The 69940-nt window shown below is 46.5% G+C and overlaps 5 protein-coding genes and 1 pseudogene across 10 annotated transcripts; 4 read left to right on the top strand and 2 right to left on the bottom strand.

The window, feature by feature from the left end:
* Window positions 1–16051: 16051 nt before the first annotated feature.
* LOC136540036 (uncharacterized) lies at window positions 16052–18318 on the top strand. Its single transcript, XM_066532019.1, has 2 exons — window positions 16052–16696; window positions 17481–18318. The coding sequence occupies exons 1-2, from the start codon at window positions 16231–16233 to the stop codon at window positions 18035–18037; spliced, it is 1023 nt and encodes a 340-aa protein (XP_066388116.1). The 5' UTR covers window positions 16052–16230; the 3' UTR covers window positions 18038–18318.
* Window positions 18319–19032: 714 nt separating this feature from the next.
* Window positions 19033–22546, top strand: LOC136540037 (protein trichome birefringence-like 6; annotated as a pseudogene).
* A 94-nt stretch (window positions 22547–22640) lies between these two features.
* Window positions 22641–25792, top strand: LOC136532619 (protein trichome birefringence-like 6). Its single transcript, XM_066525212.1, has 5 exons — window positions 22641–24223; window positions 24308–24500; window positions 24589–24779; window positions 24963–25121; window positions 25222–25792. The coding sequence occupies exons 1-5, from the start codon at window positions 23100–23102 to the stop codon at window positions 25547–25549; spliced, it is 1995 nt and encodes a 664-aa protein (XP_066381309.1). The 5' UTR covers window positions 22641–23099; the 3' UTR covers window positions 25550–25792.
* Window positions 25793–25798: 6 nt separating this feature from the next.
* LOC136532589 (histone-lysine N-methyltransferase EZ3-like) lies at window positions 25799–35236 on the bottom strand. Of its 5 annotated transcripts, none has more exons than XM_066525188.1 (17): window positions 35066–35226; window positions 34850–34966; window positions 34402–34733; window positions 33733–33894; window positions 33199–33283; window positions 32924–33061; window positions 32757–32804; window positions 32609–32680; window positions 29078–29730; window positions 28811–28961; window positions 27470–27687; window positions 27143–27274; window positions 26859–26949; window positions 26720–26767; window positions 26504–26632; window positions 26338–26415; window positions 25800–26263 (listed from the first exon to the last, which is right to left on the bottom strand). In XM_066525188.1, exons 1-17 carry the CDS (start codon window positions 35111–35113, stop codon window positions 26075–26077), a joined length of 2691 nt encoding a protein of 896 aa, XP_066381285.1. In that variant the 5' UTR covers window positions 35114–35226; the 3' UTR covers window positions 25800–26074. The 5 variants fall into 5 exon arrangements, 4 of the variants coding, with proteins under 4 accessions (XP_066381292.1, XP_066381285.1, XP_066381279.1 ...); XM_066525182.1 differs by having other exon boundaries at window positions 29078–29739; XM_066525195.1 differs by lacking the exon at window positions 32609–32680 and having other exon boundaries at window positions 25799–26263; window positions 29078–29739; window positions 35066–35227.
* A 22978-nt stretch (window positions 35237–58214) lies between these two features.
* LOC136540038 (ubiquitin-conjugating enzyme E2 32-like) lies at window positions 58215–61207 on the top strand. Its single transcript, XM_066532020.1, has 5 exons — window positions 58215–58448; window positions 58812–58943; window positions 59028–59112; window positions 60331–60494; window positions 60572–61207. The coding sequence occupies exons 1-5, from the start codon at window positions 58335–58337 to the stop codon at window positions 61013–61015; spliced, it is 939 nt and encodes a 312-aa protein (XP_066388117.1). The 5' UTR covers window positions 58215–58334; the 3' UTR covers window positions 61016–61207.
* A 1300-nt stretch (window positions 61208–62507) lies between these two features.
* Window positions 62508–65921, bottom strand: LOC136540039 (ATP-dependent Clp protease proteolytic subunit 5, chloroplastic-like). Of its 2 annotated transcripts, none has more exons than XM_066532023.1 (9): window positions 65746–65921; window positions 65579–65671; window positions 65377–65479; window positions 65157–65249; window positions 64805–64850; window positions 64656–64728; window positions 63788–63822; window positions 63600–63688; window positions 62508–63296 (listed from the first exon to the last, which is right to left on the bottom strand). In XM_066532023.1, exons 1-9 carry the CDS (start codon window positions 65844–65846, stop codon window positions 63099–63101), a joined length of 831 nt encoding a protein of 276 aa, XP_066388120.1. In that variant the 5' UTR covers window positions 65847–65921; the 3' UTR covers window positions 62508–63098. The 2 variants fall into 2 exon arrangements, with proteins under 2 accessions (XP_066388120.1, XP_066388119.1); XM_066532022.1 differs by having other exon boundaries at window positions 62518–63296; window positions 65356–65479.
* Window positions 65922–69940: the final 4019 nt, after the last annotated feature.

Here is a 69940-nt window from a genome sequence, read left to right on the forward strand (position 1 = left end):
AAGAGAGGCTCTATCATTTGGAGCAGCGAGCTGGTATTGAGTCTTCTCCTTCGTCGCCGTTTGTGCCTCCACATGATCCTTTGGCTCTTTATGATGAGGCATGTGCGGCATATGAGGACCATGCTACTTCTCGCCCTCATGGCAAGAACAAGGCCACTATAGAGGATGAGGACTACATCGAGGAAGATGATGATGACGATGGTGGTGATGATGGTGACCATGATGATGATGAGGACTATGAGGACGAGTAGTCATTTCTTTCATGTGGCCTACCCCTTTGGCACTTGTTGACAAAGGGGGAGTGTTAGTGTCGGGTTCATAAACCTGGGGTCCTCACGGACTGGCTTCCCAACGAAGGCTCGGCCCAAACAGACAACGCATAACTCATGGGTCGGCCCAAGTATCTAAACAATAGGCCAGAAGGGCAACCCAATCACCGACCGGAAGGTCTGGCCGAGGAGGAGCGGTGCCAGTTTTTTTATTCCAGCCCACCTCTCTGACCGGAGTGCTCGCCTCGATCTCCAGCCCGTCTCCAGACAGCCTCTCCAACTGGAAGGCATGGTCAAAGCACTACTTCTGACTTCGACCCACGTCTCTGACCAGAGATGCGCAAAACCCCTCCTCACTGCTCTTCTCCCACTGGCACGATCAAAGCTGACTGGGACCAACCGACCGGGGACGCTCGCTCGGTAAAAACCAGGAAACGGATGGAGAAAGTAAGGCAGGGTGCACAAGTCAAAACCGTAATACCAGGGTCCATACCCTACGCACCTGCAGGACAGTACCCTGCGACCTCCCTAGCATGGCAGAGCCCAAGCAGTGTTGTAGGCACCGATATTTTCCCCTACAGTATTGTGGGCGCCATTAACTACCATACAGTAAGGCTCCCCCACATGCCTCTGGGCATCGACAGTGTTGTGGGCGCCGGCATTTATCGTACCAGGCGAACATGGTAAAACCCCTTGCATGCCTCCAGGTATCAACAGTGTGGTAGGCACCGACATCTGTCATACCCGAAGAAAACAACTCAACCTCCCATGTGCATCTGACATCCAACAGTGTTATGGGCGCCTACCATCATCATGTACCCATTGGCGTGGGCAACAAGGCTCAGCAGCAAACATACTCCTTCCCTCTCACTTGTAAGGCCATCCCCTTCATCTATAAAATGGGATGCACTCTCTTCCAATAGGGAGATTCATTGAGATCAACCAAGTTCACTAGTCCAAAACAACAGAACCTCCAAGTTTGAACCACGAGCACATGCTCGAACACTTAGCTCATAGCGGGGCTCCCGTCACTCTTGGCCCTTCCAACTAGAGTTCGACCGGACCTCTTGTACACCCCATCTTTCTCCTTCTTGTTTGTAACCCCACTACAAACTTCGAGCACCTAGGCTCAGGAATAAAGTCACCGACCGACTCAAACTAGACGTAGGGCATGTTGCCTGAACTAGTATAAACCCTATGTCATTGAGTGCTAGGCCACCTCCGATCACAACGTACAGCAAAACTACAAATATTTACTTGTTGGTCACTTTCTGTACCGCCAGTTGGCGCCGTCCGTGTGGAAGACGCTGTACGTTCAACACTTTTTGGTCATCAGATGGCCCACTTTTCCACCACCTTAGCCATGGCGGGCTCAGGCGATATGACTCGCTTCGGCTCACTAGAGTTTCCCATACTCCCACCTGTTGGGATGTGGGTTCCACCCGTCTTTGAGCCATCCCAGGCCTTCCTCTTTAGAAGCCTAGACTTCATCACCGACCGGCTCGGCGTACTACACCTCCGCGAGGAGGCACTCATTCCGGCGCTCGTTGAAGGGGCACCCTCCATCGGCCTCGAGACGCACGACGACTTCAACGATGAGGCATCTAGGCTTCATTCTGAGCAAACTCTCTGCTCAAACCCCGCTGTAAGTAATGTGCATACTGTTATTTACTCTCTATTTACTATCTCCCACTGATTATCTGGAGGGACCGTATTGATCGCACCACAAACACCATACGATCGGTTTCCCTATGGCCCTGCATCCCCCATGGATGCATGCGCTCGGGGGCTCCGAAGGACGCTGTCGCCATCCCCTCTCACATCCGAATTCATGGGAATGGCGAGCTATGCTCCTACCACTTTCCATGAACTCCTGGATGACGAGGGCAAGAGCGATGGCTCTAGCATCAGCGACGTGGCACCTCGTCACTGTCTATCCCGGGAGTGCGCTATGCTGGCACGCTCGGTGCAGCATGTTGTGCCCCATGCGCATAACCCGGTGAGCGGCGCCCGAGGTCGTGCTCGCCAGGTCCAACATGACATCATGAACAAGGGGAATGATCCCCCACAGTTCGCTCGGGCTAGCCAGAACATCGCTGCTATAGCAATGCTTCTGCACGGCGTTTCAGAGCCTGTTGACCCCCAGGAGCGGGCGGTCTACCAGAACCTCTGGGTTCTGGTAGAAGCCACCACCGTTCAACGGGCAGAAAGCTCTGCATCACGACTCTGACACGCACCCTCTCTCCCCACCGAGGAGTGGGGATGCGCTAGACGGATCGCTCCATCCGCTCGCCGCTATAGCCGCCAAGTGCGGCTTAAGAGGCAGCAGCTGCGCCATAGTCTGACCTGGCGCCTGCTCCACACCGACCACCGGTACACGAATGGCTCGGTCCACACCAAGACGCCCATAGCGTTGTCAGCAACCGGCATCAGGTCCGGCATGATGATGACGTCCACCGGGCGATGGTGAGAGCAAGCGACACGGATCCCGGCCAAACCATCAAGGGGAGCGGTAAAATGCGCCCTAGGCACGGTCGCCGGCCAGACGACTGGAGTCCAAGCCCTAAGGGCTCAGGACCATGGGCCTTTGATCGGTGTATCCAGAGAGCACCATTCCCATAGGACTTCCGACCGCCCACCAACATCACCAAATACATCGGGGAGACAAACCCCGGTATTTGGCTCAAAGATTTCTAGCTCGCCTATCGAGCCGGAGGGGTGGATGATGACTATTTCATCATTCAGTATCTCTCCATCTATGTGGGGGAACATGTTCAGGCATGGCTTGAATTCCTCCTGCATGACAGCATCCGTGACTGGGCGGACCTTAAGAGGGTCTTCGTAGGAAATTTCTAGGGGACGTATGTCTGCCCTAGAAACTCCTAGGACCTCAAGAGTTGCTAGTAGGAGCTCAGCGAGTCCCTATAGGATTACATCCACAGGTTCTCCCAATGATGCAACTCCCTTCCTGATATCGTCAACGTGGACATCATCAGCACATTCCTCTTCGGGACAACCTGCGAGTCCCCGATCCACAAGCTTGGGTGCCTAAAGCCCCGTACCACCCGCGACCTGCTCGACATCGCCACTAACCACGCCTCAGGCAAGGAGGTAGTTGGAGCGGTCTTCAACGGGGGCCGAGACAAAGGCAAGGCCAAGCGCACAGACCAAGATGAGGGCCCCTCCACGCAGATGGGCAAGAAGAACAAAAAGGATCGGCGTCGATCAGACAACACCATGTTGGTCACCGTGGCTGATCGCACGGGCAAGCAGCCCCAACAGGGACTGCCTGACCACTTCAACAAGCTCATGGAAACCACGCCTACCCCATTAAACACCTCTACAAGGACTGCGAGCTCCTCAAACATTTCCTATGACAAGTCAGCGGGCCGAAAGAAGGAGACAGCAAAGAGGCGGTGGCCAAGAAAGGAGGCACGGCGGGCAAGGACGGAGATGGCTTCCCTGACCCTAAGGAATGCATCATGATCTTTAGCAGATCTAATGCCATCTGGTCCAAGAGCCAGCACAAGGTGCACTATAGGGAGGCATGCACCGCCGAGACAGTCGTCCCCTCCTTCCTCAGCTGGTCGGAATCTCCGATCACCTTTAATCAGAGGGACCATCCCTCCCACATTGTGAGACCAAGACGTTACCCACTCATTGTCGACCCCATCATCTGCAAGAAGCGCCTCACCAAGGTACTGATGGACAGAGGCAATGGCCTCAACATCCTCTACATCGACACCCTTGACGCTATGCGCATCCCCCGGTCGGAACTCCACCTAGCGGGCTCTCCCTTCCATCGGGTGATCCCAGGAGCGCAGGCATACCCGCTCGGGCGGATCGACCTGTCCGTCATGTTTGGCAACCGAGCCAACTTCCACTCGGAGGTCCTTACCTTCGAAGTGGTGGACTTTCCAGGGTCCTACCACGCCATCTTGGGGCAGCCATGCTACGCCAAATTCATGGCAATCCCCAACTACACCTACCTCAAGCTGAAGATGCTGGGACCAAACGGCATCATCACTATGAGCAGCGCCTTCTCGCACGCCTTCACGTGCGACCGCGAGCATTTCGAGCTCGCCACTACGGTCGTCAACTCATCCGAGCTCCCATGGCTCGGGGAATCGTCGATCTCGGTAGTCCCAGTCTACAATAAACCAACCTCCTCGACGGCCTTCCATCCGCTTGAGGAAACCAAGGCAGTGGGAATCGACCCCACCGACCCAACCAAAACGGTGTGGATTGGGACCCAGCTCCTGGCCAAATAGGAATGTGAGCTCATCGACTTCCTGTGTGCCAATCGCGATGTCTTCGCATGGCAGCCTTCTAACATGCTGGGCACACCGCGGGAGGTCGCCGAGCATGCACTGTGCCTCATCCCGAGATCAAAGCCTGCCAAGCAATGCCTGTGCCGTTTTGATGATGAAAGGCGCAGGGCCATAGGCGAAGAGATCACCAAACTCTTGGCGGTCGGATTTATCAGAGAGGTATTCCACTCCGACTAGCTTGCCAATCCCATTCTTATTAAAAAGAAGACCGAGAAATGGAGAATGTTCGTTGATTATACTGGCCTCAACAAAGCGTGTCCAAAGGATCATTTTTTTTGCCATGCATAGACCAGATAGTTGACTCCACCTTGGGTTGCGAGATCCTCTCCTTTCTGGATGCCTACTCAGGCTATCACCAGATCATGATGAAAGAGTCTAATCAGCTCGCGACCTCATTCATCACCTCGTATGGTTCGTACTGCTACGTAACCATGCCTTTTGGCCTAAAGAATGCTGGCGCCACCTCCCAAAGGTGCATGCAGCAATGCTTCGCTGACCAAATCGACCTGCTCGATCAGCCTGATCAAGCTGAGCGACCAAGACAAATGATCGCCGTCTATGTTGATGACATAGTGGTCAAAATGACTAGAGCTTGTGACCTGATCACAAACTTGGCTGCAACATTTGCGAACCTCCGAAGGTTCAACATCAGATTGAATCCCGAGAAATGTGTTTTTGGGGTTCCAAAGGGGAAGCTGCTAGGATACATTATGTCTGAGCGTGGCATCGAGGCCAACCTCAAAAAAATCATGGCCATTTCCAACGTGGGCCCCATACGCAACGTCAAGGGCATGCAAAGGCTCATCGGTTGTCTGGCCACTCTAAGCCGGTTCATCTCTCGGCTCGGTGAACGAGGGATGCCACTCTATAAGCTCCTCAAAAAGATAGACACCTTCGTCTAGACTGAGGAAGCTCAGCAGGCTCTGGAGAGCCTCAAAGCATCCCTGACATCAACCCCAATCCTCATCACTCCTGAACGAGGAGAACCACTCCTCCTCTACGTCGTGGCCAGCAACCATGTGGTAAGCGCCGCCCTGGTTGTCGAGAGGGAGGAACTAGGACACCACCTTAAGGTCCAGTGGCCCATATACTTCATTGGGGAGGTACTCACTGACCCCAAGGTCCAGTACCCCTAGGTGCAAAAGCTCCTATACGTTGTTCTGATGGCAACCCGGAAGCTCCTGCACTTATTCACCGACCACAAAGTCGCGATCGTCACTTCATATCCACTCAGAGACATTGTCCGCAACCGCGATGCCATGGGACGGATCTCCAAGTGGGCACTCGAGCTCACGGGCCACGACATCAGGTATATCCCCCATACTGCCATTAAGTCACAAGCTCTCATGGATTTTGTTGCCGAATGGATGGAGGTCTAGCTACCGACCCCAGATGTCACCCACGAGTACTAGACAATGTACTTCGATGGGTCCTTCATGGCACCTGGATCAGGGGCTGGAGTGGTTCTAATCTCCCCAGATGGGAGTAGGCTCTGCTATGCCATCCGCCTCCAATTTTCAGCCTCAAACAACACCGTGGAGTACGAGGCCCTCATCAACGGACTACGTATCACCATCGAACTTGGTGCTACATGACTCTACGTTCATAGCGACTCGGAGCTGGTCGTCGATCAGGTCATGAAGGAGTCCTCCTACAAAAGCCCCCTCATGGTGGCGTACTACCAAGAGGTACGCAAGCTTAAGGACAAATTCTAGGCAATTGAGCTGCATCACGTCCCCCGGAAGGACAATGATGCTGTCGATTTTCTCACAAAATTGGCCGCCAGGCGGGATCCATCCCCAAGCGGGGTCTTCATCAACGATCTCCATGAGACGTCTGCCCGCGTCCTAGAAGGTCCGATCCAGACACACCCCGACACCAAGCCGGCGCCCGAGGGCTCCGACCCCGACGCCAATCTGGCGCTCGGGGGCTCTGACCCTAGTGCCTCTATGACGACGACACCCGCTGACATTGCCATATTGGCACTCAATCAAATCAACTAGCGAGCACCGCTACTCATCTACCTCCATGAGGAGGTTCTCTCGCCCAAAAGGACTAAAGCCCGATGGATCGGTCGATGCGTCAAGACCTTCATCACGCTCAGTGACAAACTCTACAGATAGAGTCCATTGGGGGTACTCATGAAGTGCATCCCCACCAACCAGGGGAAGCAGCTCCTCCTTGAGGTCCATGTCGAGATCTACGGACATCATGTGGCCCCGAGGTCGCTGGTTGGAAAAGCCTTTCGCTAAGGTTTTTACTAGCCCACCACACTACGAGATGCAGAGGAGGTCATCTGCAGGTGTGAAGGATGCCAATTCTATGCTCAGCAAACTCATTTGCTAGCACAGGAACTTCAAACCATCCCCATCACTGGCCATTCATGGTCTGGGGCCTCGATATGGTAGGACCCCTCAAAAAGGGCCCAGGCAGCTTCACTCACCTACTCGTAGTAGTTGACAAGTTCACCAAGTGGATAGAGGCCAAGCCCATCACCAACATCCGTTCAGAAGAGGCGGTCAAATTCTTCCTTGACATCATCTACCGATTCAGGGTTTCTAACTGTATCATCACTGACCACGGGACTAACTTCATTGGAAAGAAGTTCCTAGACTTTAGTGATGGATACGGCATCAGGATCGACTGGGCCTCGATCGGACATCTACGAACTAATGGTCAGGTCGAGCGTGCCAATGGCATGGTCCTCCAAGGACTTAAGTCATGCATCTTTCACTGACTCAACAAGTACATCGGGTGATAGGTTGCAGAGGTCCCAGCGATCCTCTAGAGCCTAAGAATGACCCAAACTGATCCACAGGGTTCACACCCTTCTTCCTAGCCTACGAAGCTGAGGCAGTGCTGCCCTCTGACCTCGACCACGGCGCCCCAAGAGTGAAGGCTTTCGACCATGACCGAGTCGTGGAGGCTCAGCAAGACGCAGTCGACCTGCTCGAAGAGGCCCATGAGACGACTGTCATCTGCTCCGCTCGCTACCAGCAAACCCTACATAGGTACCATGAAAGGAAGATCAGGGGGAGGATACCCAAAGTCGGCGATCTCGTACTCCGGAGGACCCAATCAATGAAGGAAAAACACAAACTCTCTCCACCATGGGAAGGGCCCTATATGGTGACTGAAGTAATTCGACCAGCACCTACCGACTGGAGGATAACAACGACAATGTTCTCACCAACACTTGGAACATTGAACAGCTACGTCATTTTTCCCCTAAATTTGGCCTTACCGCTTTTTAGTCAACACTTGCTCCTATAAAGCACCCCAGCCTGAACATTTTTAGCCCAGGTCACTCGGGGGCTCCATGAGAGTACAATACTAAATATTACCTCTCTTTTTTACTATCACATGGTAACAACTTTGTCCCCGAACGGAAGCCCATTCCATTCCATTGATTACCCTACATGACTCTGTTCTTACTCCTAACCAAACGCACCCCGCCATGACCAACGGTTACGAGCAGCCGAGCCCCGCTGGCCATGCCTAGGTTCTTAACAGCTGCAGCCTATGGAACTAACGGGTAGGTGCAAAAAAGAAAGGATAAAAACAAAAGTTATGCCAGGATAAAAAATAAGGAACGGACAGTTCGGTTCTATCACAAGAACAGTACTAATGGATTGATACAAAAACTATTCACATGGGGGCTCACCCACAACTATTACATTTTCTAACTACTTCTAATCCAAATACTACTGTGGCCCCTCGACGACATCGCCTGACACCAAAGGAAAGATCACAGCACACGCCACCAGACATAACCACCGCTACAGGGGCCCCGCCCAGTTCCGTTCCCTCGACTTCGGTGAGCACAATGGGTACCTCAAGGGACCCGCCTGGTTCTGTTCCCTCGACTTCGGCGAGCGCAACGGGTACCTCAAGGGCGTTGCACCCATAGATGCTCAGCAGAAGAGTATGGAGCTCCTGACCTTCTCATGTAGTCAAGGCAGCTCCTGGGCAAGGACACTGCTACCGAGGTATGGCTGCCATGGCTGGAAGAGATCTTATCAAACTTTATGAACTGGCCAACCTGGGCAGCTGTAGGCACAGAACCCTCCATCGGCATGACCCTGGGCAACTTCCCCTCTGACAAGGCTCGCCTAGTGAAGATCCATCAGAGAAAATCCACACACGGCTCCATCCCGAAAAAAGGCCTCGCAGATGAATCCAGCACGCCACCCCCTTCAGCAAAAGCCGCCCCTTCTCAGGCAAAGACGGCCAGCACCACCCCAGGCAGCCTCCAGCTTGACATCACGCTCTAGATTCATGAAAGGATCTATAAGTCCTCCCCCTCGCTTACCCTCTCTCTCACTTAGGAACCGCCACGGCATACAGGCACTCTCGGTGAGGAGGAAGAAGGAGGAGAGACAATAGTTGGAGAACAAGCAAAGGACTACGACAGAGAGCCCCCTTCCTCCCCCTATTTAGGGAGAAAACACGACAGCTGAAGAGGGGCAAAAGATCAGAGTGAAAAACTCTCCCTTCCCCCATTCAATGCGGATGGGAAACGATGGGACACACCCTGACCGATAGGACACACACTGACCGACAGAACGATGCCTGGTCAGACAGAACGCCACCTGGTAAGACAGGACGTGGCCTGGGTATGGCCCAGCACTACCACATGTTAGGCATGAAAACTAAAGCATCACCACATGCAGGCAGCTCTCCGCCTACCCAGGCGAGACTTGGAAAAACCCAAACGACGGGATCTCCGCCAGGAGAAACCATTGGGCTTCCTAAGTCGATCAAACAGCTCAGGAAAACACTGAGAGATAGGTAAGGAGCGAAGGGATGCCCCATATAGGCCACGCCAACTCTGTCATGAATGATGAGCATGGGTCCTGGTCGGACATTTCTGATTGGAGCTCTTCAAACCCCGTCACTCGAGTCATCAAGGTAACACTGCCGACCCTCGCTATTTCTTTATAATCATTTCATACATCCATACACGCATTCATTCCATACGCCCATGCCCCCAGATGATTCGAGCCCTAAACCACCCAGGGGCTCGAGAACTAAGCCATCGCACGTGCAGCGAAATGCATCACAACGCTCCGTGTTGCGTCATGAAGCGGCAGTTGCCTCATTCGACATGAGCAATGATCGATCGGGGTTTGAAGGCCGACCCATGAAGGGCTTGAGGCCACCCCATGTCAAACAGAGCCAGGGGAGAAAAACATAGATGAGCCCTATGCGGCCCTCTCCCCGTCTACCCTAAAGCAGACAGGGTCATCTCAACCTTCTCGTTCGATCCTAAACCTCTCGCCAAGCCCATAGAATCTACATCAAGGGGAGGCCGTCAGGCCACCCGGGTCGGTCTCTGGAATGACCTAGGCATCTGCCAGGTTACAGGTAAAGGAGTAGTGGAATGTCACAAGAGGGCTATGCCAACCCCATCACGAACGACGGACCCGGATTCCACTCGATCATACCCGTTAGCGAACTCACCGAGCGCGTCACTCGAGCCCGAGCGATCGAGGCAAGTGATAAAGCTTAGCCCCTCCAATTGTGAGAAACCGAGGATGGGGTAACGCACACAACTCAAACCGACCCCTACCAAGGCCCAACGGGGCTCGAGGGCTTAAGACACCAAAAACACCTAGGTCTACGACCCCGAACTCGCCCCATCCCTCGGCTACGCTTTGACTGCACACCAAACGCCTGGGTCTGCGACCTTGAACTCGCCCCATCCCTTGGCTATGCTTTGACTGCACTCCAAAATGCCTGGGTCTATGACCCCGAACTTACCCCATCAGGATCCGCGAGATCTGGCTCGCCCGATCCCTAAACTAACTAACTAACTACCTCGGCTGCGTGGGCTGCACTGAGGCCAGGATCTATGACTCTGACTCGCCCGATCCCACGGTGGGCACCGACTCTAGGACCCGTGAGCTCCATCTTGTCTGATCCCAAAACTAAGTATCTCACCCGATCCCATGGCGCGCACCGACGCCAGGGTCCACGAGCTCTACCTCGCCTGATCCCAAAACTAAACACCTCGGCTGCACAATGATGCCTTGGTTGATGACTCCGTCTTGACTAAAAAACACGCACACACGCCCACTAACAAACACCCCCCAGACGATTCTGCCCGAATCGCCCGGGAGCTCGGGGGCTACACCCGCGGGTACGCTCGCGCGCACCCACCGTCAAGACAAAAATCCCCTAGATGATTCTATCCGAATCGCCTAGGGGCTCAAGGGCTCCTATCGGGTTCATAAACCCGGAGTCCCTCGTGGATCGGCTTCCCAATGAAGGCTTGGCTCAAACAGACAACGCGCAACTCGTGGGCCGGCCCAAGTATCTAAACAACAGGCTAGAAGGGCGATCCAATCACCGACTGGAAGGTCTGGCCAAGGAGGAGCAGCGCCCATTTTCTGACTCTGGCCCACCTCTCCGATCGAAGCGCTTGCCTCGGTCTCCAGCCCATCTCCAGAAGGCCTCTCCGACCGAAAGGCCTGGTCAAAGCACCACTTCTGACTCTGACCCGCGTCTCCGACCGGAGATGCACAAAACCCCTGCTCACTGCTCTTCTTCGACTGGCGCGATCAGTGCCGACTAGGACCAACCGACTGGGAACGCCCGCTCGGTAAAAACCAGGAAACGGACGGAGAAAGTAAAGCAGGGCGCACAAGTCAAAATTGTAATACCAGGGTCTGTACCCTGCGCACCTGTAGGACAGTACCCTGCGACCTCCCTGGCATGGCAGAACCCAAGCAGTGTTGTAGGCGCTGACATTTTCCCCTATAGTATTGTAGGCGCCATTAACTCCCATACGGTAAGACTCCCCCCACATGCCTCTGGGCATCGACAGTGTTGTGGGTGCCGGCATTTACCGTACTAGGCGAATATTGTAAAACCCCTTGCATGCCTCTTGGTATCAACAATGTGGCAGGCGCCGACGTCTGCCATACCCGAAGAAAACAACTCAACCTCCCACGTGCATCTAATATCCAACAATGTTGTGGGCGCCTACCATCATCCTATACCCGTCGGCGTGGGCGACAAGGCTCGACAGCAAACATACTCCTTTCCTCTCACTTGTAAGGCCATCCCCTTCATCTATAAAAGGGGATGCACTCTCTTCCAATAGGGAGATTCATTGAGATCGACCAAGTTCACTAGTCCAAAACAACAGAACCTCCAAGTTCGAACCACGAGCACACGCTCAAACACTTAGCTCATAGCGGGGTTCCCGTCACTCTTGGCCCTTCCGATCGGAGTCCGACCGGACCTCTTATACACCCCATCTTTCTCCTTCTCGTTTGTAACCCCAACTGCAAACTTTGAGCACCTGGGCTCAGGAATAAAGTCACTGACCGACTCAAACTGGATGTAGGGCACGTTGCCTAAACCAGTATAAACCCTGTGTCATTGAGTGTTAGGCCACCTCCGATCACAACATACGGCAAAACTACAAATATTTACTTGTTGGTCACTTTATGTACCGACAGTTAGGCTTTGATCTATCATGTAATAAGTTAGTTGGTCATCTAGTTTCGAGACTTTAAAACTTTGTAGCTTGTTTGGACTATGTCGTATGGTGGCAAGTATGTGATGGACAACTATATATGTGTTTGTGATGGATGATTGTAGGACAAGTTATGTTTATCTATCTATTAGCTTGTGCGTGTCTCTACTTGTGATGATGAATGTTTTATTTTAGATGGCCCTGTATTACTTCAAGTTCCTACTTTAAGATCTTGGCCATCATATTCTTTTTCACTTGTTGTGTGAATATAACTTGTCATATTGCATCTCTTTTTCACGGATATATATTTGTTCGCATATACTTGTTGCACCCCATGGATTGCAAAATTTAGGGGGAGCTTTTATTTTGATGTATGCAAATCATGTATAGATGATTCTCATTGAAATTCAATTTCATGCATACATCAAGGGGGAGCTCTTCATAAATTTTGGGGTTCAAAAACTTTAAATTCTTCTGTTCTTATAAAAGCCTAAGTTGGTTGTCATCAATTACCAAAAAGGAGGAGATTGAAAGTGCATTTGCCCCATATGTGGGTTTTGGTGTATTGATGACATCCAAATTAGAGACTAATGTGATCTTAATGAGATATGTCATAGCAATTAGTCCCATAAAAGATTTAAAGAGTTGATAAAGATGAAATAGTGTCTCTCAATTCTTGAAGTTGAAAAAGGCGTCGAACTCAAAGCGGATCTTCAAGTTTACATTTTATGCTTTTGAGTTTATGTATGCCATACTATAAAGAGGGATGCAAACTTAATTGGTCTGAGGAAGATAGAGTGCTCAAGTATAAAATTAAAATCAAAGAGAGACACTCTAGCACTTCACAAGCACGTAGAATAGTTTTTGGTGACTTTTGGTGTCGGAAGTCATGACTCAAGCCGGAAGTCCTGACTCCCAATCACTTAGCCGACGCGGTGACTATGGCCATCAGAAGTCCTGACCTAAGTCGGGAGTCCCGACACCTAGACTTAGCTGGCTGGGTGACTGCACCCGTTGGAAGTCCTAACGTACATCAGGAGTCCCGATCGTCGGAAGTCCCGACTCAGGTCAGGAGTTCCGACACCTGGCCACCTAGTTGCCCTGCAGACCGTGCGTGTTGGAAGTCCCGACGTACGCCGAGAGTCCCAACCGTCGGAAGTCCCAACATACGCCGGGAGTTCTGACGTTGACGTGTTCGTAATGACTTTGACCTTGCATGAATAGTGTTTTGTTCAGAGGTCGAAAATCCCGAGATCTACGTCAGAACTTCTGACATAGATCTGAACGGTTGGATTTTTACCTTGAGTATAACTAGCTCTCTTCTCTCTTCTAACCGTTACTCATTCATTACAACCTACTCACGGCCAAAACAGCTTCCAAGCATTCAAGACTCTCCTCTCCTCTCCCCTTTGCTCCAATCTTTGATTCCCCTAGGGGTTTGAGTGAAAGGAGAGTGGATTGAGTGGGAGCATCACTTTGGCGAGCTTGAGCACTCGATTTCTTCGTCAAGCCGGTTGGATTTGTGTCTATTACTCTTGGGGCTTTGCCCCTAGCCGGCTAGACGTCGCCCAAGAGCTTCCATCTCGTGGAAGAACCTTGGGAAGTTTGTATTACTCTCGATTTCTTAGTGGAAACCTCGAGTAACCTTTGTGGTTGCTTTGAGAGAGACAAGGAGGTGAAAGAGACTCCGACCTTTGTGGTCACCTCAACAACGAGGACGTAGGAGCTCCTTTGTGGGGTTGCCGAACCTCGGGATAAATCCTTGTGTCTCGTGTGCTTGTTGTTGTTGAGACTTGTGCTATCACTTTTATTCTTGTGTGTCTCTTCCTCCCCAAAGATTTTCTTAGAGTTTGGACTCAATCTAAGGAGTGGTGACTTTTTGGCGTCAAAGGAGCAACCCCAACGCGTTACCTTACCACTAGGAAGTGAGGTTGTAAGTTATCGAAGTCACAAAATTCATTTTAGCACTTGTAGTACATTTCCCGTAGGCGTCGGGACTTCTGATAGTTTGCGCTAGAACTTCTGACGACGTCGGGAGTTCCGACCCAAACTGTCGGGACTTCTGACAGTTGCTGACAAATGACTTTGAGTTTTGTGTAGAATTTTTTAGATACGCCTATTCACCTCCCTCTAGGCATTGTTTAGATCCTTTCACTACTTTTATGGCTAGTAACATTTTACAATTAACTCATTAGGGCATATTTACCTCCTTGTCATCTAAGCACAATGAAGACAAATGTTTTATTCATTTTGTCTTCTGCCATTTGAAATGCTCTTGAGTTATGTTGGCCATATCTGGATTTACTGCAACTTAGATCCTACATTTTGTGATAGTGGAGTATAAGTGGTGCGTATCTAGGGATTACTAGTTTGATTAGCTTAAACTGAGTTGGTTAAGTGGCTAACACTCAGTTTAGCTTATTTAACTTGAGCAGGTCCAAACAGTTACTCAAGATTACATCACTTCGTCTGAGTAATTAATAGAGCTCTCATTTTCTAAAAAAAGAAGATAATAAAGTACTCCCTTCAATCATCTAGAAAACAATACGCTTAAAACATGCTAACATTTTTTTATGTAGCAATTTTTTTGTTTGAACACCTTACTCAATTTTTTTTGACCAGAGGTATTGCCTCCATTTATGAAAAAGTACAAAGTCAAAAACTTTCTATATCATAAATTTCTAAGAATTCCTATAGTTTAGCATCATAAGTTTTGTTATGGTTTTAGAGTCACCATGAGAAATACTCTCACATATAATATATAATTCACATGTTATTAAATTATTCAAATTTATAAAAATTAATGTTCAGAATAAAGATGTCTTATAACCCTTGTGAAACGGAGGCAATAGTTGATAAAAGATGTCTTAGAAAAGAACAAAAGTATCATCTTGTCTAGGCCTTTGAGCCGGCAAAAAGTGAAAACATATACAGAGCTAAATTAGATAAGTTTTAAAATTATGAGTGCATCTTCTAGCCTCAGAAGGACGATAGTGCGGTCCGAATCTTCCAGCTCGTAGCTGGGCCCTTGGGCCAGCACTGGAACCGTAAGAACAAAGGCGGGCTTCTGCCCCGGCCCCCGGTCTCCCCCTACCCCGGTCCACTCCACCTTTTCCTTCACTTTTTGATCGACGCCGACCGTCTCTCACGGCCCCGGACCCCACCGGAGAACCAAGATACACAGTCACACAGCACGTTAGCGTTAAAGACGTGACAGTCCTATAATTGCAAATATGCTTTTCTGCCACAGTGGCCCTCCTAGCCGCCGCCGGCCGGCAGGCATCCGGTGCTGTCCTGGCAAAAGCCAACCCCGCCCACACTCTCGTGCTCCTCGGCTACCCGATCGGCCGATCCCAGCGTCACGGGAAACTGCGCCCCCTGGCAAGGCCGCGACGATTTCCCGGACCACATCGCACGACGACGCTAGATGCCATCCATCGCCCAGAAGGCCAGAGCCAAGCCCCTTTCGAATCTCACAGATCGACCAACGGTGGCCGGCCGCACTAATACTGACAAATCCTAAAGATTCCGTTCCCAAACCGCGCCAGTGCTGCTCGCCAAACAACAACCGGAACCTCACCTAAACCGCTATAGTTTTTATTCTGACAACACAACAAAGCATCATCCCCAGCTTTAGTTTCTTAGGGCAGTCACAATGCTGTATTAATAATGATTTCTATTCTTATTAAATAACTTATCACGTAGGTAAAATGTTGACATAGCAACGTAATTAATGAAGAAAGAGAGCAAAAATCCTAGAAATGGTTTTCTCATGAAGAAATTAGGTCTTCTCTTGACCCAATGCACTAAAAAACCATGAAATCATCATTGGGGAGAAACCACCAGTTTCCAGGGGCTTGTGCCACGTTCTCATTGGAGGAAGAAGATAGAGTTGGGAGAGAGAAAGAGAAAATAATTATTACACAAAAATATCTTCACTGTGAAAGATAGTTTCTATAGATGATTTCTTGTGCTATGAAAACCGTATCAGTTTCTTGTGTTGGGACTGCCTTTACCCGTAAACCAAATTCGTTTCATTAATTCATTGGTCAACAAGCCAAGGCTCGCACGTCGCACAAACCGGGAACCCGCACCACCGGCCGGGTCGTCTCCACTCTCCAGCCTCCGCCCTCGGCATCTCGCCATGTGCGGTGGGTGCTCCCGCCGCCAACGCGGCCCCGACGGGACGCCCGTCGGCGGCGGCGCCGGTGGCCGCCGCCGGGGCTGCGGGACCCTGCTCGCCGTGCTGGCCCTGGCGGTGTCCGCGGCGGTCGCTTTCCTGGAGAGCACGGCCGGCGGGGTCTCCTACGCGGGGGACGGGTGGCTGCACGAGTGCGCCAAGTGGGACGCCGAGGGCGGCCGGTTCCTGGCGTCCACATTCTTCGGCGGCGGCGTGGCAGAGGTGCGCGCCGGCGAGGCCGAGGAGCTGGTGGTCGTGGCGGACCCCGACGCGGCCGGCCGCGTCGCGCTGGGGCTCGCGATCGACGCGCCCAGGCGGCGCCTGCTCCTCGTCTACGCCGACCGCCCGCCGCGCTTCGGCTACGCCGCGCTGGGCGCCTACGACCTCGGATCGTGGCGGCGCCTCTTCCTCACACGCCTCGACGTGCCAGGTGGGTCTCTCGGCCGCACGATTGCCCTCCCTGTTTGCTGATTACTGTAGGATCGCGCGCCCTGTTTGTTTGGCTAGAGGGAGCAGCCACCACCCACTGACGGGTGGGCCTCCGTCTGCGCCGCCGCCAGAATTCGATCGGTTGGATCAAAGATTTTGTCCGGAATGTTTCATGGAAGGAATTAAATTTTGTCTAGACTTCCATGAATGTTTCACTTGTTCAATGCTGAACAGGACGTAAAAGAGAAAAACAAACAGCAACAGCAGAAATTCCTACTCCTAGTGAAGTGAAACTTACGTATCAGTGTAAATTTGGGAAGTTTTAAGAAATCATGTTAAATTTTCGCAGAATGAGCGTTATTGTTCAGGACACATTTTGTTCTTCAGTCGCTTTCAGCTAGTACTGGTATTCTAGATTTTCTTCGGTGGACATTCAGAAAGTTAGACCGCTTGAACGTCTCTCATTTCCTGTAGATAAATCGTTTCGATTCCTCTGATATTTCGATAACGGACAACCTATCCTGTCATTTTGGTACTACTAGAGTGAATTCGTAATTCCAAACGTGCAGACTAATTTGGTACTTTGTACGCATCAACTTCATCGAATTCCCTAGCATGTTCCTAGACTTCATGATGTGCATGCCTGCATGCTTTCTGTTCCCCTTTTCCTCCTGATCTTACACTCCCCTAATGAAAATTTGGTGGTTTGCTATATTCAGCCAGCAGAGACTTAAATTTTGTCCATAACTTGCATACCTTTATGACCGATCCTGTTTGATTTGCAGGTGAATCTACATTCCCCGACGATGTCGCCGCCGACGAGGACGGCAACGCCTACGTGACCGACGCCAAGGGAAGCAAGATCTGGAAGGTCAGCCCGAACGGCGTGCTGCTCGGCGTCATCAAGAACGCCACGTTCATGCAGCGACCGGGGCTGCGGCACAACTTGGTCGGCCTCAACGGCATCATATACCACCCTAACGGCTACCTTCTCGTCGTCCACACCTCCGGCGGCGACCTTTTCAAGGTCGACCCGAAGACAGAGAGCGTGCGCGTCGTCAAGGTGCAGGGGTCGCTGAGGCAAGGGGACGGACTTGAGCTGCTCTCCCTGACGAGGCTGGTTGTCGCCGGCATGCCGAATCGGCTGGTGGAGAGCTCCGACGACTGGGAGACCGCGAGCGTCACCGCGCAGTACGTGGGGCCGATCCACCGGGTCGGGTCGTCGGCCACGGTAAAGGACGGGGACGTGTACATCAACCACATTCTCGGGTTCGGGCTCGGCAAGAAGAAGACGCACGTCCTTGCGAGGGCGGTGTTCTCGCCGTTGGCCGCAGCGAGTTGACGGCCGGCGCCTCAGCGCGCGCTCCGTCGTGGGATCTAGCAGTCGCTTTTTGCTTAAGCGGCAGTTCATAGTTCCATACAGTTACAGACTATACGTACTTCAGTGTGATGATAGAGATGCTCATACTTTTGTTTTGACACGTTGCTCGAAGCTGCACGATTGTTCTGTTTGATGCATGCAAAACATGTACATGGATCCTTTCTTGGGTCAATTCTGACTTTCTGAGTTAGGCTGCCGTGATATGTAAAATCGACGTCTTGGTCGACCTTGAAGATTTTTCAGCCCGCCGGCCACACAAAAGGGTGAATTGGGATGTGTAACTTTGGTCAGTGGCAACTGGTATACATCCGCTGCAGGCATGCAGCAGTCCAAGTCAGCTCCCGAATTGCTTTATTTATGCTCATCAGTGTGCAAAATATTAGGCTACTATAGCACTTTCGTTTTTATTTGGCAATTAGTGTTCAATCATGGACTAATTAGGCTCAAAACGTTTGTCTCGTAATTTTCAACAAAACTGTGCAATTAGTTTTTTTCTCGTCTACATTTAATGCTCCATGCACGTATCGCAAGATTCGATGTGATGACTACTGTAGCACTTTTTGAGAAACTTTTTAGAAACAAGACCTAAAGCGTGTAAAAGTTCGTATTCCACGGCTGCCGTTTTATCCACTACATCAACCACGGCAAGCTTTTGCAGCTAAACAAAGCTTCAGGGCGAATGAATTAAGCTTCACGGCAACTCATGCTACAGTGTTTGGGAGGAGGCGAAGAGCTTCGCAACTGTTGTGGCTGCAGCCTTAAGTGCATCGTTAAATTGCATTCTTACTGTTGTGAATTGCGACTAGCTCCTGGGGAAAATATTGCTCAATTATTTAACGAACTCAGAATCAGCGAGTTACTTTCCGTCACATGTCCTTCCTGTCGTATGAACTGATCATGCTAACTCTCCAGCGCAGCACCACAAGTCCACAAGCTCCCGTTCATCACGTCACCGCAAGATCCACAGGCCCACGGCTCACTTCGCTCCCTCGCCAAGGCCCAAGAGTCGCCATTGCCGTGCAAGTGCAAGCAACTGCTTCCCCGTCCGGCCGTCACCCAACCCTCCCAGCCGCCCGCAGTCTCGACCAATGGAGAGGCAGAGGAGCCCCTCCACCTGCTCCAGGTCGTACCACTGCCACCTGCTGGAGCCCAAAGAGCCTCCTCCTCGTCTCCTTCGCCTCCTTGTCCCTCCTCGTCTCCTTTCTCTTGGCCTTCCGCCATGGCCGCCCGCTCCACCTCCCCTTCGCGTTCGCCACAGCCCCGGCGCCGGTTCTCGTGGGTGGCGGGGGTTACTGGGGCGACCCAGCGGCGGTGGAGGTTGAAGAGGTGGTTCTTGGGCTCGGGAGAGGGGAATCGGCCGCGGAGGGAGCCCGCCCCGCTGTTCCCGGAGACTTGTCGGTGCGGGAAGCTGTTACTCCAAGACCAAGAGGGAATGGCAGAGCACCCTCGAATGGAGAGGTTTCCAAAGGGCAAAAGATCGTGGAAGCTGGAAACCACTCTTTTGGTTTTGGAGGCTTGGATTCGGCTGTGGAGGTGAAAGAAGCTGCTCCTGAAGGTGGAGGTGGCGAGAGGTTTCCAAAAGATTCGATTTCAGAGGGACCAATCTTAGCAGAAGGCAGGAATCTTAGCAAAGAAACTCTTGGTTCGCCAACTGCATCAGCAGAGAAATTGGAGGGAACAGGGTCTGCGCGAGCTCTCAATTTCTCCATACAAGCTTCAGGTCCCGCAAAGGGGTCGAGAGACGAATTCTTGCAAGATGGACATGTTGATGATAGGCCTAATTCATCTGTACTTGGAGCTTATTCTTCTTAACAAGGGGAACGATGGGAAAGCTCAGATCATTCAACAGTGAGGTACAAAGCAGGAGCAGCTCCAGTCAATCCAAGTGCCTGTTTACTTCCCAAAAATTTGCAAAATTTTTCAAGATTCTCCGTCACATCGAATCTTTGGACGCATGCATGAAGCATTAAATATAAATAAAAAATAAAACTAATTACACAGTTTAGACGAAATTCACGAGACGAATCTTTTAAGCCTAATTAGACTATGATCGGACACTAATTGTCAAATAACAACGAAAGTGCTACAGTATCATTTCTCAAAAAATTTCGCCAACCAAACAAGGCCCAACTAAACAAGAACCTAATCTGAATCCAGAAATGGCTGCGAGCAAAATTGATTTTGCGCAAAGCAATGCTGTAAAGTGTGATGTTTCTGACGGGAGTTGGGTGTTCGACGAGAGCTATCCGCTTTATGCGAGCAACGCGTGCCCATTTATAGATGAAGGATTCAGCTGTGAAGCTAATGGGAGAATGGACCAAAGCTATATGAAGCTTAGGTGGCAGCCTAAGGGCAATCTCAATGGTGTATTGATGATGATTTCTATCCTCATTAAATGACTTGCTACGTAGGCAAAATGCTGACATGGCAACGTAATTAATGAAGAAAGAGAGCAAAAATCATAGAAATGGTTTCTTCATGAAGAAACCAGGTCTACTCTTGACCCAATGCACCAAGAAACCATGAAATCGCCATTGGGGAGAAACCACCAGTTTCTAGGAAGCTCGTGTCGCACTCCCATTGGAGGAAAAGATAGAGTTGGGAGAGAGAAAGAGAAAATAGTTATTACTCATAGAAACCATGGGTTGGAAAGCAGTACTTTTTTGGTACGATATCCTATATTATAGAAACTACTAGTTTCTTTCATTGGGACTGCCCTAAGCATTGCAGCATTCCAAGGTGTTGTTGCATTAGGGTATTTTTCTCGCTTCTTTGGTTGCTTAGGAATTTGGGTAGTACTAGAAGTTTGTCACTCACTAACTTAATGTGATAATTTTAGGTTTGATGCTAGGAAATTGCTTGAGATGCTGCGAGGAAAGCGACTAGTGTTTGTCGGAGATTCCATTAACAGGAACCAATGGGAATCCATGATGTGCTTGCTGAGTACAGAAATCTCAGATCCTGCAAGGATTCATGAAACTCGCGGCCGCAAGATTAAGAAAGAGAAAGGATATTACAACTTCGAGTTCTTGGTTCGTATGCTCTGTAGCTGATGTGGAACTAGTCTGCTCAGTGTCTAGACTAGTGCATAATAGTCATCTTGGTGTCATTGTTGCAGGACTATAATTGCAGTGTGGAGTATCATGCCACCCATTTCTTGGTGCATGAAGCCAAGGCAAGAATGGGCCAGAAGGGCACAATGACGCTACGGATCGATACCATAGATCGGAGCTCGTCAAGATGGAAAGGTGCTGATGTGCTTGTGTTCAACTCTGCTCTTTGGTGGTCACATCACAAAACAAATGATGGGTGAGGGTTGACTAATGTGAAGCAATGAACATAGTTCTTGTTCAAAATGAAATAAAGTGCATTATTCAATATTCTTGTTTCCTGTAACCTTGCAGAGAAACCCTAGCACCTGATGATTACATATCTGTTGCAGAGTGAATTTCTATCAAGAAGGAGATCATGTTCATCCATATCTTGATGCCTCCACTGCTTTCCAAAGAGCACTAACGACGTGGGCATCGTGGGTCGACCGCTACATCAATCCACAGCAAACTCGAGTGTTCTTCCGAAGCACATCCCCGTCGCATTACAGGTTTGCTCTTCTACTGTTCAACCCGACAGGAACAACTTGAGAATTGTTGCTGTCTCCTCTATGGAGCATTTGGTTGTAAGATTTACCACTGATTTCAGCGGAGGAGAGTGGAATTCAGGGGGGGCACTGCAGAGAGAGCACACTAGGCCCTAATGACAGTCGTGTATGGCCAATGCCCGAGATAAACGTGATGCTTGAACAAGTCTCAAAGCAAATGAAGAATCCTGTGACAATTCTGAACATCACTGTTCTATCCAGGCTAAGAATGGATGGTCACCCATCTGTTTATCGACGGAAGGGAGTAGATTTAACAGCATCGAGTGGCCAGGACTGCAGCCATTGGTGCCTTCCTGCAGTCCCAGACACATGGAATGAGCTGCTGTTCTACCATCTAGTGTCCTCACGAGAATAGGATGCAGTAACAAGGTGGTGACCACTGTCTTTTCCTTCTTTGGATGAGCTCTTATATGGTTTTTTTTCTCGGTAAATGTAAGTTGATTCATTGATTGTGAAAAGATAGCAATTGGTCAGATATTCAGATGTCAATTGTAACTGTAAATGTAAGTTGATTCATTGACTGTAAAAAGAGAGCAATTGGAGTTTTTAGGGATCGTTTCAAATGTGTTTTTAGGGATAATTTGTTTTACAACGAAGACACCGTGGTTAGACAATTGGACTGATAAACGAATTGAACTACAATGAGTCAGTGAGCATTTGGCCTTTGCTCATAGTTGCTCCAACAACTCCAGACCGTGGGGATCACCCCCACAGTTTGTGCCCTTATAAAAAAAACAAGAATTATTTTTTCATTTGTTATTGTATATAATTCTATTGACCAGTGATGGAAGTTATAATATGTCTATCATCATATAAACTAAATGGTCCTTGTATATTGAAATAAGATCAAAGCATGTGTCAACTGGAATTTTATCGCTCCCTTGTACATACCACAAATATATCAAGGACATGTGGGTGATCCTCAAAATTTCTGGATTTCCTTTGGAACGCAAGGAATTTCAAAAGATTCAATTTATTTTATTAGAACTTGTGAAAAGCAAACGAGACCTGGTGTTTTAATCTCTTTATTTATTTCATAATAATGCTCCTTATAGTTGACAATAGATTTATTCCGAACGTGGCTAACAAAAATGTGAGAAGCGATGCCAACTGCCTCTCTTGAATGTCCAAGAAAGGTGGGGGCAGACCGCAGACGGACAGTTACGCTTACTCCACGGCACCTGAAGCTCCCGTTCCGTTTCCGTTACACTGACCCTCCTGGCCCCTCCGGTCCTCCCTCCCTCTCCCTCTTCTTTTTCTCTCCAGCCCGGCAGCCCCTGCTTGAGGCTCCCTCTCCCTCCGGAAGCCGCACGGCTAGCCATTGCCGTACCATCCGCCCTTGTTTCCTTCCCGCAGCACGGAGCAATGGAGAGGCAGAGGAGCTCCTCCTCCTCCTCCTCGTACCGGCTCTTTAGTCCCAAGTGCCTCCTCCTCCTGTCCTTCGGCTCCTCCTCCCTCCTCTTCTCCTTCCTCTTCGCGCTCTTCGTCGTCCGCCACGGCCGCCCCCTCCACCTCCCATTCGCCATGCCCAACGACTCCACCGCGGCCCTTGCACGGTCACCGCCTCTTGGGAGCGGTGGGGGTTCCATGGTCGGCGCAGTGGCGCTCGCGCCGGAGGCCGGTTATGCGGTCCGTGGGCGCGGGAGTGGAGATTCAGTGGCGGATGGAGCCCTCCACGCGGTTGCCGGAGACCTGTCGGCTCGGGGCGTGGGCTCGGCAATGGAGGTGGAAGAAGCGGTTACCGGAGGAGGAAATGGTGGAGCACCCGCGACTGGTAAGGTTTTGGAGGTGCAAGAGATTGCAGAAGCTGGGAAGAACTCTATTGGAGCCTCGGATTTGGCTATGGATGCTAAAGAAGTGCCCGGTGTGGGAGGAGATGACGAGAAGTTGGGGAAATTTTCCGTTCGGAAGGAAAACTTGTCTGAGGACAAGGATCTTAGCAGACAACACGCTGGTTCGGAAACAAAGACGCAGTTAAATGCTGGCACTGGCAATGCGTCTGCTTCACAGGAAGTAGCTGCATCAATGGTGAAATCGGAGGGAGAGGAGTCTCTGAGAACTGTCAATTTATCCGTCGAAGCTTCAGGTGCTGCAATGGAGGTGAGAGGTGAATCTGTGCAAGACGATCTTGTGGTTGTGGGGGATAAGCACAACTCCTCAGTACAAGCAGCTTATGCTTCTCAACAAGGGGAGCAACTTGAAAGCTCAGATCATTCAGCAGGGAATAATAATTCTGGGGGAGCTCCGGTCAATCAAAATAAGCAAGATCCTAATCTGATTGAGGAAGCGAGCAAAACGGATTCTACACGAAGCAATACCATACATTGTGATGTTTATGATGGGAGTTGGGTGTTTGATGAGACCTATCCACTCTACACGAGCGATTCATGCCCATTTATAGATGAAGGATTCAGCTGTGGAGCAAATGGAAGAATGGATCAAAGATACATGAAGTGGAGGTGGCAGCCTAAGCATTGCAATATACCGAGGTATTTGTTGCACTCCTGCAATTCCTTAGCTTTTTGGTTGCTTAGGAGTTTTGCAATTTGCTAACTTCTTGAAATAAAACTTAGGTTTAATGCTAGGAAAATGCTTGAGATGCTGCGAGGAAAGCGACTAGTGTTTATTGGGGACTCCATTAACAGAAACCAGTGGGAATCCATGATGTGCTTGCTGAGAACGGCTGTCTCAGATCCTGGAAGGATTCATGAAACCCATGGCCGCAGGATTACTAAAGAGAAGGGTGATTACAACTTCAAGTTCTTGGTTAGTATTTCCTGTATCTGACTATGAGTAGTCCATTCATCAATGTCTAGGCTTGTAGATGGTAATCATCTTGGTATGGTTGTTGCAGGACTACAACTGTAGTGTGGAATATCATGTGACACATTTCTTGGTGCATGAAAGCAAGGCGAGAATTGGCCAGAAGCGCATGAAGACACTACGGATCGATACCATTCATCGGAGCTCATCAAGATGGAAAGGTGCTGATGTGGTTGTGTTCAACACTGCCCATTGGTGGTCGCATCGCAAAACACAATCTGGGTGAGTATTGACTAATGTGAATGACAATCACATCAGATGAACAGAATTTTTATTTGGAATCAACTGTCAAACAACTCCAACCATTGACACTATTTTTCTTCTTTATAAAAAAAACCTAGAGCTTATAGAATAAAATAACCAAATCATGTTATTAAAAATCTGATTATCACATATACTTTGCAGAGTGAACTATTATCAGGAGGGAGATCATGTTCATCCCCATCTCGATGCCTCTACCGCTTTCCAAAGAGCACTAACCACCTGGGCATCCTGGGTGGACAGGTACATCAATCCACAGCTAACTCAAGTGTTCTTCCGAAGCTCATCCCCGTCGCATTTCAGGTTTGGTCTTTGACTAGTCAATCTAACATGAGTGTCACAAGAGCTGCTGTTGTCTCCTCTGTGCAAGCAGGTCGATGTAACTAGTTGTTGTCAATTTCAGCGGTAGGGAGTGGAATTCAGGGGGACACTGCAGAGAGAGCATGCTGCCCCTTAATGACACCCATGCTAAGCCGGTACCTGAGAGAAACGTGATCTTGGAACAGGTCACGAAGCAAATGAAGACTCCTGTGACAATTCTGAACATCACTAATCTATCTGGGATCAGGATAGATGGTCACCCATCTGTATATGGCCGGAAGACGATAGATTTAACCGCATCGAGCGTACAGGATTGCAGCCACTGGTGCCTTCCTGGAGTCCCAGATACATGGAATGAACTGTTATTCTACCATCTACTGTCGCCACAAGAAAAAGATGTAACAAGTTAGTGGCTGAATTATTTGCCCGCTCATCTTTTTTATGGCGCAGCCTCTGTAAATGTTAATTTGATTTGAAAAGAGGGCGCAAGTGCAAAATCAGTCAATCATGCTTGTCTCTGCAACCAATAATGTGACATGCAAATAGCCTACTATCAGGTTCTAGAAACACTCCTAATGAATCATCAAATACTTTCAGGAATAAAGTGTACATTTGGCAAATAAATTTCATCTTGCCAAAAAAAAAAAAAAAAACTAGCCTATTGTTGTAGCCATCTCAGCTATTTGATACTCTAGCAATAGCCACTCCAGTTTGAAAACCTGTTATCTTTTCTCAACCTAACAAGGTTGTCACCTTCCGACCTAAGGTCCACAAATGTTTATATGCATTTATTCTCCAACTTGATGTCTGAGTTTATTTACTAATATATATAGTATGTTTATCTACTAACAAAGTCCTCGTATAATGACTAGGACTAAATCATGTATTAAATATAAAATTTACTGCATATTTGTATCATCCGGAGCGACTCTGCGCTATCGAGCAACTTTGTGTGCTCGATGGTGAGAGACCGATGCTTCGTCCTTCTTTGATCCCTCGGGTCTCCTAGCCCAAGCTGGAGCCTGGTCAGGCCCATAACGATAATCATAAAAGAGTTCCTCGCTAGCCTCAATATGCTCCTTCGCATAGATACCAACCCGATGGTCGCCAGCCACCAACATCACCTGGAAAGTAGGATGAATTTAAGATGAGCAACATAATAAAGAACTAAATGCTATTCAGTAACTGCAATTCTTACCTTTGCATAGCAGTTGGGGTTAGATGAGTGATTTGCGAACTTCAATTTGTCCCCCTTGCGATAAGCATCCAATACATACTGTATAAAAGTATTGAATTCAGCTTACTGCTTTGAATTAAACAAATATTCCAATCCAATGAAGAAAGAGAGGAGGGACAAGAAGCACCTGGTCATTTAAATCAAACAGAAATGATGAGTTTGCCCGGTCATAAATTTTGCCGCGTTTGTCTGCTTCCTTGTGAGAGATCAATTCACCAGTATATTCTCCAAGATAATCATTTTTATGTACAGGATTCTACATATTGCAAGGAAAGTAAAATGAAAATTAGCCAGAACAAGAAAGAAAGTATCACACTCAGAGGTTTTTGTTCGGTTATCTGACCTTAATGAATGCACCCCAACCTGCAACATCAGATCTTCCTAACAAAATCTGGTCCATGGTAAACAATTAATGCTGTTAGCATTAGTAGAGTGTAGTGATACAAAGGGACAAATAGCACCGCGAATATACTCAGTCTCACCCTTTGCTGTTGTTTCAAAAGGAGCTTCATATTTCCACACTGATAGCCATCACCTCTTGCAGGTGGCTCACCTAGTGAACCATCTCCACAGCTGAAGACAATAGACATCATGTTATGAGTGATAAACTATAATAGTACAAATCAGAAATATGAATATGACAATAGAACAAGAAAGGCAGTTAACAAAAATTACAGTTTCTTGAGTCTTGACACTGTTGTATGATTATTTTAACTAGTTCATGAATGCATAAAGGTCAATTGTTAATTAGACCAGTGCTGATTACCTCACCCAGCAATTCCTACAAACATCTGGATCACATTCACGATTGGCTGCAAAACAGGGGCACTGTCTGCTTCTGCATTGACTTTTTGCACAATGGCAGCCTCTAAACTTGTTTTTGCAGCTCTTCGAACACCTATATTGATTAATCATGACACATGAGTATTCAGAAATGAAATCAGTATAATTTTTTTACTCTGCATTTTCATTAGTAAAAATATACGAAATAATTGTCAGTTCATACTTAATCACTAGGAGAACGGGGGTAAAGGAACAACAGAAATCTATCTGCTCAATAAAAAAGGGAAAGTTAGCATAACTTGGGACGCACCCACAGTACTTTTCGCAGCAAGTTCCATTTTCCACACAGGGGCAATCTTTACCACACATTTGCTGGCACACACATGGGTTATATTGTGTGTACCATTGCTTCCCATCACCAATTCTTTTTCTAACAGTTGGATGCCCTGCAGACTTCCAAGTATATTTCAGCTTTCGATTGCGGCCCCTCCGACGATAGATTCTTGTTCTGGCAACAATGTCTTGCTCCTAGAAGACAAGGACAAATAATCAAATTATTACTAGCATAACAATGCCAACAAAGGTTTTTTTGAGCTGTAATAATAGTAGGCGAAAGAAATATATTGAAATACAAAAAGGACTGTACAGATGCTTATGAAAACAACAAAAGAAAAGGAAACCATATGAAACAGAGAGGAAAAATTAACAAGGGTGGCAAGCCAATCTAAGAAAAGACTCCTAGCTGGTTATATTTTTGACTTGTCAGTTTGACTGTGGAGTGGTAGTGAGGCCATATATTAGTCACTTCATTTGTTGAGCCAGGGTCTTAAAAGCTGACCTCTGGCATGGTCGTACCCATAGTCATGAGCCCAGACAACCAGGTGGTTTAATCAGGGGAAAAGAAAGTGGATAAGTAACTTCATCCAACAGCTGCTGGAGAAAACTGGATTTGGGTTCTGAGAAGAATGATCCAGCCCAAGCAGATGGTGCTGATTATTGCTTCACAAAAGCATCCGGAGATGGGGTTCAAAACAAGCACATCCACAGTTGATGAAACCAGCCAACTAAGCACGTGAGCTTATGCTGTCATGTGTTCACTAGAGAAGAGCAGCCTAAAAGGCCTTAGAACCTGCATGCATCGCTATTGCAACCTCGTTTTTTTTCTCATCTATTTATTTATTATATATAAAACAAAACTCACATTCCAACCATTCATCTAATGACCCCAGTTTGGATCTGGTAACATGGGTGGCAACAGGTCTGATCCCAAAAGGAAAGCTGTTTTACATACCCCCGTAGTAGCATATTTTACCTGTTTTCTGGCACTGTGTAAACTAGCAATTCCTTGATATTTCTCCTGTTGCCTCAACAATATTACAAATGTTATTCCCAAAAGGATAAAAAAATTTATCCTCGTAAAAAACCCTAATCTGTAACCCTCATAAAATACCGTGCAATAAATAAAAGTCATTGTATGTGATACCTTGTCCCCTACTCTGCGGCCAATCATAACAAACAATAATCACAACAGCATAGTAATAGGCTGAATTCAGACCAACGTGGGCTACCAACAGTTTACATACTTCTAACCATTCTGATCTGAGACCAATGAGGTAAAGCACACAAGCTAACAGGGCAAGAAAGTGCATACCATGTAGTCTTGTTCAGTTTCTTCAAAGTCACCTGAGATGGATTTATTCAAGAGAGGTCTCTTCGCCATCGCTGCACCATTGTTATACATGTAGTTGGCCACTTCCATGCAGGTCTTCAGACCACATAGTAAGTTTCTGGCAATGAGACAGCTGTGACCGATGCACACAAAGGTCATACAACTAGGGAATCAAATTATCAAATTAAACTAGGGAAACTAAAAAATATAATAAAATAAAATGTTTCATTACATACAACATATAATTACCTGTTCTTTCCAAATATCTCTATGCCCTTCAAGTATAGATCTCGCTCTAAGGCACTCCAACAAGAAAGAGTGTGCTCCAATAAATTCTTTGTTGAAGATACTTTATTACTCTCTCTTCCCACATTATCAGTAGTAGTAGTTGGGCTTTCTCCACATATATCTTTGCTTGAAGTCTTCTTAGTGGACTCGTCAACAATTCGTAGTTTATCACCCCCAGATTCTCTAGACTCTTGTCTTGTGTCACGAATCTCCAGAATGGAAAGTTTATTCAGTATATTGCTTGCAAAAGAAATGTCAGAAGTGAAAACCTTCTGCCTTTTGCCAGGAGAACGCTCCCTGTACCTAGGTCCATGTTTTGAAATCTCGTGTTTCCTCAAACTACTGGGAGGCAAATCAGAGGATACATTCTCTGTTTCAGACGTATCTGCTGAAGGCGGAGTAGTGCTTTCTTCAGCACTAACAGAAGAAATTATTTTTGATCCACTGGTTCCAACTAGTGTCATGGATCTAATGTTGCCTTTCTCTCGGTTTGAATCTTCTGATTCAGACATAATATTAACATCAACTTTGTGTGAGGCAGTTCCTGATTCCATAGTATATGTTGCACAGCCACCAAGACCATCATCATGCATCTCTTGAAATCCTTCTCTCCACTGGGGAAACTAAAATTTAAGTTAGCCCTGGCACACAATAAAGTAATGCCACGAATCTTTATGGAAATATACAAGCTCAATGGGATAAATGCACGGGTCGATTTAAAGCATTTCTATTCCTTAGAAAAAAAACATATAGGTGGAGCTGTGTGCCTGCCTTCTGGCTACATCAACCATGGGTTCTGGGTCCAATTGTCCTGGTAAACCATGTGCCATGAGAGTAGCATTATGCCATAATAAGTTTTAGTTATATACTCGCAATGCCACTAACGGACACCACACCCCGTTCACTCGCTCCCTAACTTGTGGCGCTCTGCTTGCCTCTGTGAAACCCTAGGCGGCCACTGCACCGGCCCGCTCACCACCACCACATCTTGGCACGTAGCGGGCATCTATGCTGCATTCAACAGCATAGCTGCTCCGTCCAATATGCCACCCACCCCTCCATTCCAATGGCCCTCGATTTCACATGTACTGTCACTCGTCATTGTCGTCATCCACTCCATAAAGTAGGATAGTAGAGCAGCGCTCATCACTTGCAGTAATGAAATACTAGATCACTAATCTCATTTCCTAATTCCAAACCCCAAATCCCCAATAAAATTGCTTCTCCCTCTCAATCCCGCTCCATCGCTTCATCTCTTGACATCTCGCTGTGATGTCCAATTATTCCAGTCCACTGGTTGGGGAAGGCGGTTGCAGCCAATCACGTGTGCAGCAGTAGGAGCAAGCTGCACAGTGCAACCATGAAAGAAGGGCCAAGGCGCAGGGGATAGTACAGGCAGGGCAGGCCTACTATGGAGGATGGAGCAGGAAAGATTTTTACGAAGGTCTACTATGGAGTCATCTGTGTATTCGGTTCGGGAAGCTCAGATAAATCAAAATGAGTTTCTCTTTTTTTCATGGCAGTCTGGTATGGTGTCTACTCCACAACAACAAAAATGGGTTTATACCTCTCTGAGTTATTCCAGTCTAGAATTTTAATATTTGTTAATGGATATGCTTCAGAGTTCTGATGGTATTATTTTCATGCTCCCGGCCTAGCACATAACATAGAGTTCATGATGTTTAATTAAGCTGACGCACGTATATTATTATTTGTTAGGGAAATCCTTCTGTTACTTTGATGTGTCTGCCTTTTCAGGGAGAAATAAGGCAGACAAGTATTTGTGCTTTGACAGAATTTGTCTTTTTAGTGCCAGCTACATGAATATCACACTGTCAGTCACTAGCACCGGAATTAGGAGGCAATCAATTGGGAAGGGAAATTCTACTCGGCTGAATCAGCATTGGAGTTAAGTTGTGAGTGACAGCAACATCATTGCTATCTAACCATGATCAACGTGTTCTCATTTATTTGGTAGTTATATCTATGCTGACACAGGTAATGATGTTTTTATTCGAATATTATTTTTCCATCTCCAATCACGGGCAGTGCTGGAGCTGACGCAGCGTTCCACGTAGGACGAGGGGTGAAGTTGAGCTGAAAAGAAATGTATGAGGTGACTGAAACACACTTTGATAATTCATGGATGATTTTTTTTTTGAACCAGGAAAACAGCAAGGGAAGCCCCCACTGTTAGTTTTTATTAAAACAAAAAAAAGCAATCACTGTACAAAACAGAAGGAAACACTCCAGCTAAGCCTGAGCGAGGCAAGAACAAGAAGAAAAATTAAGAAACACTATACATAGGAATCAACCCAGGAGAGAAAAACAGATCGCTTGTTTCCAGAAATGCAAAGTTTGAGGACTGAAATGGTCACTTTGATAATTTTGGGATGAAACTGAGCCCAAAAGAAAACTGAGGATTAACAGTCATTTTGAAAGTTTGGGAGGAGATAGTTGAGGGACTAAAATGACTATTCCACCTTTTGATTCTGTGAGAAACTTTGGGGCAGAGGAAGTTACAGAGCAAGACTTATTGATGGAAAAAAATATAGGAAGTGGTAATGAATGGCGAGGAAGATTGAAGTCTTATGGAAGATGGAGAAATCTGGGATTTACTCTACAAAATCCATGTATAGGTGGAAGACCTTCTGAGGCGGTTCTATGCAAAAGAAGGAAGAAATTGTGGAGCAATAGGATGCCCCTAAAGCTGACAGTTCTGGAACAATGAAAATGGAAAGGGGGATGCTAATTGCACCATCTGTAATTGCCCAGAAATTGTAGATCATGTTTTCCTTTTGTGTTTTTAGCTAAATTCTGTTGGGTGGTCATCAAAGACGCACTACGATAGGATAGGACACCTACAAATATGCAATATTTCCTAGATGAATGGTTAATGCTAGGGGGAAAAGATTATAACCTGAAGCTGTTCTCTTTTCGGTGGTTACTTGAGCATTGTGGACAACTCGAAAAATAAAATGATGATTGAGAAAATTTTCCAAAATCGCCAACTGAAGTGTTATTCAAAATGTCCAACTACTTGCAGAGATGGAAGATTCTACTGAGGCTGGTGGACGGAGTACTTCCTGAAGAACAAGAAGCCTCGAGATATGGAGGAGCTGCTGTAAGGGTTGTGTGAGAGGGGACAGCGCCTTTTCTTTTCCAATCTTGTCCGGTGGCCTGTGTGTCGCGTTTGCTTTTGGGAGTCTAGAATCTTTCTTAGCAGTTTGCTGCTGTTAGTGGTTTTCTCCTGCTTTCTTTGTAAGCTGGTCTCCCCAGCAAGTTGCAGACATTGTAAACACATTTGCTTTCTTATAAGCACGGTTATACTTTGTCAAAAAAAAAGGTGCCAGTGAAAAAATAGGTCGAAATCATCTAGAAGTTGTAGAAAAGAGGTATTTTAAGGATTGTGAAAGAGGCTAAAAACAACAGGTATTTAGAACTGGAGGAGCAGCCAATATGGTAGTAAATTTCATTCTTGAGGAGACATACTCGAAGGTAGCACTGATGACCACATGGCTTCTTGTTTTCATCAGGCTCAAGGCTGTAGGGTTGCTTCTCACACTGACAAACCAAATATTTTCATCTACTTAGCAGGGAAAAAATAGAAATTTCAAATGCAAATGATTTGTTTACTTACTGGGAATACCAAATTCTGTGAGCAACCATGGAGGCGGCAATCAAAAACCTGAGTGAACAAATGTCCTAGGTAAATCTCAACCTTGAAAGTTTAGTTGAACCAATCGGCAAAACACAGCCTTGAAAACAGGAAATAAAAGCAACAGAATGCCAGAAGTGGAATTATACCAAGCATCTGCGGCAGAAGAGATTATCAAAAGAATCCAGAACGGCATCCATAGTTTTGTCCAGAGAAAGTTGGCTCTCTATCTTATCAGAAGATGCAGAGTGCTTCTCATTTTTCTCAAATAGAACTTCAGATCTTTCCTGTCATTTTAAGGAAAAAGCAGAGTCGCTATCAAATTTTGGGCATCTTATAAGTTGAACAAATGTAGGGACAGTTAATATTTATGGTATACAAGTCACTTCACTAACTTAAAAATATTATTAAAAAGGTAGACAACCTCAATTTCTGATGGAGTTGCATCAATAAACTGGCAGAGGACATTAACAACCTCTCGGTTTAACCCATGCTCTTGAGTAGCTCCCCTGTAGAAGTTGCATAAAATCAGATAAACATGAATTCATATAGAAAAATAAAGGTCAATTTCTTATTCCAGTGTGCAAAATTAGCTAAATTCCATGTTAGACACCATGGGAACTGTACAGTAAAGCTTGTGTTGGAACCACTTCAGTAGACTATGCTGCATAGGGCATAACCCTATAGGGTATGTATAATGCTCAAGGCAACAAGCAGGTGGAAATTTGGCATATCAAGCAGGCTTGCAACTAACTTTGCAACCAATTTCCTCAGGCACCGCACATCTGGTTTCTTTCAGTGAATGTAGTGGCCTGGTTCTGCTACATGGATCTTACCTTAATATTACAACTTTTTTTTTTGTGTGTGGGTGGGGGTGGGGTGGGGGGCTTAGAACCTGTTTAAATTTTGAAATATTTTGTAATTTAGTTTACCATATCATTTTTAATGAGGATATTACCATATCAATTGATCTTCTCCCTCTGTGAAAAAGTGTTTCTCTTCCTCTGGTTCTGGGATTTCTTCATCACTGTCACTGCAGATCAGAGCCTCGTTTCCGACTGGATCATAGTAAATTCTTCTCCTACCAACAACTGACTGATCGTCGGCCATTCTTTGGTTTCTGCGCTGTGTTATTTAGAAGATAGTAAAATATCAAAAAGAAAAAGGATGCAATACTTATTCCAAATCGTTATATCTACAAGCTTGCATGCACATAACTACAGTCCAATCTCCTTAGAGTGACCATGAATATCACAAAATAGTGCCCTTGGTCATCCCATTTGGAAAACATATGAACACAAGAATACCAATATCTAAAGTGTCGGATGTGTGATGGTAATAAAGATATAAAATGAATATCACAGATGCTGATAGAGTTCCCACAGCTGAAGGGTATGGAAATTTGCTGTTTTTTTTTTCAAAAGTTTTATATTTTATTATCATATGACTAAAGTACTCCTACATTGGTTTGGAGCATCGTATAAGCACATGCATTATCGATTACCCAGTCCATAATCTCACTCTAAGATCAATTTGGCACATGAGGTCATGAGCTCCAAGAAAAATTGCGAAGCAGCATAATAAGACGTAATCAGAGGGGGGAGGGGTGTAGGCAACAGCACCATACTTGTCCAGGAAGATCCAAGTGGTGTACGGAGGGATCCTCTCAACCAACGGCAGCTTCACGAACCGCACGACTGTCCGCTGCGCGGCAGCGCCCGAGCTAGAGAGCACGAGCGTCCCGACCGCTAGGTTCTCCTCCTGCATGTACACCACGTCCCTCTCCGCTATCCCGTTTGCCAGATCTGACCCAGTGAGCCTGGACTGTCCCTCCGCCGCGCGCTGCGACAGCGCGTTGCCGCCATCGGTGCCCCTCGACGCCACTTCCGCCGCCGCTGCCACGTCGAACAGCGCGCAGGAGTGCCTCTGCAGCGTCTTCCTGTTCGCCTCCAATTTCTCCTGCAAAGAGAGCCAAACACCCAATCCACCGCCACATCCGATTGAGAAAACTAAACCCGATGCTCCGCCCCCGAAATTTCAGTGACATGATGATCGGGCCGTGCGCGGTCGCTCACCTTGATGTACGCGAGGCGCCCCGATTTGATTTGGCGTATCAGCTGCGTCAGGTTCCCGTGGATCGGGACAGCAGAGGCGGCAGCGGCGTCCCTGCACATCATCCCCTGATCCGACCGCTGCAGGGCACAGAAAACAGGGAGAGAATCGAAACCAATCAGATTGGGGAGATCGTGCCGGTGAACCCGGGGCGGATGAAATCGAGAGGCCGCGCGCACCTTGGATCGTTGGGAGGAGGAGTCTGAGGCCTTCGACGACGAAGCCATGGCGGGCGGTGGCGCGAGTTCTGCGACGGCTCCCTTGGCCTCCGTCTCCACTCCTTGCGAGACCCCACTGTTCTGTTCCGCTCTGTCGCGGTAGAGGTAGGGCCGACGCTGGCTCTGCGTACGTGTCGGTGACAAGTAGGGAATATCCGAAGGACGGGCCTAGCTGTCAGAAACAGAAGGTGGCCTTCGGCCGCGTGCGGCTGCTGGCTGCTGGCTGCTGGCTACCAGTTTCGGCGGCGTTCGGCGGCTCACGCGCGGCGTAGGCACGTCTGGTTGTGCTTGGTTGGCTGGGCAGCCCTTGGCCTTGTTTGGTTGCCTGTAAGAGGGCTGGGACTTGACTTGGGCTGGCCAACCGTACAGTTGGAACCTGGCCCAGGTTGAACGTCCGATTCGCTCGTTCTTTCCTGGCCAGACCAGAGCCAGCCGCGTGATTCGTTCGCATCACCTCCCGTCCTGTTCGCTACCTCCTTGCTTTCGGTTCCTCACCGCACCGCCTGTAGCGCCGCACCGCACGGCACCGCCCGCACTGCCCACAGGGGAAGAGGTCTTTTTTCGTTTGGCGATTTAATAATTAAATCCCCTCCATCCAAAATCCAAAAAGAATCATTTCTAGTTGTGTCCTAAACCAAACTATCTTAAATTGGAAGCTTATATTAAAACACTAATAAGATTAGATTTATCATGAAATATATCTACATAATCTATCTACTAGCCACGGGTGCCCGCGCTTCGCTGCGGGTGACTCTTTTTAGATATATTCTATTTAGATCTTTTTTTTTAATGCGAACAGACATGCCCCTCTGATTGTATCATTAAAGGCATTTGTATCTCTTATCAAAAAATTATTTATCATTTTTATGTACCTATGACAATTTGTAATGCATTTTGTTTTCTTAGTTTTAATGACCATATATAATTTTTATTTAGCTTAAATTTAGGAGAATTTTTTAGTTCATATTCATATTTAACAAAATATTTTTAAAACTTATTTTTCCTTGTTGTTCCTCAAATTAACGGTCATGCATGACTATGTGATAATTAGAGCCTTGCTTCAACTATATGAACAAAATTTATCAATAAGAGGACCCTAGAAGTTCTTATTTATAGTTCACTTATGATCAAGCTACAATGTTAGGATTTGCGGTATCCAACATCTCTAGATATTTAACACTACAACAAAGGCATGATGTCATGAGTATTAGATTAGGTTAATCAAGCATATCTAATTTGTTGTGTTGTTTTTTGCTTGTGGCATTTGTCCATGACCCGTAATTGTGCAATTAGCCATATTAATAATCACTAAAAAGTCGCAATTATGTTTATTCAAGGAGGCAACTGCATGCATGTCTTTTATTTGTTGTGATTGGCCACCTAATCTATTATATTTTTTGGTACCACGTGCATTGAGTATGGGACGTGAAAAGCATGTCTACAAATACCCATTTTGGTGGTAGTGTACCTAGTGGACATACATCTACTACGCCATACATACATGTACAACATGGCCCCACAATGGATAAGGCCATGCTTCCTACCTCCCAAGGGTGCCCTGATGCACTTTCCCCTTTCTTGTATCCCAGTGATCGTTTCCAAACGCAGATTTGTTCTCTACATTCTGTCTAAAAGAGATTTTACTTTTTGCTTAACAACTTTGCCCAGACTTACCCCTTTTTAGAAAAATGAATTTTATTCCGGCCGTTGGCAAAATCATGCATTTAACGAATCTACAAAGGTAGCCTCTGTCTGGCACAAGCAACTTCTCAAAAGGCTCTAAATACTCAACTCAAGTAGCAACTGAGCACTAATTAAGCCCATTAGAAAATGGCCACCCATCTTTGGGGAAGACCTTCGTTATATTGCTGCACTCCTCTAGCATACGGCATGCCCATTTCAAATCTCGGCCTGAGATTCTCCTTTTGGAGGGTGGACGAGTAGCTTGTCTCATAGGTAGCCCTGAAAATGACATATAAATAAGAAAGGGTGCCTTATTTAAAAAAAATCCTCTGACACTACCAAATAGACCATATTACTCCATTCGCTCCCACACAAAATTAAGAGCACTTTAATTAAAATGAATGAATGGCGAATGAAGTAGATCAGTCTACATTGCCATAGTTACGATCGTACTTAGCACCACGATTTAGGCCTAAGAAAATTTTTAAAACGATTTGTCTCGGATTTTGATTTAAAACGTACTCGATATGATGAGTGAATCCTATGTGATTTAGTTTCGTGGACTCAAATCAACGGCCGAGTCAAATTACTCAGTGCGTAGAAATATCTAGGAATATCGAACGACGATTCTAGCGGCCGGTTGGTTCTGTTAGATTAAGTATGAAAAGCAACTTTTATAAATAAAATAAAATCCATAATTAAATAAAACGATATATATATGTGTTACGACAAACGTACTCCTACGGTGGCGCTAGTACAGTTGTAGTACGTCCATATCTGTCTGCAAGGCTGTACGAGTTGACCGTCCGCGTGCTCGCTCTTTCTTTTCTCCGCTCGTATGTCTACTGATTATTACTGCCGTACTAGACGTTTGTTTCCTCGTGACCTCGTGCGCGTGGGCCTGTCGGCCTGGCTGCGCTGGCTGCTTGCTCGCTGTGCCACGCGCGTTTGTTTCCTTGCCTTGCCTCTACGGCTTCGGTCTTGTCTCGCGCTGCCCTGTCCTTTTTGTACGAGTGCCTTAATGAGTGTTGGCCGCAGCTGCTGCTTTTAGCGCTCTGCTCTGTTCCCCTCTGCTCCTCGTGTTCGCAAAAGCCAGCGCCTCTCTGCTCCTTTGCTTCCATCTCATGTGCCTGCTCGGCTTTCCCTCCGCGCTCTGCTGCTTGCGCGCCTCGCCGATGCAGTCCCTTCCCCGCGAGCGCGCCCCTTCTCCTCGGCCGCGCAGGAGCCGCCGTGCTCGCCCTGGTCCGTCTTGGTCCGGGTGCGCGCCGAGCCGCGGTGGATTCGATAGTCGTCGCGCCCATTTTTCCCCCAATTCTGCTGCTCCTCGGCCGCGCAGAAGCCGCAGCACGGCTCCTGTTTTTCCGCCGCCGCCGTGCCGAGCAACCCGCAGTGACCGAAGCACCTGCCCGACCGTGCCTTCCTCTTCACTGGTGCACCGCCGCCGGTTCTCCCTGCGCGCGAGTCCCCGTGGCCCGCGTTGGGCCCCTGCCACAGCTCCGACTCGCCTCTTTCCCCCCATCTCTGCTTACTTCTTCGTCGGGACGCCGTTGCCGCGCATCCCGAGCCGCCGCAAGTCGCGTGTTGCCGCTGCTCAGCCGCGCGCGTCCGGGCCCGCGTTGCCGCGCGGCACCCCACCATTTCTCGCTATGGCCACGCGCGTCGCCGCGTCCGTGCCATGGCACTCGATCGGACGTGAACCGTCTGCTGCCTGCTGCACCGCCGTTCGCCGGTGTCGGTCCTCCCTGCGCTAGCGCGAGCGCGCCCACGACCCGGTCTCGCGCTAGACCGCCCCACCTTCGACTCGCGCGTGCCGTTGGTCGAGCTTCGCAGTCGCAGCGCCTCGCCCCGCCCGCGCCGAGCGCGCTGCTCCTCCCAGGCCTTCGTCGTCGTCGTCGTGCCGCACCACCGTGCGGCCAGCCTCGCTGACGAGCCACCCCTTTCTGCGCTTGGAGCGCCTTCCCCGCGCCGTTCCACCGCCGCCGTGTCTTCCCGGGCGGAAGTGGTTGCCGGCCGGAGCTCCCCTGCCGGTGCTCTGCTTTGGTGAATGAAGAAGAGGAGGTCGAAGGGTATGAATCCAAACCGAAAGTTTATACAAGGTTCTTTGTGTGAAATACGCGACTCGAATGAATAGTACCTACTGGACTGCGCTTTAGTTTCGAGTAAGAACGAGGGCCATTTCGCAAATGTGCGGAGCACCTGCCACGCTGGGCCGGCCTGAGGCCACCTTTGCTGGGCTGCGGCCTTGCTCCGCGCGCCTAGGCCGTTCGCCCGCGTCGGGCCGCCGCTGCCCCGCTAGGCTAGCCGATTACCACTCCCGCTGGCCGCCTGCGCCGATTGGGCCCATGTCCGCTGGGCCGCTTCTGGTTGCAGGCCGCGCACACGGCTTGCTGGGCCGTCCGTGTTCGCGCGCCTAGGACGGCCTGCTCGGTCCTTGACTGGGCCGCTCGCGCCCGTCCCTGTGTTGGGCCGTGTCCCCGCGCCTGGGCCGTGCCCCGCCTAGGCCTGCGTGCTCTCGGCTGCTGGACTGATAGGGCGTGGCCGCCGGCTCTCTATTTTCTAAATGTTTTGCTAATATATGTTTCTAGCTAACTTGTAAAAGCGAGATAAAATTGTGTTAGTGTCCAAAAATAGTGAAACCAGTTTTGTTAGTCTCCTAAAATTATGCTCTATCTATTAGTATATTTTGTTCACAAAGTTTGGCAATATTTTTGGGAGCTATATAATTATTTTAAAATGCTTAATATTGTTAAAAGATGAACTTGTAGGAATTTTCGGGATAAATCGGTAATAGTGTTGACTCTAAAAATTTGATAGTAAACCACTAATATTATTATCTACTCACTATAATTTTTGTAGCTCAATAATAATTAGTTTGCTAGGTAGATAATGATGCCATATTCCGAATAAAGATCAAATGGAAAGAATGGAATAGAGAAACACCGTTGGTTTATATAACTACACTAATTGTTGGGAAATAACGCCTTATCCGACAACGTGTATATGTAGCCTAAGTATGGTCGTCGTTAGAACTAGCCCGTTAGCTTAAGAGGCGTACGTCGTATATTACGAGTCACGATTGCAGTTGATTAATTACATCTTTGCATTGCATCGCATGCATATCATATAGGTACGATGATGGATCAATGGATCGATCGAAGGATGATTGGGAATCCGAAAATGGTGTAATGGTATTCTCTTCAGGAGATGATGCTATGGGTTTTCTACTCAGTTGATGGTGGATGATCTGAAGATGCAGACACTAACTTTTGATATATCTTACCCAGGCAAGCCCCGGTGTATAACCCCTACTTTTCTGCAGTTTAAATTATATATTTGTGCATTAAGTTTTCAGGAGTTGAATGAAACCCACCTGCATATATATATCTTTATCCTATGAGTCTTACTAGTATGACAGGATCATATAGAATGCTATGCTACAGGACTTTGGTAGAAGTCGAGTGATTGTCTATCACTCGCGAGAGATAGGAAATATATTATTATTGGATTACTATCACTTGGAAAATATGAAAATGGTGGAAAGAAAAATGGTGATCGGGCAAGGATATGGTTTGGGTATTGGTGAGTGTAAGGAGTTGTGTCACCGTGGACACGGGGCATAGCTTGGTTACACTGTTTTTCCCTGTCTGGTCGGTTAAGGACCGATCATTGCATATGACTCTAGGCAGGTCACAGACTTATTATCCCGAGCACATACTTGTGTATGGGTGCTTGGAAGACTTGTTGCTCTCTTGTCACGGATTCGGCTCTTTCTGGACCGACTGTCAGGGTTTGTTTTAGTGGAGGAGGTCCTTGCGCCGCACTGAGTCAGGGACTCAGGGACGGGGGCTTGGAGTCCTAGTTTGGACGGGGACCTGGACATTCGAGACAGGAGAGTGATGGGTTGGTCCTGCTTGTGCCTGGGGTACAAGCGGGGCGTGTGTTTTTGGGGTACCCAGCTGGGGGCATTGATTCGCGAATCGTCGGGCGATCCGGTACGTCTTGTCTGTGGTTTAGCATCGTAGTAAGAACTAAAAGATGAAAGATGAAAGATGGGCAAAGGAAATCTGATTGCTTACCACCTACTTGAAAGTAGCACAGGTGCTTACATAGAATGGTTAGTTAATGAACCAATGCGGCTATTAATAAAAATCGAATATAAGGACGCACGCTTAGTAATGCTTCCTGCAAATGCAACCCACAAGCCAAATAGCCTTGCATATCCTTGGAGCCTTTTCTTTTCTCCTGTCGGGTAAGTCTTGCTGAGTACAATTGAGTACTCAGGGTTTTATCTCCCCTGTTGCAGGTGACAGGTGGATGCTAAAGCTGACTCTTGTGTGTGGATTTCTCCTGGTGGGGTCAGCGGGGATTTCTTTACGCTGTGATCGTAGTCTTTATTTATAACTCTCACTAAATGTTTTTATAAATGAAAATTGATAAGCTGTTGTCACAGTTGTTATATATCAATACCTTATCATGTCATTAATAGATGTTTATTTCCGTTGTAACTCTGTTCACATGTTTCTATTCCGCTATTCAATTAAATTATTTATAACTCTGATAATATGATTTCATTCCGCTGTTATATTAATAGATATTATACTCTGATGTTGTATTAAAAGTGATGTAAGAAATGGTTACGAATGATGTAAGCTTTATTCTCTCATTTGTGATCCTGATGGCAAAAATGTGGATTTTCGAGTTCTCCCCTGGGGTATGCCCGATGGAATCGAGTAATTTAGTGTTCTCTCTCGAGTGCTTAGTGTCTAATGGAAGACAAGCACTCCTATGAGGCATTAAATTTGGCGGTTCTGCCACAGGTGGTATCAGAGAGCAAATGAGGAAATAAGGCTTCGAAAACCTTTTCTAAACTAAAATTTGACAACAAATTCCTTTCAAAAAGTTAGGACGTTTGTATGTGAAGTTATACAAGTAGCCCTATTACTATGGTTATGTATCCAGGATAGATGACACTTTGCTGACTTAGATTGGATTAATCAAGTTTTCTACAGGTACACTGACTCGAGCATTGTTTGATAGTATCGACTAGTTACAGGGAGAGAACGATGTGCCATAAATCTGAGAACGGTTGCCCTATATGTCGGCAACAGTGGAAGGACGTATAGGCCGTGCATTCATGCATATCCTAATTATGCATTATAGTGCCGTATTGCTGGTAGATACGCCATCCATAGGTGTCACGCGTGTCGTATTGTGCACGAATGACTCGTTCCTATTCCCGAAGTAGGTTTGCACTATGTCTTCATGTTTCACGTTCGCCGATGGTTCACGCTTATCGTGACCCACGTCTCCTCATACCTCTTTTCTGTGCTCTTGTCGGACCCTTGCCCTGTAGTCATACTAGTCAGTAAAGGCATCGCACGTCGCTCGCCTCGAACGCGTGGAATTTGGTCGATTCGTCGTAGTGATCCCGCTCAGGAACCCTGTTGAACCGCGCCAGGACCACTAAGCGCTCCGCCTTTATAAGCAGAGCTTGACTTAGTCATTGGCACCACCACTCGACGCACTTTAGCTCACTTAGCTTTTCCTTTAAGCTAGCTTTTTGCTTAGCCTTCCTTGCAACCACCGCCCGAGATGGCAGGAGCCTGGGTTAGTACCTACTGCCTGAACGTGAAGGGTTTTCCCAAAATCCTGCATGCCACCTTGCAAAAGCTTGGAGTCAAGGATCATCCCGAGTATGAGGGCAGTGAGTATGAGGAGCATGGCACCGAGCGGTGTGAGGTTACCGTCTACATCGGAAAGAGTGAAGAGTTCCCTAACCTCACCGAAGCCTGGAGTGTGAACGCAACTGGGTTTCGCTTCATCGACACCTACCAGATTGTGGCCCGCAAAGCCTTGCGATACCTCTGCCAGATCTATGAGGAGCCCATTGCTCATACTCCCATGCGGTTCTTTCCTCCTTTGGACAAGAATCGGCGGCATGGAGGGCCCGCATGGAGGCTTTGCAAGGACGGGATGTGCAAGAGGACAGTCCCACCGTGGTGCACTTGACCACGTACCTGCTCACTCTGGATGAGCAGTACGACCGTCAAGCCTTGGAACTGGGGGGCGTGCCTTCGGCGCACCGAGGAAGCCGAGATCTTCAACCGGACACTTCAGGTGCAGCTCGCCGAAGCGCATGCCAGCGCTACAGCTGCAGAGAGTCGGGAGGCTACCATGGAGGAAGCTCTAAAGGAGGCCGAAGATCGGCATGTTCATCAGCTCCGGGTGGCCTATCTTGTCACCAGAGCCAAACAGAGGGCACTGGCTATTGATAGGCAGGATGCCCCGATCTTGGAGGGGATCCCTATCCACCCGCCCAAAAGAAGAAGAACCGGTGTTGCAGCACCACCAGCACCTCCACCCTCGGAAGTGTCAAAAGAAGAACCCTTGGTCCCTCTCACTCAGTCGTTACCACGAGAAGACGTAGATTAGTTGCCTTAGGATGCTGTACCCGTAGTAGTAGGGTTCTGCGTGGTTGTTCTCTAGTATTGTACTCTTGTCGTTGTTGTTGTCTGTAGTTGTTGAGGTCGTTCAGCCGTAGGGAATGCTGTATCACGAATGGGAGCCTGAATGCCTGTATGATGTACCCGTATAAGACCATTGGAACATGCATTTTATTTAGTTCGTTGTGTTTATTGCGTTCATCTACCTTAAGCTCGTTAGGTGTGCTTAAGAGTTTCATGGGCGGTATTAAGCAGGTTACAAGAGAAGTTGCCATTCAGATACTAGCAGATCAGCCGTGGTTGGATAATATAAGACACTGTATCGACTAATTGTGGATGTCATAGCAGAACACTTGAAACTCTTTAAAACAAATCCATCGTTGGATTTGAATTCCTTGTCCCATGTTGTGGAGGGAAACTTTGTTGTTTGATTTTTTTCCCTTGCAATACTTCCCTTATTCTATGGTCTATGACCCCACTGCCTTCATGGCATGTAAGTTGGTAATAGTTGCCTAGTTAAAAGCTTATGGTGCCGCGACGAAACCGAGGGCTCTCGGTGGAACAGCTGCCACTTGGTGATGCTGCTCGGCACGCGCTGGTATCGAGGTTTTTGACCAAGTACCTTTATCGAGTTACACCACCGTACCATTTTGTTTTAAAATTTTTCTCCTTGGAAATGTTCAGGTGTTCAAACGGGAAATCCACAACGGGTTGATGCAGAAGTGTTCTCTCAAGGTACACAAGAGATGGTTTGGAGAAAGAAAGTATGACATGATCTGGGTTTACAGAAAAGACGGATGTGGTCAAGGAAGAAAAGCAAAAGAAGAGTAGTAAAGGAAGGTTAGCAGTGGATAGTCGGGAGTAGTTGCAAAAGTCAGAGTGGACGTCTTGTCCCAAGCCCTGTGCTTAGTTGACCGCGCTACGCATGCGGGGTTATTTCGCTGCATGCCCTACGAACGCCGTCTGTGTTGGGATCTGTAGCATCCCATTTTTGTGTGGCCGTGGCATCGTGCAGTGCTCGCCATCTTTGTGCACTGTGCACTTCTCCTTTTCCCAGCATCCGGTCGGCTCTCGACTCTCACGCCTCGTCCCTCGTACTAGACCCCCCCATTTCCCCTTCCCTTTCTTTCTTCTTTCGGTGACACGACCGCCCGCATGCTTGCCTCGTCGAGCGGACCCCCTCTCCTCTCTTTTATTTCCCCCTCTGCTGCTCGCGCAGGAAGCGCACCATGTCTCTGACCTTATCTTCACAGCATGCACCGTCTGTGTGCCCTAGCCCTGCCGCATCCACCGTCGGTGTGTTGCTTTCCCCTCTCCGTTCGCCTCTATAAATACCCTTGGTCCTTGCTCTTCTTCTTCATCCCCATTCCTCTCGCATTCACAGCAGAGCTACGAAATCCAGTTATCGTTGTGAACCTAGGTTCGGCAGTCTGAGGTGATAGTGTGATCTGAGAAGAAGGAAGGATCCGATTCGTCGAAGAAGTTCAAGTTCCCTTTTTGGGTAGTCAATCTTAGGGTTCATGATGTTTTACTTCTCCATCGACTGTTTCTGGATTTGTTGGTGCTACGCCATGTTTTGGATAATCATCTTCTTGTTGATTCTCCATTGTCCTCGCCTATCTCGACTTCTGGAGTAGGTCTCGGTTGTATCAAGTTGCTCTTAACCATGTATCCCTAGGTCCCGTGTGGTTTAGTATTCGAAGTCGTGTAATCTTTCGTGTAATCCCTGATCTACGGGATGTAATTGCGTTTCCCCTTTTTTGGTTCCAGTTTCGAATCTCGGGACAAGATTCTTTTTAAGGGGGTTTGGTTGTAACACCCTGGTGTTACGAGCGTACTTAGCACCGTGATTTAGGCCTAAGAAAATTTTTAAAACGATTTGTCTCGGATTTTGATTTAAAACGTACTCAACATGATGAGTGAATCCTGTGTGATTTAGTTTCGTGGACTCAAATCAACGGCCGAGTCAAATTACTCAGTGCGTAGAAATATCTAGGAATGTCGAACGACGATTCTAGCGGCTGGTTGGTTCTGTTAGATTAAGTATGAAAATCAACTTTTATAAATAGAATAAAATCTATAATTAAATAAAACAATATATATATATATATATGCGTTACGACAAACGTACTCCTATGGTGGCGCTAGTATAGTTGTAGCACGTCCATATCTGTCTGCAAGGCTGTACGAGTTGATCGTCCGCATGCTCGCTCTTTCTTTTCTCTGCTCGTATGTCTACTGATTATTACCGCCGTACTAGACGTTTGTTTCCTCGCGACCTCGTGCGCGTGGGCCTATCGGCCTGGCTGCTTGCTCACTGTGCCATGCGCGTTTGTTTCCTTGCCTTGCCTCTGCGGCTTCGGTCTTGTCTCACGCTGCCCTGTCCTTTTTGTACGAGTGCCTTAATGAGTGTTGGCTGCAGCTGCTGCTTTTAGCACTCTGCTCTGTTGCCCTCTGCTCCTCGTGTTCACAAAAGCCAGCGCCTCTCTGCTCCTTCGCTTCCATCTCATGCGCCTGCTCGGCTTTCCCTCCACGCTCTGCTACTTGCGTGCCTCGTTGATGTAGCCCCTTCCCCGTGAGCGCGCCCCGTCTCCTCGGCCGCGCAGGAGCTGCCGTGCTCACCCTGGTCCGTCCTAGTCCGGGTGCGCACCGAGCCGCGGTGGATTCGATAGTCGCCGCGCCCCTTTTTCCCCCAGTTCTGCTGCTCATCGGCCGCGCAGAAGCCGCAGCCTGGCTCCTGTTTTACCGCCGCCGCCGTGTCGAGCAACCCGCAGTGACCGAAGCACCTGCCCGACCGTGCCTTCCTCTTCACTGGTGCACCACCGCCGGTTCTCCCCACGCGTGAGTCCCCTTGGCCCGCGTTGGGCCCCTGCCACAGCTCCGACTTGCCTCTTTCCCCCCATCTCTGCTTACTTCTTCGTCGGGACGCCGCTGCCGTGCATCCCGAGCCGCCGCAAGTCACGTGCTGCCGCTGCTCAGCCACTCGTGTCTGGGCCTGCGTTGCCCCACGGCACCCCGCCATTTCCTGCTGTGGCCACGCGTGTTGCTGCGTCCGTGCCGTGATGCTCGATCGGACGTGAACCGTCCGCTGCCTGTTGCGCTGCCGTCCGCCAGTGTCGGTCCTCCCCACGCTAGCGCGAGCGCGCCCACGACCCGGTCTCGCGCTGGACCGCCCCACCTTCGACTCACGCTCGCCGTCGGTCGAGCTTCGCAGTCGCAGCGCCTCGCCCCGCCCACGCCGAGCGCGCTGCTCCACCCAGGCCTTCGTCGTCGTCGTCATGCCGCACCACCGCGTGGCCAGCCTTGTCGACGAGCTGCCCCTTTCCGCGCTTGGAGCGCCTTCCCCACGCCGTTCCACCGCCGCCGTGTCTTCTTAGGCGGAAGTGGTTGCCGGCCGGAGCTCCCCTGCCGGTGCTCTGCTTTGGTGAATGAAGAAGAGGAGGTCGAAGGGTATGAATCCAAACCGAAAGTTTATACAAGGTTCTTAGTGCGAAATACGTGACTCGAATGAATAGTACCTGCTGGACTGCGCTTTAGTTTCGAGTAAGAATGAGGGCCATTTCGCAAATGTGCGGAGCACCTGCCACGCTGGGCTGGCCTGAGGCCACCTTTGCTGGGCTGCGGCCTTGCTCCGTGCGCCTGGGCCGTTCGCCCACGTCGGGCCGCCGCTGCCCCGCTGGGCTGGCTGGTTACCACTCCCGCTGGCCGCCTACGCCGATTGGGCCCGTGTCCGCTGGGTCGCTTCTGGTTGCAGGCCACGCACACGGCTTGCTGGGTGCTATATAAGTATTTTAAAATGCTTAATATTGTTAAAAGATGAACTTGTAGGAATTTCCGGGATAAATCGGTAATAGTGTTGACTCTAAAAATTTGACAGTAAACGACTAATATTATTATCTACTCACTGTAATTTTTGTAGCTCAATAATAATTAGTTTCCTAGGTAGATAATGATGCTATATTCCGAATAAAGATCAAATGGAAAGAATGGAATAGAGAAACACCGTTGGTTTATATAACTACACTAATTGTTGGGAAATAATGCCTTATCCGACAACATGTATATGTAGCCTAAGTATGGTCATCGTTAGAACTAGCCCGTTAGCTTGAGAGGCGTACGTCGTATGTTACGAGTCACGATTGCAGTTGATTAATTACATCTTTGCATTGCATCGCATGCATATCATATAGGTACGATGATGGATCAATGGATCGATCGAAGGATGATTGGGAATCCGAAAATGGTGTAATGGTATTCTCTTCAGGAGATGATGCTATGGGTTTTCTACTTAGTTGATGGTGGATGATCTGAAGATGCAGACACTAACTTTTGATATATCTTACCCAGGCAAGCCCCGGTGCATAACCCCTACTTTTCTGCAGTTTAAATTATATATTTGTGCATTAAGTTTTCAGGAGTTGAATGAAACCCACCTGCATATATATATCTTTATCCTATGAGTCTTACTAGTATGATAGGATCATGTAAAATGCTATGCTACAGGACTCCGGTAGAAATCGAGTGATTGCCTATCACTCACGAGAGATAGGAAATATATTATTATTGGATTACTATCACTTGGAAAATATGAAAATGGTGGAAAGGAAAATAGTGACCGGGTAGGGATATAGTTTGGGTATTGGTGAGTGTAAGGAGTTGTGTCGCCGTGGACACGGGCCATAGTTTGGTTACACTGTTTTTCCCTGTCTGGTCGGTTAAGGACCGATCGTTGCATATGACTCTAGGTAGGTCACAGACTTATTATCCTGAGCACATACTTGTGTATGGGTGCTTGGAAGACTTGTTGCTCTCTTGTCATGGATCCGGCTCTTTCTGGATCGACTATCAGGGTTTGTTTTTGGTGGAGGAGGTCCTTGCACCGCACTGAGTCCGGGACTCAAGGATGCGGGCTTAGAGTCCTAGTTTGGACGGGGACCTGGACATCCGAGATAGGAGAGTGATGGGTTGGTCCTGCTTGTGCCTGGGGTACAAGCGGGGCGTGTGTTTTTGGGGTACCCAGCTGGAGGCATTGATTCTCGAATCGCCGGGCGATCCGGTACGGCTCGTCTGCAGTTTAGCATCGTAGTAAGAACTGAAAGATGAAAGATGGAAGATGGGCAAAGGAAATCTGATTGCTTAGCACCTGCTTGAAAGTAGCATAGGTGCTTATATAGAATGGTTAGTTAATGAACCAATGCGGCTATTAATAAAAATTGAATATACAGACGCACGCTTAGTAAAGCTTCCTGCAAATGCAACCCACAAGCTAGATAGCCTTACATATCCTTGGAGTCTTTTCTTTTCTCCTATCGGGTAAGTCTTGCTGAGTACAATTGAGTACTCAGGGTTTTATCCCCCCTGTTGCAGGTGACAGGTGGATGCTAAAGCTGACTCTTGTGTGTGGATTCCTCCTGGTGGGCTCAGCGAAGATTCCTTTACGCTGTGATCATAGTATTTACTTATAACTCTCACTAAATGTTTTTATAAATGAAAATTGATAAGCTGTTGTCACAGTTGTTATATATCAATACCTTATCATGTCATTAATAGATGTTTATTTCCGCTATAACTCTGTTCACATGTTTCTATTCCGCTGTTCAATTAAATTATTTATAACTCTGATAATATGATTTCATTCCGCTGTTATATTAATAAATATTATACTCTGATGTTGTATTAAAAGTGATGTAAGAAATGGTTATGAATGATGTAAGCTTTATTCTCTCATTTGTGATCCTAATGGCAAAAATGTGGATTTTTGGGTTCTCCCCTGGGGTGTGCCCGACGGAATCGAGTAATTTAGTGTTCTCTCTCGAGTGCTTAGTGTCTAATGGAAGACAAGCACTCCTATAAGGTATTAAATTAGGCAGTTCTGCCACACAACCCATAAGCCATATACCGGCTTTCATAGCTACCACATAAGCAAGAAATTACCTAAAGAAACTATAGCTCAGAGCGCATTGTTTGGTACATGGGCACTTAATAAAATTCAACCAATCCATTCTTTTGTTTTCTCCTTTCCCAATATTCTCTCTCCTCCCTGTACCCATTTTTCTTCTCCCGATTTAGAAAGATCCAAGCTGCCTGGTCCTCTTCTCATCCGTAGCCTGACAGGGAGCAGCAGATGGCCACCAGCCTGTGGGCAGTGCATGTGAGCGGGTGGGTGGCAGGCCTGTCCCGGGTGGCATGGCGGCGTGGCATGAGTGGGCCAACACGTCGGTAGGGCTCGTTAGGACGGAAGGAGACGGGTGAGCGGAAGTGGGCATTGTGGCTTGTGACGATGCTGCGCAAGCAGCGAGTGTGACAGTGGCAGTGTTAGGCGAGGCCTCACTGAGGCAAGCTCGGCCAAGCATGGCAGGCTAGCAGCGCGTGGCTCGCTCACCGAGACATGGCGGGGCGCGCCGGGAACACGGTGAGGTGGGATGTAGAGCTGGCCGGGTGGCACTTATGAGGATGCCACAGGTGGCGCGGCCAAGCAGCGCTAGCCATGGGGGGCCAGTGGCGATGTAGACCAAGTCAGGGTTATAGAAACAAGTAGTTTCTCCCTAACGCGAAAGCTGCAGTTTCTTGGCTTCTTGGTTGTAGGGCGGAGGGCCGATGTGGTTCCTCACGGAAACCTTTTTCTTCTACTTCCTCGTTAACTTCGCCGTACTCTTGGTAAAAGGGGGCCGGCAGTTGAGGTCGCATTATTTGGCACAAACGTTGCAAGTCAAGATGCTTCATTTCAGTATGAAGTTAACTCTGTGTTGTTGTTCTGTGGCTCGATGTTATGGTTATGCATAGTTTTGGTACCAAAAGCGTGTGAAGAGAACATATTCATGTGAAGGAGGCCATGTTTATTTTCATGTCTAAACACAACCTTCCATGGGAAGCGAGGTACGCCAAAGAAGGCAAAGGAGGTGGAGGGGTGCAGTGGAACAAAGGCAAGGTCATGTTTTTATAGGCAAGAGGAGAATCCTGGAGTTCCTTGTTAGCAGGAACACGATAAATAAGAACTAGACATGGCCTAAAAAATCAAAGTACAAGAAATTAGTGTGACATGACTTGGTATTGCAGTACATGGCATTGTGTAGATTCATGAAAATGCATTGGACAAACACAACCTTCCATTTCTCTATTGTGTAGCAAAAGTGAAATATCATCCTGGCTTAATGAGACTGTCCTCCCGATTATTTCCACGGTTCTCAGTTCACTGAAAGCAACATCGTATTGTAATGTGACAACATATAGATATATGCGGTTATTATGAGAGTTACCATATGGGTTCAGATCTTATTAGCCCACATTGTTCCATGATAGGCAAATAAATTGATCGTACCAACTAAACTCTCAGGAACAATGATCAATGTTCGAAAATACCAAAGATAATAATTGAACGCTTGATGAGTTTTTTCATGCTATAATGCTTCATTTATACAAAGAAAAGATCATAGGAGTGACAAATATAATACTCGCTCCATGTTCCTTGCAGCGATGCATCAATATTGCGAGAAGACAGAAAATTGTAGCATGAAGGGTCAATATCATGAACAGATTTGGCATGCAATATGTTGCTATCTAGCATGGATGGATGCTCTTCCAGACAAAGACGACAAAAGGGCATCAGACCGGATGCATGCATGAAATGTCACAATCATACTCTCTTTCTCTCTCATGTATTACTATGTGGTGACGATGACTCTAAATAGCTCTACAGTTCTTTTTACCTGATCATGCATAGGCTCTACTATGGTCATAGAAAATTGTTATTTATGGTGCAATTAACTTCATCATACATATTAACTTATCAACGCCAATCAAGTACATGGCCAGGCTTTCAAATCTTTTTTCCATGCTAGAATGTGTCATTTCTAGATAGAGCGCTATTTTTTTTGCCTCCTACTAATAAACAATGCTAGAGCGATAGTATTAGATATCACCACCAGACCCATATAAGCATCTAATTTTAGCATGCATGTTCTAACCACTAGCGTTGATGTTTTCTACAAGAAGCCATAAGGACAAGTTGCAACAGAAGGGAGGCATGTATGGCATGGTGACACTGTAGCATGCATGGACTATCTAAACGACTACATGAAGAAGAATCTAGGCTGCTGTGCAACTGTTCGGCAATCAAGCCACACAAATCATATCGGACGGCGCTGGTAGAACAAACTAACGTGGCCATGCTCAGAGGCCGCAGAGCCGACGCGGCCTCATACTTTTAATTTGGTATCATAAATATTTATACTATTCTCTATAACTTCAATCAAACTTAACTTATGCGATTTTTTTAATTTTAACCCTTTTTTAATATAATTTTAAATCTAACACTGTCGTTTTTTTTAAACTAACACTTTTGGCCGCGCCTATTGTCCTGGCGCGGCCAAATACCTGTGCCGCGCCATGCATAGTGCCACGGCACAGGGCTGATGTGGCGTGGGCCGGCCGAGGGGCCCGCTGACGTGGCGGGTCCTGACGCGCCACCGACCCTACCGTGCCCTGTTGCGTGGCGTGGCTAGACCAACCATACCGCACGAGCAGCCACACCACCTGGCCGCTGCGCCTGCCGTCGGCCCGAGCTACCTAGATGGTAGAATCGAAATGCGTCGCGCCCATATTTTGTTGAGTTTTTTTCACGGCCGAATAGAGAATTTGATAAGCCAATAATTAGTTTTTCATCTTTCATAATACGGTTATGCACCGTTTTAACTAATCAATTATGAAAAATTGCCACCGGTGTCCAGATACACCGAGATAGTCGGTTCCCGAACGCAGGGTACTTAATCTCGCTGGCAGTGCTGCCATGACTCAATGAAACGAATAAGAAGCAAGTTGACAAGCTGCCACATAACATATTCATTGTTTTGACATAACATAACCAAATAACCCCGCAAGTTTCGGATACCAATATTCGTTTGACCTAAACAAACTAAGACCCAGGAGTGTAAGGGTCCCTCGGACGCCTCTGTCTCTTCGGATTTGTTGACAACGCATTGGGAGTGTAGCCAACATCGGTATCGTCGCGTCGATGGTGCGTACGGCTCGTACCCTGCAGGTATATGATACGCACGATTACTTATAATTCTTTATGATCGTTAGTTCATGGAGCCTACGTGTTGAAACAAACTATCTTTGTTAGTACCTGTGAGACTCCTTGAGTGCCAAATGGGGCACCACCTAGCTAAGACATGCTGATCTCGTCCTGCGGCCATTCGTCCCACTGGCCGCGCTGTCCACGGAAGCCTGGGGGTTCATCGTCGTCGTCATCGTCCTCCTCGTCCTCGGTTGCAGGGTCCTTCCCAGCGCTATGATGTGGTAGTGTACGCATCGCAAAAGTGGCACCCTGCGTCATCAGCTGAGAAGAGCCGGCTGGTGTCCTCAAAGAGGCTGAAGACGTGCCACCCGACCGCACGGGGAGTGGTGGTTCCTCATAAGGAGTGTTCATGCAGCTCAACTTCTGAGCTAGCTTCCTGCAGCTCTTCTTCACCTTCTGCATAAATAGACGTTAAAGTTAGTTCATTAGCCAAACACATATACAATAAAGACATATTTTCAAAACGGACAAGTTTATGTTTACCTCCACAAAAGCTGCGAGAACGCCTGGCCCCTGCCCTCTAGACTCGTGAAGCCGGAACGTTGCTTCGTTGGATAGCCTTGCCAATTGTGTCACCTGGGTACAGAAACGCGGTTGAACACTTTTAGTACGCATACTTAATACCAAAAGGATAACAAATTATACCATTCAAGTATCTTACCATGTATCTTTGAAGCGGGACTCTCTATAGCTATGTGTCATTCCTAGTGGTAACGTCGTACATATCTTCGATGACATCTTCCTTCGAGTCCTCGTCAATCGCCACGTCAGTGTACGGAGGCTTGATATGTGTCCTCGTAGACCTGTGAAGCCACTGTAGGTACTCATTGAAGGTGTGCTAGTCGTGTGGAGGACCCGCAATGACCGCATGTGGTACCCTGGTCTACCACAAATGGATGTACGAGCTGTGTGTCACGCGCCAATCCTTGGTCTTGTACCTCTTCCTACGGTCAAACCTGTAACAAAACGATATTAGTTGTACCAAACACACATCTGAATTGTAGCATTGTTATTAATCGATAACGCACCCGTACAATACTTGATTGGTGGAGTAAAGCGGTGGTGGGCAGCCTGTCATTCTTCCAAACTGTCTGCAGACCTAGATGGGCAAGTGAATCTCGATCACATGGAAGAAAATAAGAGGGATGTCGCAGCGATACTCGTGTGACTCGTCCCTAGTGGCAGGACTCAGATAGTCTTGGAGCTCCGGAGAATCCCAAGGACACCAAAACACCTGAAATTTCATAATTGTGTTAGGTTGTGATATAGTGTACATCAAAGAAGACACTGCTATGATAGTATAGAGAGCATAACCTGGTGTTGTGTCAGGACGTCGAGACCGTTCGTATACTCCCTGTACTTGCGCCACGCATTCCCTCTAACTAACTGTGCTTCTGTCCAGATATACAGAGCTATAGGGAGTGTATCATACTCGTTTCATTGCTGCATTGAACACAATAATGAATTAGCAACAAATAATCTCATCATATCTAACTGCCTGGAAGAATATAATGAACTAAAGTACTTACCGGTAAACCATTATTAAGGGGCCTCCTAACGGGCAATCGTTCCCAACACTAAACCTAGAGTAGGTAGGAGCAACCCCCAAGGTTCGCATGTCCTGAGGTGCGACGGCAGACAACGCATAGCTGTCGATACGTCCATGCCAGGACTGCGTTGCCCTAGCTATACCCCGCTATGTTCTCCTATGGCTGGCGAAGTATGTCAAGGAAGATCTAGCTGATGGTGTTGCCCAAGGTGTCTGGGAAGAGGAAAGCACCAAGAAAGTGCCAGAGCCACACTCGAGCGAACCTATCGATCTGTGCCTCCTCAGCTTGTGGGTCCAAGTACTCAAAGCGCTCTGTGATCTAGGACGACGAAACATAAGAACTTTTCCTATAATTGATCAAAGAAAATGAGACCCGATGCCAGCTGTAAAGCAATGCAAGTATTAAATAGGCTTGAATTACTCACTTATTTTTCTTGGAAGCATCGTCGTCCGGTGGAAGAAAACCAGTAAACTGAGTCACCAGCTCCCTCTAGTGATCGTTGTTAACTATCCCTGTCACTGGAAGTCCCACAGCCAAAGGCCTAAAATAGCCTTGACGTCCTGCAACGTCAAGGTCATCTCGCCACAAGGTAGGTGGAACGTGTGGGTCTCAGGCCTCCACCTGTTATAAGAATAGAACGACTGTTAGTTGCCTCCAATTTGTTACAAGAAAGTTTACGTACAAAGAATGCACTCGCACATGTCCATAGCTGCAGTAAGTAGTGCTGGATCAAGGGGCTGAAGACCGTGGTTGACAACACGGACAAGATCGAGGAAGCCGGCACGCTGTATGTACGGCGTATAACGCTCGTCCCATTGATGCGCCCTGGTGTGAGTGCGGGGCCTCAAAGGAGGCAAGGACACCTCTGCGTCGTTGTCACTCGAGATATGTGCTCGGTGCTGGTCGTCGTATTCCACCTCCAGAATGGGGTACAACGGGTGCTGCGTGGGAGGGACCATCCTGTTATAAATTGATAAACAAAGCGTTAGAGTATTCAAATTAATAAAATTCAAGTTAACATTAGTAAATTCACAAACAAATTCACTAACCTAACTAGCCTAAATCTCTAAACCCAAAATCCTAACTATACTAGATAATAAATACATAATCAATCCATATAAAACTTTGGTTCTAAAATTACAAGTAATATCTCCGTCTCAAAATAAATACACATCTTGCTTCTTGAGTAGTCAAATATATTTAAGTTTGATCAAAACTAAATAAACGGTATCAATATTTCTATCTCCTAATAAGTTTATTACGAAAGTATACTCCATGCTTAATGTAATAGTACATATTATGTATCATAAATATTAGTACGCTATTATATAAATTTGGTCAAAGAGACTAATAGTAGATACAAAAAATACTAACTATACTACATAATAATAATAAAAAAAATATGAAATCAAGAGGGAGGTACCTTAGGAGCAGGCGGCCTTGACGCGCTGGCGTTCGTGGCGCGGATGGCTAGGGCGCTGCGCGGCGGGAGTGGCCGGGCGCGGTGTGGGCGAATGGCCAAGGCCGGGCCGTGCGAGCGCGCCGGGGCGAGGCGAAGCCGGATGGGCGCGTGCGGCTGCAGGCAGGGCGCTGACGGCGGCGGCGGCGTCGGGCGTCGGGCGACCGGGCAGGGACAGGCGTGCGAGCGGGCGGCCGGGCTCGCGCGCGGGGTATATATCTGCTCCTGCACGCGCCACAGATCAGGGCGCGGCACTGCCGCGCCATGGTCGGTGGCGCGGCAGGACCCGCCACGTCAGCGCCCCCCCCCCCCGGCCGCCCGCGCCACGTCAGCCCTGTGCCGCGCCACCATGCAGGCGCGGCACAGGCATTTGACCGCGCCAGGGCAATAGGCGCGGCCAAAAGTGTTAGTTAAAAAAACGACAGTGTTAGATTTAAAATTATATTAAAAAAGGGTTAAAATTAAAAAAAATCACTTATGCTGACTTATGACCATGGTTTTTAGCTTCAAAAACCATGCCTAAGACAAAAACAAAAAATGTACAAAAAAAATAGAACAGACATATTATAATTTACATTAATGAAGATTTTTGTAATATATTTCTCAAGGCAAGACTTAGATATACACGCATCATATACCTAGGAACAACTAATAAATTAAGATTGATTTTACTTTTTACATGCAGTATTCGATTTATCCTAAGTCAAACATTTTTATGCTTGACCATCATTTTTTGAAAAAAAACTATATAGTTTCACAACAAGTGAATTATATATTATGAAATTATTTTTTATAGTGAATCTAAATACATAAATACTATGTTATTAGCTAATACAACTTTTTTAAAATTGATGGTCAAAAATAGAAATGTTTGACTTTGTTTGGATAAACCTAATATGACATAAAAAAGAACGGAGAAGTATTTGCCTCGCTATTGTTAGGCACAATATATACATTAAAAATGTATTATGCGTAAATGTGAACAATTATGTAAGTTAGAGACTCTTAGCTCCGTCTGCATCTATTCTTTAGCTTGCAAGCATATGCCAAACTTATCCCAACATTTAACTGTATTTGCGTAGGCTTACATACATCATATTATCATGTTACTCGATTTATTCGGATGGACACCATAAGTTTATGCCGTTGTGTGGACATAAAACAAAGCGCTAATGTGACGAAGCTAAAAAAGAAAAAAAACATGATCCGTAGGGGTATAACCTTTTTCAAGGCGTTGTTATTGACCTAGAAGATTTGTGATGCCTGGAAGCTAAAAAGCCTTGCAGTCCAAGAAAATCCCTAGATCCTGCTTTTATCGGCGCATCCTGGCTTTTGCTGAGGAGATGATATTCTAACAATGCACGTGCAGGCAAGGGAGTCAAACTCCTGACCCGTTGGTTTGCCCGATGGGTGTCCAACCACTAAGGTACGCACCGTGAGGCTTTTCGGCGTGGTGGGCCACTGGCCAGTTTGGCACTTGGGCTATCCGAGGTCAATGAAGCTAGCCTGACATAAACCAGTCAACCACATAGCACATAGATAAGACTTGAAGTGTGTTTATGTTTTTTTTTTCAAGGATTATTTACACTCCCTCCTTTCTAAATTAAGTTTTAGCATTTTTAATATAACATTTTTCTGCTATACACATGGATATAAGATGAGTTTAAATATATAATTCAGGAAAGTCAAAACGGGAGCGATGACACCGAGCCACGCCCCTCTACCGACTAGCATCTTCAAAGCAATATATGACCTCCTCTCTTTTTTTTTAAGTCCGACCTTGTCATGATAAGTGAGGTGGCGTGACAAGTTTTATCTCATCAAAGTGCCCAACAGGGTGGCACAAACACCAAGTAGGATGAATGCACTAGCACAAGTTACAACTTCGTTACACTGTAGGAATGTTTTGTCACGCTATCTTATACTCTTATAAAGTAAAACCACATTAGCTATTTATCTCAACATGCAAACTATCCAACTAGGCAATGCACTATCACATACAATTAAAATCCACTAAGCAAAACCCACTAGCTATTTATCTCAACATGCAAGCTGTCCAGCTAGGCAATGCACTATCACATACAATTAAAATCCACTAGCACATGTAACTGTTATGTCCACGTCAACAAGATAGGTAAGCATTTTGTTGTCCACGTCATTATACCACGTAATTCACTAATCCGTGATTCCCGTAGCAACGCGCGGGGTATGATTCTAGTAAATTAATATGGCACAAGAGCATTGTAAAAACTTTTTCAATATGCTATCATTAAGTAATGATTAAAAAATGAAAAAAAAATGTCGCCAAACCCCTTAGCCCTGTTTGGATATAGGGGTCAGCAAATCGAATTGTGTTTAGGCAGCCCGCGGTTAAAGATCGCCGGCCACCGTAAATAAAAAACTACACACAGTTCAGCCACCGGGTAATTTTTAGTCTATTCGTTTCGGCTTATTCACTCGTATCTAGCTTATAATCCACGACTTAAATAGTATTTTTCTCTCACACCAAACCAGCCATATTTATAAGCCAGTTCAGCCAAAAAAACAGGCTGTTTTTCGCCACTCGCGGCAGGCGAACCGAGAATCGGTTTTTTGTTTGTTTGTTTTTTAACTACACACAGTTCCGAAGAGACAACCCAGAATCGGATTTTAATCTGACACAAACAAGCAGAATTGGATTTAATCTGACACAAACAGCGCCCGCAACCAATTCGCCCACGACCCTCCAACCAATAGGGACGCGCCATGTCACGTCAACCCAACCACGTCATCTCTCACCGAAAGTCACCTACAAGTGGGTCCAACTTACTCCCCTGCCCCACGCGCCAGAGACCCATCCACGCCCCCATTCATCATTAATATTAATATATATATATCCCCAACGCGCTTCCGCTATACTCCTTCCTCCCGTGTCTCGTCCTCTCTCTCTCTCCTATTCGATTCCCAATTTGAAGGCTGCCCATCCCTTGCGCCGGTAGGCGGCGGCGGTGAGGATAGAGGGTTACCTGAGGAGGCAGTGATGGCGGCCACGGCTAAGTACAACCGGAGCAACCCGGCGGTGAAGCGGATCCTGCAGGAGGTCAAGGAGATGCAGTCCAACCCCTCACCCGACTTCATGGCCCTCCCCCTCGAGGTCTCAATCTCAACCCCATCGCTCACTTTAATAACGAAATTTGCCCGATCTGACCCTATCCAGGCCTTAATTGAATGTCGATTGATTATTGATTGTTTTTCCTCGTATTGTGGTGTTCGGTGTTTTAGGGTCTCGATAATTTGTTGACCGGTTTGCTTACTCTCTTTTTTTCTAGATCTGTTAATTCAACTGGTAATATGATCGATTAGCAGTAGGACCTTGCCGTTTAGTAGTTGATTGCGGATCAAGTGGAGTATGTTTTAAATTTCGTCTCCGAAGGAACGGAATATTTTTGGCAAGAAAGCTCAATATGCCAATTTTCGATTGACACTGATAAGCTTCAACATACATTCATTTGAGTAGGAGGACATCTTCGAGTGGCAATTTGCTATCCTTGGCCCGAGAGACAGCGAGTTTGAGGGTGGAATCTATCATGGCAGGATCCAGCTACCCTCGGATTATCCATTCAAGCCACCGTCCTTCATGCTACTTACGGTATGTAGTATCTGTGTTCTAATTGTCCACTGTTATTTCACTACAGTGGTTGTGAGCTGTTGCTGACTTCACTATGCGCTGCAGCCAAGTGGACGCTTTGAGATTCAGAAGAAGATTTGTTTGAGCATATCCAATTACCACCCGGAGCACTGGCAGCCTTCATGGAGTGGTGAGTAACCTTTCTTTTGTTTATAAATGACTGCTGAATTGCTCTGTCAGGTTTGCTAAACGACCCCTCTAATAAGTTGAAAGGCACCATTATTATTCATCGTCCATTTTTATATGGTTTTGTGGGCTATACGAGCATGGTGCAAAATAAATTTCTTTTTCTTTTGGTCTTTGGATTTCCATCAGGCAAGTACTTGCCTTATGGCTAGGCCAAAAGTAAATATGTTTCTTCATTCTTAGGATGAATATATGAATAGTATCGTAGTTGGGTACTAGGGTTGGTTTGCTTCTGAGAGTATGGAATTTTGTAATGCTTTTTTGGTGGGCAGTTTTCAGTGCCATTAGGTCGTTTCTTGAGAGGCATCAGGTGTGTATATGTGCAACACTGTAGTTCATATTAGTCTTCCATTGTCTTGCTTTTCTTCGCTCATGCATGCTTTGAACTCCCTTCAGTTGTAGCAATACATAGCAGTGATTTAATACTCTTTCATATATTGGCACCATTTTTTTCATAGTGCACATACATATGTTATGTACACTATACGAGCATGGTGCAAAAGAAAATGGTTCTTTGGTTCTTAAGGAATTGTCCTGCGGCAGTATCTATCTGTTTGGCCAGACCAAAGGAGGAACATATGCTTTCTATGTATGTTATGTTTACTTTTAGTTGGGAACTATTAAGGGCTTGTTTGCTTCACACCCTGCTAGGCAACAGGGCTTGTTTGCTTCACACCCTGCTAGGCAACAGGGCTTGTTTGCTTCACACCCTGCTAGGCAACAATCCTGGCCCCGCCTGAAATCGGATGCCTGGGGTTGATGCCTGCACCGGGCAGCTTTGTCTGGGAGCCAAGCAAACAGCCCCTACTGCATGTTGGAGTATGCTGTACATTCACTAAAAGCACTCAATGTTTTTGACATTTGGTTTTCAACTCAACAATTTATCGATAACAGTTTTTTTTAGTTTATTTGCATTTCAGTTGGAATGGTTTTTTCTTGTTCCAGTTGCTATAATTTGGAAATAGGCGAAATAGTTAATTTGATATTTATTAATTTCGTATGCTTCTTCGTAAATGAGCTTGGTGCTGTATTTGCATATCATCAGATGGTGACTATTATGGAATACATTTGGTTATCCAATGTGGAATGGTTTGTTTTCGTGATTTTGTGTTAAACAGAAGTTTTAACTTTTAAGTGCTAAATTAAACAAGTCTTGTTGCAGTCCGCACAGCATTGGTAGCCTTGATTGCGTTCATGCCAACGAACCCTGGTGGGGCATTGGGCTCGCTGGATTACAAAAAGGAAGATAGACGAGCACTTGCTATAAAATCACGTGAAGTGCCGCCAAAATTTGGCTCCTCAGAGCGTCAGAAACTAATTGATGAGGTAATTCCTAGTCGAACCTCAGGCTCAAAATGTGTGTCATTTCTCTATCTTTTAACGATGTACTGTTTCTACCACAGATCCATGAGCAAATGCTCATTAAGGCTCCTCCTGTCCCCCAAGCGCTACCAAATGTGCCAAATGAGGAGTCTAACCAATTACCTGCACCTGACTCTTCTGAGCATGCAGACAAGGTAGATGAAGGTGACAACACATCTGGGTCAATGTCAGGCTCGTTGAGTGGCCATCCTGTGCCAAAATCTGAATCGCCGGTTGCAGAAAACACTGGTGAAACCTCAGCAGTTGAGGTTGCCAACCATCATGTGCCTGAAGCGAGCCGTAGAGAAAACATTCCAAGAGTTCCTTCGTCTCTAAAGAATCCTGCTGTTGCAATCCAGAAGCCGAAGCATGACAGGCTGTTGACCTTGACCGCATTTGGGCTGACTCTTGCTATTATGGCACTTGTGATCAAGAAGTTCTTAAAAATCAATGGCTTGGGCGGTTTCATTGAGGGCAAGTTCTGAGTAGGGCATACCCAGTGCAGAGAGCTCCCGCTCTGTGCGTGGTCTGGGGAAGGGTGTCAGTGACAAGCCTTACCCTCGCCGGTACCCAGGGCAAGTTCTGAGTAGGAATTGTGCATAAATTGGATGTAAGAGATGACTCGTTCCTCGTACTGAGCATATGCTATAAGCTATATAACCCGTAAGATTTGTAAATGGCTGTTGTTTAGATATACAACTTGTTCGTTTGGCTGTGGCTCGTCGTAAACGATTGTAAATTTCCAGTCAGAATAGTATTTTTCTCTCACACAAACCAGTCAGCAATACATCTTCACGAATCAGCAACAATACGAACCAGTTAATCGAACAGGCTGATAATAGATGAAATCAAAATGGGACGGTACTATTAATACCCCACTGTATGTAGTACACTTGATGGAAAATTGCTGAGTTTTGAAGCATCTGATCTGATGTATATGTTTGCTACAGCGTGCACTTTATTTGGCTGCCATTAAGACCAGAATCCTCAATTCCCAATCTCCCTCTGGAGGGTTTTGTTGATTAAGAATTTCATGAAACTTGGTGTTGCAGAACTTGAGTTGGCACTCAGACCAAAAAGATGGTGAATAGCATGGTTTTCCAAACCTAGCTGGTTTCTTCTGTGTTTCTCTTTTAGGGCCCCTTAGGAACGCTGTAAACTTTCAAATTTTGTGTGTTTTTCCTGTAAAAATGAACTGATTTCTATAAAAATCTTGTACTATTCATGTGAAATTCATGCGGTTCCAAATAGAGCCTTAAAAAAATAGCTATCACAGTTACCTGTTGACCTAAATCGGAAGACAACGGTAGTGTAAAAAAGGAAGACATCCCTGTGATAAAACATGCCATTCGCATTCCCAATCGGAATTTTTCTTTTAATAAACATAGTTATCACTGTTGCCTGTTGACCTAAAACGGAAGACATCAGTCGTGTAAAAAAGGAAGACATCCCTGTGATAAAACATGCCATTCGCATTTCCCAAACGAAAAGACATCCCTGTTACTGATGGAGCACATAGGCGGGGAAAGACATCCCTGTTCGTTTCATCTTGAGATGGGACTTATTGAAGAGGGTAGAGGGGGATTTTGACTTGTAGGGGCTTGAATCCCACTCAATCCCCTTGGTTTTAGGATCAAACGAACAGGCCTGGATACTGTTAATAAATTCCAATGTCCATCGCCAAGAATGGATATCCTAATCGTAGATCTTGTTTCTTTTACAATCTTTGACGCCTCTGGATGTAGAATATTATGTAGCCAGGCTCTTTAATCAATGTTTTTCTAGGCTAGGCGGTTTCTAGGCGGAGACCCGTCGCCTAGCGCCTAGGCGTGCCTAAGCGCGCCTAGGCGTTTTTCTAGGCGGTGGCTAATACACACATATATGTTGAAAAAAAGAAAAAGAAAACAGGAGATAAGTGGACTTCACTAAAGAAAAAGGCCCTTAAAACAGAAAACAGCCCAAAGCCCAAGTCCCCTGGCACCTTATCCCTTCTTTCTCCTCTGAAAACAGCCCAAAGCCCAAAGTTTCCAACCTTCTTTCTCTCCTGCTCGGTCTCTCCCGCAGTCCTGATGCCGCACAGCCGCCGCCGCCACTGGATCCTCTCCCGCACCTCTCTCTCTCAGCCTTCTCTGGTCGGCGCGCCGCCCGCACACGCACGGGCCTGCCACCTGCCCCTCCTCCCCCACCGGCGACCTCCGCCCGCCGCGCGCCGCTCCTCCTCCCCCACCGGTGACCTCCGCTCGCTGCTCCCTTCCTCCTCCGCCGCCCAACATCCGCCTACACCCCTAGGCGAGGCGGTACCCCTCCGCCCAGCGCCTAGTCACGCCTAGGCGAGCGCGGAATCTCGCCTTGTTTTTCATTGTCTTTAATACTGTTAATTTGATTCCAATGTCCATCGCCAAGGATGGATATCCTAACCGTAGATCTTGTTTTTTACAATCTTTGACGCCTCTGGATGTAGAATATTATGTAGCCAAGCTAATAGAAACACCGCAGTGGAAACTCAGTTCCAACAGACACATTGATACAATAAACAAAAAAGTTTTGGAGTTCTAGCACACTTCATGACTAACTGGAAGCTGGAAGTGGTTGAAGGGCCTTGAGGGGATTCATGATTACTCCATCAATAAGGCCATACTCCTTTGCTTCTTTCGCGCTCATAAAGTAGTCACGGTCAGTATCTACATTGATCTTATCCAGGGGCTGCCCAGTGTGGTATGCAAGGTATCCATTTAAGTTAGCCTTGTGGTGCAGCATCTCATTAGCCTGAAGAAAATAATCAGAAACTTGAGGATGAGCAACTGCTGGTGTAAATAACAATTGTAATTCTTACTCGGTTGCCATTGGCTTGTAAATAACTTGAGGAGCTCATTGGCTTGTAACAATGCAATATATAGAGATAAAAAACAATATGCAATATATAACAACCGTAAGATGAGCTGAGTATGAAAATTAGAAAATAAGGATCGTTGTTGAGAAGAAATGAGAACTGAGAATATCTTTGGTTAAGATGCTGTACTGGTCTAGAAAAAGCAAGACATTTTCCTTAGTCCCACATTGCGAGTTTACCTGAATCTCAAGATCAGTCTCCTGTCCTTGGGCCCCTCCAAGAGGTTGATGGATCATTATCCTCGAGTTTGGTAAGCTGTATCGCTTTCCTGCATTATATTTTCACCAATTTTATGACTTCTATAACGAAGCTTGGATATGTAAGCTACACCTACATGTAGTATTTTATTAGCAATCAATACTGTTACCTTTGGTCCCAGCACTAAGTAGAAAAGCTCCCATACTGCCAAAAGGAAACATCAAACAGCAGAAAGAGTGTAAGAATCTCCAGGTAATAAAAGATAACATTGCATGAGGCATGACATAATTTGGAGTTAAACAATAATAAGAAATGGTCACAGAATCTCAATAATAAATAATAAACATGGTCACACCAACAAACCGTAAAACTGAAACACAAATTAGATCTCTAACATTCTATATTTAATTATCTATCGCTAGTTACACTAAAATATTAAATACTAAAAGCAGGAATACATAATGCTTATTTTGTGAAAGCATACTTCATTCCTACCTTTTATTCATAGCAGAACTACATGTACCAAAATTAGAATGGAAATCAAATTACTAGACATTTCTGTGCAGATAATTGAGCATGCTTGCTTGCTACAAAAGGTGAATCTGCTGAATAGTAACCTCAACACAGGGCAAGTATGCAAAATAAAAGCACATCGCTGCTTTTGCATCTGGAGTTGACAATTGTGCAATTTGAGAACTCATCTACTTAACTGAAGATATGGTACCATGGTAGTTTAAAATAACTCACGTCATGCAAGTGTTGTCTGCGAACAAGAACTATACTAGCACAACCAAGGCCATACATTCTAGTTACTACGATCCCAAATCCCAGACTAAGCAGGTTAATACGAACTGAGCATTCCAATTACTGCAACTGCAAACACAAAGGATCGATTGTGCTTCCCACATCGAGAACAGAATGAACTACATAGGGAAAATAAACCCAGACTGAAATAATCAAACATGAAGATGAAGATCATGTAACATGCAAAGCACTGAATCAATTGATGATCGTTCAGCAGAATTTGTGTTCAGTACCTTGCAGCTAGTCCGATACAAACAGTGGATACATCAGGCCTGATGTGTTTCATTGTATCAAATATAGCCATTCCTAACAGAAAACGAAAATGCATTAGTATTTAGTTGAAGCAGCTAACGCAAACATACTATGTTAGACGAGCTATTACCAGCTGTCACTGACCCTCCTGGTGAATTCACATACATAATTATATCCTACAGGAAAATTGACAAGAATCAGCACTAGATGGACGTAAGAAACCATGTTTGAATATATAATTGTCATGCAGTTGAGTCCCTAGCTAGATGAAATGGCAACATTGGCTAAACCTACAAGTTCAGTGGTCACAATTGTATAACCCAATTGCGCACCACAGAAAGTTAAAGAAGCACTATACGAAATTTAGTACTACAATGGTGGTTCACTGTCTGGCATCAACAAACAAAGGTTCATTTAAAGCACAAGCATGCTCTATTCACACGGGAATTACAGCAGAAAAAAGTTTTCCCCTTCGTTTTCACCTTAGTGGTATCAATAGCGTCGAGGTAAAGCAGCTGTGCTACAATGATGTTGGCCATATCATCCTCAACAGGGCCACCGCACCGGATAATCCTCTGCACAGAGACCAATATATAGTCACACAAACCTCACAATACAATCCAGTAAAACCCATCCTAGTAACAAGACCAAACACTTGTACAAAATACAGTGCCATTGTACGTGCTGGAAAAGCTGACTGACGACGCTCTGGAACCGCTCCATCACCATGGGCGATGGCCCACGCTCCTGCCCCGCCGCGGACTCCACTGGGAAGTAGGGCGATCTCGGCACCACCAAGTCATCCCTAACACAGGCACAAACAACATCAGAAACCCCGTGGCACCTAACGAAGCCCATTTCAGGCAGACGGCACGAAGCTCGAAGGGCTCAAGACAAATTCCACCTGATCGACCAAATCCCGCGCCGCAGAGTAGCCCCGTAAGGCACCGCTCCTCCGGCTACGGCGGCAGTCACGGCACGAGCGCACCTCCTGCTCCTGCAAGACGCGGATGGAAAGTTAGGGCCGGCAGAGAGGACGGGAAGAGGAAGGCGAATGAAGAGGACAGAAACCTGAGGAGTTGGAGAGATCTGGGAGCGGGGTTGGTATTGGGGTTCGGGTGGAGGAGAGGAGTGGTCAGCGAGGAGGAAGAGGTTGCGGTGGCGGTCGCCATGGACGGGAGTCGGAGCTCGCGTGGGGTTTTGGGCGGAAGGGGGCTTTGGTTTGTTAGCCCTCGCCTCTTATCCGCGAGGCGAGAAGAGTGGTAACTAGGTAAATAAGAGAAGAAATGGTCCCGGAGTCACTGGGGAAAGTGAAAGCGTGGGCTTTTGGGTTTCGGCCTTTCGGCCTCGTCCGCACTTGGAGGAAGCATTAGCAAGGGCCTGTTGTTTTTTGGAATGGGCCTGTTGTTCCTTAAGAGAAGAAATGGTCTCGAACGGCATGCTAATTTTTTTAGGAACAACAGGCCCATTTCAGGCATGCCATTTTTTTTTGGAAAAATTAGCATGCCATTTTTTAAGGAAACGTTAGCAAGGGCCTGTTGTTCCTTAAAAAAACAATGGCCAATTTTTTTTAATGAGCTAAGGCTAATTATTAGCTCCGTTTCAAATGATAAGACGTTTTAACTTTTCTAGGTTCATAGCTTTTATTATGCACCTAGATATATATGTTATGTCTAGATACATAGCAAATACTATGAATCTGAAAATGCCAAAACATCTTATAATTTGGGTCAGAGAAAGTGCTAGTTAGACTAAAAATTAGCTCAAATTAGCCAAAGTTGGCTAACTAATTGGCTAACAACCGGTTGAAGATTTGTCTAAAAAATTAATCCACCTATTAGCCCTTCTGTTTGGATTAACTAGAGCTAATTTAGGTTATTTCTTAGGGCTAGCTAGTGATTAGGTTACTTCTGTGTGGTTCTCATGCTGGATTAAGTCCACTTTTAGCCCCTAAATTATTGGGTTCGTCTAATTTTGACCCTCAAGTATAAAACTGTCTAATGCTGGTACTCCAACTGTCAAAACCGTTCACTTTTAGCACCCGGGCGCAGGCATAGCTGTTTTGTCCAACGTGAAGCGGGTTTGACCACGCCATGCTGGCGTTGACCACCACATAGGACGTCGGTGTGACAGAACCGCCCAATTTATACAAGATCAAGTATGGCTATCCCCGCTAACACGTTGACACACGCATACTTTCACTTATACAAACCCGGTAGTCCGCCGAGTGTCACGAAGGACCTCGGTAAATCAACATCACAACCAAGATCGCATGATTAAGCAAATACACATCACATACACAGAGTTGCAGCGAAAATAATATTACGATTGGGTTCACAAATAATAGTACAAGTTTGGGTTTTAAAACCGATTAGAGAAAACAACATAGCTTTCAAATGATTACATTAATATAAGTTCCAAATATATTGCTAGCATAAGTGACATCGTCCGACAAAAGCATATAGATGAGAAGTAAGTATAGAATCACTGAGCCCACCGGCGGTTAGCCACCATCATCAACAGGTCGAGAACATCACCTGCAATAAGGTGGGATAAACCCTGAGTACTTGAATGTACTCAGCCAGACTTACCCGTCTTAAACCAAAATAAAGCGACACCAAGGATTATGCATGGCTTTCTTTAGTGGGCTAGCTGACTTATTTGCGAAAAGCATAAGCTATCATGAAGAAACCATTTTAAGTACTTTGCATCATCTTTATTATGACCTATCCATCTAAGTAAGCACCTGTACTATAGCAATTACTTGATTAACCAATAATGATCCAGTTACCAATTTAGATTTAGCATATCCCATACCATCCAGATAACCATCATTGTTCCATAATAATTACTACGATGCCGTAGCTCGAGTCAAGTGTTCACTATCCAATGAACGATGGCGATTCGAATCGATTATTAACCAGCTGGTAATTTATTCCTTACACAAACATCACTCACCCGCTAAAGTGAGGTATTGGTCACCGAGTCAACTATCCAGGAAAAATCTCGAGTTTGCCAGGAACCACATGTACCCGGGGGCCGACCGACTGCCTTTCGGTCTTATCATCGCGCCCCCGTGTCCTACCACACCTGCTTCGGTACAGTGCGCTGCGGGCAATCTACTCGGCCCGAATAATCTCCCAGCTTCGCGGTCGAAAGGTACTTTATTCGGCCAGCTAAATGTAAGGCATGCGTTCAACATGACCCGAGGCCCAACAACGGTCGGTCCTTAATCGACATAGACGGAAACTAATAGCACCCCAGAACCCTGTCTGGTTGCCTCCAACTTTTTCCGTCCGGTCTCCAATTATCCATCACACATGGTTAATTCCAGGATATCATTCTTTCCATAGCTAAATTCTTCCAGTAAGCCCCTATAAATGTAGGTGACCGGAAATCACTGATCGCTACCGGTCTAAGCAAGGCTAAGCAGTTATTCGATTCCGACCTAACAGGGTAAAAAGGTAATAAGGTAGGCAAGGATAGTAATAAATGCATCAACGATTTCAATCAACTCCTACAACTTAATGCAACAATATATAACTCATATATAGAAAGAATTGCTTTTATAAAGTAGGAGACTTAGAATGCTCCGGGGTTTGCCTAGGATTCGACACAAGTCAGTTCAGTTAGCTTGCACCGCCTTCGGGTTCGGCTCCAACATCACGTCCTTCACGTGGTTCATCTAGCGTACCTAAATGAGATACAAGATGCATGTGTATGAATGTGATGAATTGTAACACAAGATGCATCACATAAGCATTCAAGACAAACACAAGATTATGCAAGACATAGACACCAATAGCTATTTAACTAACCTCACACAACTAACTATAGAGAGCAAGCTATTCACATCAAACCAAACATCGAGATAGCAAGTACAACAAGCATGGCATATTAGTTTACTTACGTTCTATTCAAATTACTTTAACTTGCCAAGTTTAGACAACCTAATATACAATTGCTCATCTTCAGTTAAGGGCTTGGCACCTGCAACTAACAAGTTATCTTAATTAGCCTAGCATCTAAATCATCACATTAACTCATATCAAGCAAACAAGTTATTCACGGCAATCACAGAGTCAAGGCTGCAACAGTAGCAGCTAATTTTACTCATAACAGGAGTTGTACTAATCCAAAAGACATGCAATAAGACAATCTAGAAAGCTTATGGAATTTTCTACAATTAATCTTTAATCATCTTATCATGATTCTCAAGTTAACTAAGTCAAATATACTCATTTATAGAAACTGGTTCACAATTGACAGAGAGCAGTCATTTCTGACACCCAACTTTAAACAGGCATAACTCACAAACTACTTGGCCAAATGACACCAAATTTTAACAGTAGATAGATACATGAATTATATACAACTTCCTTATTATCATCTAGGTGTGATTCAAATCCTAACTAAATCAAACACTAGCATCTTTCAGATCTGCTCCGAATACAATCAAAACTTGACAGAAGACTTAAAAGTCATGTAACTCCTAAACTATCAGGCCTATGGTCTTACAATTTGAACACAAGCAAGATTATGAAATTTGCTACAACTTTTGTATTCACTACAACCATAGCAAACATCATTTACACCACGAAAATGATTGCACAAGCCAAAACTGCAAATCCAGCCCAACAGCAGTGGTACAGAAAACTGATAGGAACTTTAGAGAAGCATAACTGGAGTTCTAGACCTCCAACAAATATGAACCATAACTTTTTGAAAATACTAGGAAGTTACCTACAACTTTATTATTCTCATATTAAGATGATTCTACAGTTAGAAGGGTCAATTAATCCAATAATTGCACCTCTATCCAAAACATAGACAGAAACTGATATGCCACTTTAAACAGCTATAAATGGAGTTATACATGTCCAATAAATGTGGTTCTAGACTTTTTAGAAATCTTAGAAAATTCTAAACAACTTTGTTGTAAACACCTAAAGCTAATTCTACTACTAAGAAGGCCCCACAATAAGAACAAGGAAACCCTCTCTGGTTTTGGGCAGAAACAGCCACAGAGATTTAAGCAAGTATAACTCAAGATCTACTTAGCCAAAAATCATGATATTTAACTTTTTGGAAAGCTTAAGAAAAGTACCACAACTCATGTATTTTCACCAAGTCATGATTCATAACTTAACTGAGCCAATTAATTCAAACATGCAGAACTATTCAGAGTAGAAGCAAAGCAATACAGGGCATTTGTTATTTTTATAACTCTTAAACTATAAATTCTAAACTCCTGAAATTTTTACCA

Source organism: Miscanthus floridulus, chromosome 2 (genome assembly GCF_019320115.1).
Source record: "Miscanthus floridulus cultivar M001 chromosome 2, ASM1932011v1, whole genome shotgun sequence".
NCBI classification, from domain to species: Eukaryota; Viridiplantae; Streptophyta; class Magnoliopsida; order Poales; family Poaceae; genus Miscanthus; species Miscanthus floridulus.

What these genes read in the sequence shown, in the direction of transcription:
- LOC136540039 (XM_066532022.1), bottom strand. Translation starts at nt 65,846, where the DNA reads ATGGCGACCGCCACCGCAACCTCTTCCTCCTCGCTGACCACTCCTCTC. An exon ending in TCAGTCAGCTTTTCCAGCAC is followed by an intron (nt 65,250 to 65,355) that starts GTACAATGGCAC and finishes GTCTCTGTGCAG; the next exon opens with AGGATTATCCGGTGCGGTGG. An exon ending in ACGCTATTGATACCACTAAG is followed by an intron (nt 64,851 to 65,156) that starts GTGAAAACGAAG and finishes ATTTTCCTGTAG; the next exon opens with GATATAATTATGTATGTGAA.
- LOC136540038 (XM_066532020.1), top strand. Translation starts at nt 58,335, where the DNA reads ATGGCGGCCACGGCTAAGTACAACCGGAGCAACCCGGCGGTGAAGCGG. An exon ending in CGTCCTTCATGCTACTTACG is followed by an intron (nt 58,944 to 59,027) that starts GTATGTAGTATC and finishes TATGCGCTGCAG; the next exon opens with CCAAGTGGACGCTTTGAGAT. An exon ending in CTGGCAGCCTTCATGGAGTG is followed by an intron (nt 59,113 to 60,330) that starts GTGAGTAACCTT and finishes GTCTTGTTGCAG; the next exon opens with TCCGCACAGCATTGGTAGCC.
- LOC136540036 (XM_066532019.1), top strand. Translation starts at nt 16,231, where the DNA reads ATGTGCGGTGGGTGCTCCCGCCGCCAACGCGGCCCCGACGGGACGCCC. An exon ending in CACACGCCTCGACGTGCCAG is followed by an intron (nt 16,697 to 17,480) that starts GTGGGTCTCTCG and finishes TTTGATTTGCAG; the next exon opens with GTGAATCTACATTCCCCGAC.
- LOC136532619 (XM_066525212.1), top strand. Translation starts at nt 23,100, where the DNA reads ATGGAGAGGCAGAGGAGCTCCTCCTCCTCCTCCTCGTACCGGCTCTTT. An exon ending in ATTACAACTTCAAGTTCTTG is followed by an intron (nt 24,501 to 24,588) that starts GTTAGTATTTCC and finishes TGGTTGTTGCAG; the next exon opens with GACTACAACTGTAGTGTGGA. An exon ending in CATCGCAAAACACAATCTGG is followed by an intron (nt 24,780 to 24,962) that starts GTGAGTATTGAC and finishes TATACTTTGCAG; the next exon opens with AGTGAACTATTATCAGGAGG.
- LOC136532589 (XM_066525182.1), bottom strand. Translation starts at nt 35,113, where the DNA reads ATGGCTTCGTCGTCGAAGGCCTCAGACTCCTCCTCCCAACGATCCAAG. An exon ending in GTTGGGGTGCATTCATTAAG is followed by an intron (nt 26,633 to 26,719) that starts GTCAGATAACCG and finishes TGCAATATGTAG; the next exon opens with AATCCTGTACATAAAAATGA. An exon ending in TGTTTGATTTAAATGACCAG is followed by an intron (nt 26,416 to 26,503) that starts GTGCTTCTTGTC and finishes ACTTTTATACAG; the next exon opens with TATGTATTGGATGCTTATCG.